General features: G+C 40.7%; 5 protein-coding genes and 1 pseudogene across 5 annotated transcripts; 1 reads left to right on the top strand and 5 right to left on the bottom strand.

The window, feature by feature from the left end:
- Positions 1–19,681: 19,681 nt before the first annotated feature.
- On the bottom strand, positions 19,682–20,399 carry LOC144705551 (uncharacterized). The gene is made up of 2 exons (XM_078578293.1): positions 20,116–20,399; positions 19,682–20,040 (listed from the first exon to the last, which is right to left on the bottom strand). The coding sequence occupies exons 1-2, from the start codon at positions 20,303–20,305 to the stop codon at positions 19,919–19,921; spliced, it is 312 nt and encodes a 103-aa protein (XP_078434419.1). The 5' UTR covers positions 20,306–20,399; the 3' UTR covers positions 19,682–19,918.
- Positions 20,400–27,586: 7,187 nt separating this feature from the next.
- Positions 27,587–28,877, top strand: LOC144705531 (WRKY transcription factor WRKY51-like). Its single transcript, XM_078578272.1, has 3 exons — positions 27,587–28,136; positions 28,213–28,338; positions 28,412–28,877. Exons 1-3 carry the CDS (start codon positions 27,619–27,621, stop codon positions 28,578–28,580), a joined length of 813 nt encoding a protein of 270 aa, XP_078434398.1. The 5' UTR covers positions 27,587–27,618; the 3' UTR covers positions 28,581–28,877.
- On the bottom strand, positions 28,733–32,084 carry LOC144705524 (GATA transcription factor 24-like). Its single transcript, XM_078578261.1, has 7 exons — positions 31,334–32,084; positions 30,448–30,534; positions 30,250–30,362; positions 29,854–29,982; positions 29,672–29,777; positions 29,491–29,574; positions 28,733–29,045 (listed from the first exon to the last, which is right to left on the bottom strand). Exons 1-7 carry the CDS (start codon positions 31,724–31,726, stop codon positions 28,971–28,973), a joined length of 987 nt encoding a protein of 328 aa, XP_078434387.1. The 5' UTR covers positions 31,727–32,084; the 3' UTR covers positions 28,733–28,970.
- A 124-nt stretch (positions 32,085–32,208) lies between these two features.
- LOC144705517 (KH domain-containing protein HEN4-like) lies at positions 32,209–36,175 on the bottom strand. The gene is made up of 7 exons (XM_078578247.1): positions 35,495–36,175; positions 34,294–34,668; positions 33,788–34,039; positions 33,077–33,463; positions 32,680–32,756; positions 32,522–32,606; positions 32,209–32,443 (listed from the first exon to the last, which is right to left on the bottom strand). The coding sequence occupies exons 1-7, from the start codon at positions 36,164–36,166 to the stop codon at positions 32,300–32,302; spliced, it is 1,992 nt and encodes a 663-aa protein (XP_078434373.1). The 5' UTR covers positions 36,167–36,175; the 3' UTR covers positions 32,209–32,299.
- On the bottom strand, positions 34,105–34,270 carry LOC144714202 (U2 spliceosomal RNA; annotated as a pseudogene).
- Positions 36,176–36,243: 68 nt separating the features above from the next.
- On the bottom strand, positions 36,244–37,066 carry LOC144705540 (Tautomerase/MIF superfamily protein). The gene is made up of 3 exons (XM_078578283.1): positions 36,853–37,066; positions 36,550–36,750; positions 36,244–36,461 (listed from the first exon to the last, which is right to left on the bottom strand). The coding sequence occupies exons 1-3, from the start codon at positions 36,961–36,963 to the stop codon at positions 36,426–36,428; spliced, it is 348 nt and encodes a 115-aa protein (XP_078434409.1). The 5' UTR covers positions 36,964–37,066; the 3' UTR covers positions 36,244–36,425.
- Positions 37,067–71,672: the final 34,606 nt, after the last annotated feature.

Genomic DNA, 71,672 nt, shown 5'->3' with positions numbered 1-71,672 from the left:
AAACTCCTAGGCAATCGGTTGTACCTGCATTGAGTGAAACTGGATGAAATCCTTCATCGTGACAGTATATGATACTTGACCATGAGGTCAATGGATGAAATAGTTTAATTAAGACTCAAAATTAATATATCATGTTCATACACATGTTAAATATGATTGAATTCATTTCCAGTTTTCTGACATTGTTTAGGTATTACAATGTGGTATCTGATACACATGTATCCACATTAGATATTTACATTTGAATTCATTAATTGTTTCTGGAGTATGAGTATATACTAAAAAATTCATTTATATTTCATATGATTTGAGTAAAAATATCAAATTTATATAACATAATCAGTCTGGAATATTGAGTCCATCCATTAAGTGTTTTTGAACTTAGGGCAACACAGTGAATACTGTAGTCCAAAATTAATTGGATTAAACCTAACCCACTCTCTCCATCATATTTAATTCATTTGACCTTTTGAAGAGGATTACTGAATTTTTTCAACACCAAGTTTGTACCTAGAATTATCCCATATCAATAGAATTTAGAATTGTGATTTTTGTGCATATGTGAAGAAGTTACAAAGAAGACAACATTTTGACCTACAAATCATGTCGCTATAGACTTTGGCTTAAAGATAATTTCTTGGGAAATTTTCTACTAACTTCTGATTTTTTTGGAAATTTTTATTCAAACTTATAAATAACTTTATATCATCTCTAACCATGTCATTAGATGGAGGAATAAACGATTCATGAGGGAACAAAGGAGAAGACTAAGAAATCAGAGTTAACATAAAATAGTTAATTTGTGAAGTTTTCAGATATTCGCACAATGCCTCATCACAAAATAAATTATTTCTCATTACTCAAGTTCTTTTGAGTCTGGGATAGTTCATTCTGTAATTTTACTGTAGCTTTTTCTATATAAATTTATTCTAGAGGTAGAAACATCCAAACGCATCAACATAGAAGAGGACACAATTATCATAGTAAGTGAATAAGAGAATCAAAAGATAGATAAAAGATATGTATGTGACACAAGTGAATATTTTAAAATTTTCTTGTGAAAATATAGGGTGATTACTTCTCATTTAATATCCTTGAATATCTATCTGGATGAAATTATCTTCATATTTGTGAGTAGTGTTCGCCGTCCCGATATCCGTCCGATATCCGGTATCGAACAACCAATATCCGATATCCGGGAAAAAGTGGGACGGTTCCGGATATCGGATATCGGATATCGGGCGATATCCGTCTATCAGGGGTTAGACGGATATCGGTACCGGATATCAGAAGAGGGAGGGACGAGGTGGATCTCGGATGCTGGATATCCGAATATCGGTTTGCGATATCCTGATATCGAAAACCGATATCCAGAAATTTTTGTTCAGTTGTTTGCAATTCCATATCGGAAAATTCTAATTTCCGTGAGACTATATATTCTCTCCAGCCATTTTTCAGTTAAATCTCATCTTCGCCACCCCGCGGCCCATAATTATTTAAGTTAAAATTTTAAATTATCATTATAATGAGGGTAGAGTTACCTAATATAGCTAATAAAAATGACAATAAATTTAATGTTATTTGAGGAAAATATATCGCGTTTTATAGTTAGTAAACGAAATAATAATGTTAATATGACTCATAACTAATGCTACTAGGTAATTAATATATAATCATTTTGGAGGAACTAAAGTTGCTAATCAAGTGAATAAAAATAACAATAGATTTATTCTGATATAACAATTAGTGGTATTAAGGAATAAATATATTGTTATTTTAGGAAAGCAAAATTGTGTTTTATAGTTAGTGAATTAAATAATAATGTTAAAATGTTTTAACAATAACAATAGATTTATAGTGAATAATAATGTTAAAATGTCCTAACAACTAATACTACTAGGTAATTAATATGTAGTCATTTTGGAGTAAATAAAGTTGCTAATCTAGTGAATAAAAATAACAATAGATTTATTCTGACATAACAAGTAGTGGTATTAAGGAATAAATATATTATTATTTTAGGAAAACAAAATTGCGTTTTATAGTTAGTGAATTAAATAATAATGTTAAAATGTCCTAACAACTAATGCTACTAAGTAATTAAGATGTAGTCATTTTGAGTAAATAAAGTTGCAAATATAGTGAATAAAAATAATAGTAGATTTAATAAAATTTAATATTATGCATTCAATGGGATCGTCGTAGTAATCTGTGAATATTCAATTACATATTTGGCAAATGTATCAAAATTTGAATAAATTCAAAAGAAACCATACACGTCGTTAATTCGAGATTTCTAACAAAATTGACCCGTATGCTATGACTGTGGCCCTATAAAAAAAAGCGTAGTCCAAACTGCTCTGTCAGAGATTTGTGCTCAATTGATCATCACCTGCGTTGCATAAGATAAGTGATAAGTAACAATAATTACGTATAAATAAGAAGATCTAGTTCAGTTTTGTGATGTGTACCTCGAGCACATGTGACCACACCATCTTTGTCGTCGTCAGCATCCTCATCTAGCTCGACGTCATTGTACCAACGTTTGTTGTCCGCACGGAGCCAACACTTCACAGTGATTAGTGTTTCAATGCTTATTGGCGACAGACGCGATCGCTTGTACGTGACAATAGCATTGCCAACCGAGAACATGCGCTCGGCAGGGGCGCTCGTCGCACATATGAATAATAGGTCCCTCGCGACGGTTGCAAGCAAGGGGAAACGCTTCGCCCCCTCGTAGCCCACCAAGATAATGGAGTGAACACACCCTCATTTGGCACAGTCTCCGCAAGGAACTGGTTGAACTCATCCCAGGCCGACCGCATTGTCACCGGTGCCGGTTCCACGTGCTGCATAGTGGTGCTAAGCCACTCGTCCAACTCCTCACCTCCTCGCTGTCCCTGTTCAGCGGCCCATCTCGGAACATGGCTCAACTTGTCACCGGGCAACAACGACTGTACGTATGCGATGGTCGCCTCTCAAACCCCCAGGCAGAGCATTGCCCCATTGTGGATTGGATCCATCAATGTTGCAGCCGTGATCGCCTCATTCGCCCACAATAACTCCGCGTACTGTGCAAGCTTGGAAAGCATCACTCTACATGCCTGTGCCATGTTCGAACGATCTCCTTCGTGCAAGCGTTGAATAGATGTGAAAAATGTGCCGTCTTCGATTTGCTGTACCAAGTCCTCCATGTGAACCTTGAGGCCGTTTATGAGATATAGGACATCGCAGATCGCCGGCGTCATTGTCTTGCAAACATGATTCGTCGATACGGCAAAACGGCCAAGGATGCGGCAGAACTGTTTAACCAATTCTCACTCGTCCTTCGACAGGTTCGACGACATCGCCTTTCGGCCAAAAGCCGTCAAGACTTCGTCAAGTACATCACGCTTCTTCACGGCGGCCGCCAACATAGTGTACATGCTGTTCCATCAGGTTGGACAGTCTAAGACAACCATGTTGGAGTCCCCGACTTCGGGGTCATCTTCACAGGCCTGGGTGTAGAGTTCTCTTCGTTGCGTAGAGCTCCGAATACTCCGCACTAGGGTGCATACCTTTGCAACTGCATCATCCAGACATAATGGCTTGCGTGGTCTGTCACTGTCATCAGACATTGAGTATACATCACCGAGATGATTGTCATTGTCACTGTTGTACTGATCTGCGGTCCTCGTCACATCACCTTCTTCGGGTTCCACATCCTGGGCCGAAGGAATACTGAAGCTTTTTAACGCCGCTTGCACGACAATATTCAGAATGTGTGCGACACATGGGACGTGCCTCCTGGCGATAAACGTCGGGTTTACGCACTTCAAATTTCTCACCATCAAAGCCAACATCCTCTTATTCGCCGTGGCATTATTGGTAGTAACGTTGTAGGCCTGCATAATTACGTTAGACATGTAAAGTAACAAGTTCAACTAATAAAACGAGCAATACGCTGAGTTTTGACCTTCGTCCGTAGACAGAACTCATCTAGTGCTTGGAGAACAGTCAACGCCATGTTCTCCCCGTTGTGCTTGCTGATGATTTCCCGGATGGCAAGAACCTGCTCTTTGTACGTCCATGTGTCGTCCACCCAGTGGACGGTGATGCCTAGCAATCCGGTCCCGTTCTCCGCAGTCCACGCGTCTATGGTGAGTGACACTCTCTCCATAGTCTCCCAAAGTTTCCTCACACCAAGTTTCATTTGGCCGTGCATTTGGATGGTCCACCTCTTTATGACTTTCGCACTTGGAGGATCCAAGTCAATAAGCATCGCGTAACGCCACATATCCTTGAAGGCGACATTGTCAACAATGCTCCAGGTTGAATCTGTCAGGCATACGAATCGTGCAATGAAGTTCTTCGTCTCATCTGGAGTGTGCCCTTTAATCGGCCCCCATCGGCTAGGCTCTCCTTGTTGTTTGCTCTGCAGTCTGTCGGTGATGCGTGTCTGACCTCGTTCTTCAGGAACTTCGCTCTTCAGTTCGGCATGGCGAGCTGGATGGCATGATTTGAAGTGACACCAAAATACATTTGTGCTTTTGTCGGCTTGCCTCTTAATGGGTCTCCTCTTACTGTGTGGGTTCCATCAGCTCAAAGTAGTCAATGATGAGGGAACGATTCGAACGAGGTTGACTCTGTACGGCACGAGAAGTTCCCCCCTCCGTACGTTCGGGACCTACGGCTCCTAACCCAGCTCTTTCCTGGGCTGGGTCATTGCCTCCGTTTGGATTCATGTTTCTGATGACATAATTTTGGTGAGCTAAATTCAACAGACCGGCATCACATGATGCCAAAGTGCAATTTATACTATGAGCCACGTAACGGATGCAATGAATATGACATTTTAATAAAATAAAGAAACACGCACCCAACAACAGGAGTCCATAGAGAAGAACAAATTCAAGAATATGGGTGTAAAGCATCTAATTGTGCATAAGTGAGCATGAACATTAACACAGAAAAAAACATAGAAAATAATACTAAAATTGACTCACCCAATGAAAGTTCATTGCGCAGACCAAGTTAAATAAAACGGCTTTACAAGCATCTATTTCATGTACAAGCGAGCTCTAATAACAACAATTCCACTATAGAAGAAGGGAGACGAAATGCCGGTAAAGCATTTAGAAAAACCTGAAGAAGGAAACTAAAAAAAGGGTCTCCAAAGAGAAGCGAAAAGAAACAAGCGCAAAGGAGAGAGACTTATCTAAAAGTCCTCGTCGAGCTTGTAATAACAGAAAATAAGTAAAAAAACAGAGAAGAGAAGAAGATGATTAGAGAAAAACAAAAGAAGGAGGAGAATATGGAGAAGAAGGGAAGAAAAGGGTAGATGAAGAGATTAAAGAAGAAGAAGAAGAGAAAACACCAGAGAAGAAGTAAAAAAGCAGATAAGAGAAAAATGAGGAAGAGAAAGAGGGAGAGAAAAAAACTGCAGAATAGGAAATTAAAGAAGAAGAGGTAAAAGATGAGTAGAGGAGGAGGAAGAAGGCTAAAAAAACAAAGATGGGAAGAAAGAGTGAGAGGAGAAAGTAGGGAATTAAACTGGAGAATAGGAAAACGAAGAAGATGATTAGAGAAAAACAGAAGAAGAAGGAGAATATGGGGAAGAAGGGAACAAAAGGGTAGATGAAGAGAGTAAAGAAGAAGACGAAGAGAAAACAGCAGAGAAGAAGTAAAAAAACAGAGAAGAAAAAAACGAGGAAGAGAAAAAGGACGAGAATAAAACAGTAGAATAGGAAATTAAAGAAGAAGAGGGGAAAAAATGGGTAGAAGAGGAAGAAGGCTAGAAAAACAAATAAGGGAAGAAAGAATGAGAGGAAAAAGTAGGGAATTAAACTGGAGAGTAGGAAAAATGAAGAAGATGATTAGAGGAAAAAAGGAAGAAGGAGAATATAGAGAAGAAGGGAAGAAAATGGTAGATGAAGAGATTAAAGAAGAAGACAAAGAGAAAACAACAGAAAAGAAGTAAAAAATCAGATAAGAGAAAAATGAGGAAGAGAAAGAGGGAGAGAATAAAACGGCGGAGTAGGAAATTAAAGAATAGGGGAAAAGATGGGTAGAGGAGGAAGAAGGCTAAAAAAAAAGGGAAGAAAGAATGAGAGGAAAAAGTAGGGAATTAAACTGGAGAATAGGAAAACGAAGAAGATGATTAGAGGAAAACAAAAGAAGAAGGAGAATATGGAGAAGAAGGGAACAAAAGGGTAGATGAAGAGATTAAAGAAGAAGAAGAAGAAGAAGAAGAGAAAACAACAGAGAAGAAGTAAAAGAACAAAGAAGAGAAAAACGAGGAAGAGAAAAAGGACGAGAATAAAACAGTAGAATAGGAAATTAAAGAAGAAGAGGGGAAAAAATGGGTAGAAGAGGAAGAAGGCTAGAAAAACAAAGAAGGGAAGAAAGAATGAGAGGAAAAAGTGGGGAATTAAACTAGAGAGTAGGAAAATGAAGAAGATGATTAGAGAAAAAAAAGAAGGAGAATATAGAGAAGAAGGGAAGAAAAGGGTAGATGAAGAGATTAAAGAAGAAGCCGAAGAGAAAACAACAGAAAAGAAGTAAAAAAGCAGATAAGAGAAAAACGAGGAAGAGAAAGAGGGAGAGAATAGGAAATTAAAGAACAGGGGAAAAGATGGGTAGAGGAGGAAGAAGGCTAAAAAAAAAAGGGAAGAAAGAATGAGAGGAAAAAGTAGGGAATTAAACTGGAGAATAGGAAAACAAAAAAGATGATTAGAGAAAAACAACAGAAGAAGGAGAATATGGAGAAGAAGGGAAGAAAAAGAAGAACAAGAATAAGGGAGCAAGGGAGAGAGATAGCCACATATTTTAGGTGAAAATGAGAGCGGTAGGGTGAGCATTATACATTAAGGGAGAATGAGAGGGAGAGAAGAGAGAGGGAGGGTGAGCACGATAGTTTTTACAGTACTTTATTGAAAATACGTGGCAATATCATAAGTTCAGGGATAAATGATGAATTAAGTGATTAAATGACCAATTAAGGCTAATGAAGATAGAGAATAGTGAAGTACCTGTTCAGTTTCCTCTCCTTCAGCTTTAATGAACCTGGGATCATTTAATATGTGATGTATGCTCTGGTTCCTTTTGTTTACAGATGCCAACTCTTTCTCTTCTTCTTCGGCCTCTTCTCCAATAGAGAGCAACTTAAAGTTCCTTTAGAGAAAAGGCAAACATGTTTTGTAACGCATACCATTTGCAAAGAAGATGAACAAAAAAAAAACATAAATCTCCTAGGAACAATATCATCAAATGGGACAACGATCATACACAACAATGCTGGGGATGAGGATGGGGATATTATCTGGACGTGACATATATGTTTCTTACAGATATCTTTGGTCTAAGTTTTCTTGGAATAAATTGAGTTTACAGTTTTTGTGGCCATTTTCAAATGATTTCTTGCTCAACAGGAATTCCGTGAGATAGTATGTAGGCAATGATCAGTATTGATTTTACAATATTTTCTGAATGGTTAAACAAATACCATAATTCGTTCACTGAGACACAAAATTATTGCAATTTTTTCAGGTTGACGTGATTGGAATCGATGAAGCTCAATTTTTCAAGAACCTTATAAATTTCTTCTCGAAATCAGCCGATCATGATGGAAAGATTGTGATTGTTCCAGGTTTATATGGAGATTATCGAAGGCATAGTGAACCCTCCACATCAGTGTATATCTTAAGGATTAGAACTGAAATTGTCGCTGCTTGGAACAGAAACAATATGTTTTCAGACGTAGCTTTGGTTCTGTGCTTGATATCATTCCCAAAGCAGAGATAGTGACCAAATTGACCGCCTGGTGTGAGCTCTACGGCAATAAGGCCTTCTTCACCCATAGAAAGACAGATGAGTGACAGACTGGGGATGAGGATGGGGATTCTCAACAATGCTGACAATCATCCCACGACAAGTTAAGAAAAGTTTCTAATGCGAGGATGATTACCATTGATGATGCAGACGACAATAGTAGAAGATGGGACCAACTAGCATGATGATTGAGACGAGGAACCCATAAGAATGAATTGAATTGAATACCGAATTGAATACATGATGATTGAGACGACAGAGAAGAGAAGAATTGGAGACTACGGTCGAGAGAGAAGAGAGGGGCAAAGGAGAATTGGAGAGTGGAAAATGGAGACCGAAATTACAAAAATTACAAAAACGTACCTGCGACTCTGCCGTCCGCCGAGACCACTGTCCACTCCCCGCTGTCCGCCTACTCCGCCGGCCGCTCGCCGTTGCCCGCTCGTCGTTGCCCGCCGGTGCCCGCTCCCTTTCGATTCAAAGCTTCGAAAAAAAATGAGGGAGATTTTATGACTTAAGAAATTCGATGTGGATTTCGAAAACCGATATCCGCATTGATATCCGGTACCGTCATCTGTCCCCCTGAGACGGGAGACGGATGCCACTATCGGACGGATACCGGTATTGGATATCACCACTGTAACAACCAATATCCGATACCGATATCCGGTATCCGGATATCAGAAAAAATGAATAGCGGAAATTTCATTTCCGGTATCTGGTTCAGCATCCGTCCCGATACCAGTATCAGATACCGGCATCGGGACGGGCGAACACTATTTGTGAGTAGTGTTTGATATTTATTACTGGGACTCGTTGGACCTAACTAAACTAAGACCTATGGTCCACTATTTTAGGGCTGGATTTAGTCTGAGGGTTAACTCAGTCTAGGAATGGGAGTAATTTATTAACTATTCATGTTATTTTCATAATAAAAGTAAACCCACCCATCCCTGATCCCTGCTGCTCTTGTTCCCCCCTCCCCCCTCCTGATTCCCACTCCTGCTCCCTTTTTCTCGTTTATATCTGAGTTTCATCTGGAGTCATCTTCAAGGTCATCAAGTTTGTCCTACTACTCGGCCTCAATAAGAGATGGTCAAGGGTTTTGCGTATTTACCCATTATTTGTGGATCTAGGCTTTCAAGAATTATTTAATTTATCATTGGTTTTCACCAGCACAATCAACATTTTCTTCCAGCATTTTCATTGGAAGTATATCATCAATTTTACATGAATCATCTCTAACAGATCCTCATAAATATTTATCCAGAATTATGATAGCTGATTAATTTCATCCCCTTTATTGGAGGGGAGAAAAATTGATATGTAGACATAATTTATGGCTTTCTTGAAGCTCTCATTCTCTTGTGTGTGAAGTTATTTTATGGCTTTCTTCCAATTTGTACATATAAGCTTTAGACACCTTCAGGTTGTTCAGTGTCTTAAGGCGATATCTTTGTTTCATCCTTAGGTCCTATTTATTTCATTCATTTTCTTTCTTTCTTTCTTGTAATGCTTCAGTCTCTGTCTCTATGTGGCTTACCAAGATGTGGTGGAAAGTAGCCCTTGCCGAAGAGAATGAGAACTATTAATATCCTAAATTTTAATTAAAAAATATAATAAATAAATATAATTAGAAGACATATGAGCTTCAAGAAGAAAACTATTAAATACATGTGCACATAACTTGTCACCAACACTTGTAACTAGGGAGAAGCCAAAAAACCTACTAAGTCAAATATGTGTCACTAATAATTTACTCAAGCAGAGACATAAGATGGAATGCCTGTATAACTCTCTGGAGTTTGAAAGTAAATTGAATTTTCTTGGATTGCCTTGTTCCTAGATGAGTTATGGTTTCTTGTTAGTAAGGCTCTGCCTTCTGGAGCAAAAATTATGGTACTTTTTGTGAGAAACAATGTCCAGATCGCTCACGGTCGAGCTTCCTCAGTAGAGATTCGTCGGCCAGGGTTTTGGAGAGAAAAAGACTTACTTAATTCGTTCCCATAGTCTTATGGGTACACGGTGGGCCCCACTTACTGGGCCTAAGACACTTATACATAGAAAGTACTTAAAAGGAAATACAAATAAGATAAAAGGAACATAAAGAAAATATATTAGCTTGACGAGATCCCTTGCTGACACCACTGCTCAAGCTGGTGAACAGATGCTTCTAATCCCAAGCTTGCTCCGTATACGATCGAACAGTGCTCTTGTCAGTCCTTTGGTGAAGATGTCTGCAACTTGATTCGCAGATCTGACTTGTTTAATCAGAACACGACCCTGGTCGATCTTCTCCCTGATCCAATGCTTGTTTAGCTCAATGTGCTTTGTTCTGTCATGTAGAACAGGGTTGTGGGCAATATCAATTGCTGCTTTACTGTCACAATACAAAACAGTAGGTTCCTTTTGCTCCAGCCCAAGTTCAGTAAGAATGTTTCTAATCCACAATGTCTCACAGATACCTTTCCCCAATGCTCTATATTCTGCTTCAGCGCTGGATAATGAAATTTCTTGTTGCTTCTTACTCCTCCAGGTTATCAAATTTCCTCCAAGAAATGAGCAATAGCCTGATGTTGACCTCCTGTCTATCAGTGGTCCTCCCCAGTCAGCATCTGTGTATACTTCATTATCTGCTCCTCCATGACGTTGATACAAAATTCCATGGCCTGCTGACCCCTTCAAATACGCCACTACTTTATAAGCGGCTTCTAAGTGAGATTTCTTGGGATTGTCCATAAATCTACTCAATAGCCCAACTGCGAATGCTATATCAGGTCGGGTATGATTGAGATAGATCAATTTTCCAATCAGTCTTTGGTATTGCCCTTTGTCTACATACGATTCTTCTTCACATAATCCCAATTTCACATTGGAATCAATGGGTACATAAGATGGCTTACATCCCCCCATTCTGGTCTCTTTTAAAAGATCAAGAATATACTTATGTTGTGATATAAATATCCTATTTGGAGAATAGGCCACCTCAATTCCAAGAAAATATCTCAGTCTTTCGAGTGCTTTTATTTCAAAGAGTTCTGATAGTTTGCCACTTAAGGCTCTATTATCAACTTCATCATCCCCTGTGATAATTATATCATCCACATAAACAACTAATATTGAGATTTTTTTTGACGTGGAGCGTTTCACAAACAGTGTGTGATCACCGTTGCTCTTTTTGTATCACATATTGATTAAGCTGCATGAGAATTTGCCAAACCAAGCTCTTGGGGACTGTTTAAGTCCATACAAGGCTTTCTTCAACTTGCATACCCTTTTCCCTAATTCTGTCATATAATATCCAGGTGGTAGCTGCATATAAATCTCCTCATTCAAATCACCATGGAGAAATGCATTCTTTACATCATACTGCCACAACCCCCAATTAAAATTAGCTGCCAATGCAATAAGAATACGTACCGTATTGAGTTTAGCGACTGGTGCAAAGGTCTCTCCGTAGTCTATCCCATAGGCTTGTGTGTACCCCTTGGCGACAAGTCTTGCTTTATATCTCTCTAGAGTCCCATCAGCTTGATATTTCACAGTGAATACCCATCTACAACCTACAAGACGTTTACCAAGTGGGGCATCAACAATATCCCAGGTGTTATTTCTTATTAGTGCTTCCATCTCAATATCCATAGCCTTTTTCCAGTTCCTCTCTTTAAGTGCTTCATCATGAGTTCTTGGAATAGACACGGAATTAAGAGCTGTAATAAAAGATTTATACGCACATCCCAAATGTTGATAGCTTACCACATTGGAAAGTGGATATTGGTTCTTCTGAGTACACTGCCTTTTTCCGTTCCTCAGAGCAATAGGCCATCCATTATCATCTTCTTCCACCTCAACTGATGTATCAAGAGTGTTGATTGCTTCCCTCTCCGAGGGTTCTTCAACTTCACCCTGTCCATTCTCATCAACTTCACTTGATGATTCTTCCTGATCAGATTCTGTCCTTGGGAGTCTTTCATCTCGAATGTCAGATATGATTTGAGGCTTGTCCAGGGCGCTAGGAGAATCACGACTCATGACTATCTCTTGAATACCAGACAAAGGTGGCTCACGGATTTCTTCATTTAGCTTCTCCTGTGATTTGAAGAAACTCACACTTTCATGAAATGTAACATCCACCGATATCAGCATTCTCCTTGAAGACGGATCATAATATTTATACCCTTTTTGAGTATGAGAATAACCCAGAAACACACATTTCACATCTCGAGGACTGAATTTATCTCTCGGATTATGAATATGTACAAACGCTGTACAGCCAAATATCCTTGGAGTCAGGTCAGTCTTCAACCGAGCATGTGGATAAATTTTATCATCAGGTTTACGAGAATTTTGTAGTCCAAAGATTTTGATGGTAATCTATTAATTATATGCACGGCTGTCAGGACAGCTTCCCCCCAGAAACTCTTGGGCACTTCATAATGTAAGAGCAATGACCGAGCCATTGTAGTTACACGACCGATCCTCATTTCTGTTACCCCATTCTGCTGTGGAGTATACACATAGGACGATTCATGTACTATACCCTCCTGAGCAAATAGAGATGACAGGATCTAGTTGAAAAAATCCTTGGCATTATCCGACCTTAGTCGCTTGATAGAAATATCAAATTGATTCTTCATCATACAAAAGAAATTGCCAATTACTTCAGCAACCTCAGATTTGGATTTCAGTAAATAAACCCATGTTAGCCTGGTACAATCTTCTACAAATATTAGATACCATCTTGCTCCCGTTAAAGTTGTGGTTGAGGATGGCCCCCAAACATCACAATGAACGAGATAAAAAGGTTCTGTACTTCGTTCTCCTTTCCCAGGAAAGGGCACGCGCTTATGTTTAGCATATTGACACGTATCGCACAAGACATGAGAAGAATTTACTTTCTTAAAGAACACCGGAAACATGAGTTTCAAAAGTTCAAATGACGGATGTCCAAGACGATAATGCATCAGCTTAATATACTCCAACTGACTGCTACACTCCAGCTCCCGAGCATTATAGTTGGATGTATAGGCTTCCTCAACACAGTCGTTCAGGTACTCCAGCCCATTCTTCTCCTTAAAAGGTGAAGTCCTCAGGGTCTTGGCCTTGTCATAAACAAAACATTCATCAGACGTCATTATAAAAGTAATATGTAAATCTTTAACAAGTTTCTGAGGAGATATGAGCTGTGCTAATACCCAGATTAGCAATTTTAACATCGCCTATCCCAGTAACCGACAACATCTCTCCTCCTGTAGTAAACACCCGTCTACTCCCTTCATAAGGAGCATAATTATGAAACTTCCTATAGCAGGGAGTCATATGATCCGTGGCACCTGTGTCAATAATCCAGTCTGAATAAATATTAGAGTAAGAAGTTGTCTCACCCACTCGGGCCATAGATGTAGAGCTGATCATAGTCTTCAGCTTGTCGAATTCCTCCTTCAATTTATCATATTCTTCCATCTGAACCATTCTGACAGCGTCTGCTTGTCCTTCCCCAGCACTTGAATCTACTTCTTTAGCATCTGTACCATGAGCTTGGACAGGCCTGAGGTGTGGATTTAAAATCCAATAGTGTTCCCTTGTATGATTTCTCCTCTTACAATATGAGCAGTGAAGATTGGACTTATATTTGCCACCTTGACCCTTCTGACTTTGAGTATCTTCTCCTGGTTTCTTGTCATATTTGTCACTTGCACCTTCATGTCCAGATGATGCTCCCCTTGCTTGCTTCGTCTTTACCAAGAAACCTGCTCTAGCTTCATCTTTCCCACCACCTGGAATTAACTTGATGCGGCTTTCTTCATTAAGTATAATCTGAATTATTTCTTCCAAATTGGGTACATGTTCACGGTTGAGAATCTGACTCCGTAAACTCTCATATTCTTTGTTCAGTCCCATCAGGAATCTAAACATACGATCTTGTAGGGTTGACTTCCACTCCTCGGGATTTTTTATTGGTCTGAATTGGTCAATTGCTAGCCACAGAGTTTGAAGTTCTTCAGCGTATTTTGCAATTGACATCTCACCCTGCACCAGCAAAGTTGCCTTAGTAACCAGCTCAAATATTCTCCAGGTGTGGCTCTTTCTCACATTACTCTTCTAAAGATGATCCCAAATTTTGTTCGTCGTCTTCAGATATAAATATTTCCAGAATCGATCTCCAGCCATACTGCTCAGCAACCACTGACGTACATTTGCATCTTCACATTTCCAGGCTTTATATCTCAGGTTACTCGATTCGACCTCATGCGTAAGGTGGTCATCGAGCCCCCTGCTCTCAAGAATCATCTCAACATATTCGCTCCAATCAAGTAGGTTGAAACCATTGAATTTGACTGTCTCCGACACAATAGGAAAGATTACCTGGCTCAAGATCTCTCGTCCAGCTTCAGTAGTCTGAACGATAACCTCCTGGTTTGGTTCCCCAGCCATATTTGAGACCCAGTCGCTGGTGTTGATAGGATCTTCTTGAGCCAAGTCAACTTTATGTGGTTAGCCTCCTAAATCAAAAGTACGTATTGCCAGTGGGGCCTTTGAATGGCTTTCTGCCACTCAACTGTGGAACATTTCCACCACAGGTACTTGACAGAGCTTCGTTTTTTACTTCTGTCGAAGTTCGACTCTTCTCCTGCGTTGGCAGATCAACCACAGATGAAGACGATCCTACTAAAGAGCTTCCTCACCGTTGCGGGAATTGGGAGAGAAGCAGAAGAGAGATTTCTCCTTTGGGCGTCCTACACCTGGAGCTCTGATACCATGTGAGAAACAATGTCCAGATCGCTCACGGTCGAGCTTCCGCAGCAGAGATTCGTCGACTAGGGTTTTGGAGAGAAAAAGACTTACTTCCTTAATTCATTCCCATAGTCTTATGGCTACATGGTGGGCCCCACTTACTGGGCCTAAGACACTTATACATAGAAAGTACTTAAAAGGAAATACAAATAAGATAAAAGGAACATAAAGAAAATATATTAGCTTGACGAGATCCCTTGCTGATACTTTTGAACAGTTATATGGGCTTGAACTGGTGATGATAGCTTAGAAAGTTCCATCCATAAACTTATTCCTTAAATTTTAAACTTCCACCATTTAATAGAGATAGCTAAGGACAAACACAAATGACAAGTGGATTCATTGATAACCAATGTTCAAGATGGAATCTTGGCCTTTATTTTCGTGCACTCTTAGGGGTAACTATCTCCTTCTGGCTTACATATTTTATGGTGGAAAAGAGAGATCCAGGATATTTATTTTATCCTGGGATAGAATCTAATTAGACAACTTTAATAGATTGAAACCAGTATACAAATGTCAATAGCCTTGAATCCCACATTGATTAGCCATTTATTGATACTATCCCAACTAATAATTATAATAAATATAGATGAAGTAGAAGAATGTGGTTCCTTCACTGGTGAAGCTTGAAATTTTGAAAGGATTAAATATTTGAGTCTACAACCTGTCACAAACACCTGTAATGTCAAAGAAGTTGATAATCACATATAACATGCTTTCATAATTTCATGTACTTATGTGTTTATTTTTATTTAAATAATCAGAAATGTATTTTATTAAGGCTTAAAATGGTTTATTACATTTTAGAATGGTGTTGATATTTTTCTTGATTGTTTGGTGTTTGAGCAGAACTTATTGACATTAATTCCATAGATAAAGTAATTTTATAAGTCATAAAATATATTTATATTTAATTAAATATTTTAAGGGTTTCATTGTATTTTTATAATTGAAGTATATTTTTTCCAATCTTATGGTATATTATGGAATTTTATGACTGTAAATTCATAAAGAAAATAACTTTATGAGTCAAAAGTATATAGGTTTATTTAAATATTTTTAGTGGTTAATTATATCTTTAGAATGATATCTATTTTTGTTCAAGTAAAATCGTAGGAGATAACAACTTTGATGGCTCAGATTGCTCCAACTTTAAATAAAGATATCTAACTATCCTAAAGAATTACTGGGCTGAAACTTTTAGGGTAGTTCCATCACTACCAACTTTATCCATCCATCTCTTGGATTTATAAATAACCCTCCCCATCCTTAAAAAAAAGGTCCCATTGAATTTCGTTCCCATTTATGATTAGTCGAGAAATTTACTCGTTCAAAAATATTTTTTTCTGTTCTTCCATTCTACGAGTGAAGATTTGATGGAGTAACATTCAGATCAGAACTTATGATAAGAAAGCACCACTCAGCTAGTGGGTATGTCACAGTGAGGTCAGGGTGATCTTCATCTTTTTTGGACTCATGTCTTCGTCCTTTTTCCTAGGTTGTCATTGTTGATAGCCTATTTTTTTCCATCACACATGCCACTCCAACTCTTCCACTCATCGATGTGTATCTGTTTCCATCTATGTTGCCATCGGCGACACTAAATCCACATTACTCACCCTACTCGATCACTTATCGGTGCATACCCATTGCCGTTTCCCTCGCAGTATGTGATAATTCCATTCAGCTCAATCCACTCATCCAGATTCTGCTTGGCGGCGCTACCAAGACACTAGTCAATGTAACTTTATTAGATTTAATTATTAAAGCTCCTTAGGAATTCCATAACTTTGATAATTTTATTTTATTTTTTGAATGATTTTTTTTCTATTTTATTTTATTAAATAAGATTTAATAATATAAAATTCCATTATGTAATACTTGGACTATATGGATTCAACCTGTACTCACTCTATGCATGCAAGGAAAATATAAATATTGATGTATAAATCAAAAGCCTTAGAAGACATAAATAAGTACTAATTTATGGTAGGCTTTGGGGATCAATTAGGTGAATGCATTGGGAGCTGAGAAATGACACTTAGTATCATTGCCATGACTTATTTGAGAGTGTTTTGATTGAGGGGCTTTCACAGAATTTTGGCTATGGCTCATCATCACCTTGAGCTGGATACCTACTCCCATCTTAGGTCATATGTTAGACGCTTGTACTGGTATTTACACTAATTAATGATAGATGTTTTTGTAATTTTGTGGGTTCATGATCCCTCTAGACAAAAGCTCATGAGATGATGAGCTTATTGGGCCGTGGCTTGCATAGGCAATCCTTTTGGGTCACGGCTTGCAGGATGGAATTTTTTAAAGCTACAATTTATGAGTAAATAACTCATGCATTTATCTTCACATGTTAGCATAAAACCTGTGAGAATTATGCTTTATTTACAATAATTCTAAAGAAAAGTGAAAACTGGTACGTATGAAAATTGAATAAATGTTAGTTTTCACGCGTTTAAACATCATTAGTATTATAACTGGTACGTATGTCACTAGTATTATGACACTCCATAACTGGAACCAATTTCATCATTTTAGACTTTAATGGAAACGAAAGCCATTTCAATCAACTCTGAAATTAAAAACTAGAAAGGATTTCCATGCTAATCATCTGCGAAATAATTAATTAATTATTATATTATCTTATGTTTTTAAAATCACCATTAGTTAGGGGTATTTTTTATTCATGAATTTTATTTTACCTTTTTGGCCTTAATTGGCTGTCTTGTGCTACACCCAATCATACCAATGATACAATGCATTCGTCATATGCATTTTATCAGATCGGCCTTATCAGATAGGCAAAGCGGGTGGTTATCTAACTAAACCATGTCGAAAAGCTAAGAAAATAAGCCAAAAAAGCTGAATTGACTGGGTTGAACTCAGTTCAGACTGAGTCAACCTGGATTTTGGTAAATCAGGTTTGCGGCTCGCTGAAAGGACCATGTCTGTGGCAAGCCCTCAACAACACAGATAATCTTAACATTTAGAGTGCAAATTTGTGTTTGTTGGAAAACTAGGTCTAGATGCTTCTTACCAGCATAAGTTTCATTAAATTGTTCAAGAGTAAAAAATAGACTGCCTGAATCAAAGGATTTGATGTTTGAAGTTCTTTGTAAGATGTTGCAAATAGAGTGTGCATAAGATCAATCCACTAGGGAACCAGGTTAACTAGAAATTTGTAGCTCACATGTTATCAATGCCTAGTAGGATTCGACATAAAACTGCATGATTGATAGGTCAAGCGATAAATACTCATCTCTTTGTCATTTCAACATTCTTCACTTGCAGAAGATTAAAGTCAATTAAGCTTTCATTTTAGTGAGGCTTTGTTTAATCGACTACCTCCCTAATCCATATCCTCATCTTTACACCTAAAAGTGCACATAAAAAACAATGACTTAAACCCAAAAAAATCTGTGGACGACCTTGGACTCACTGTTACAAAAGAAAATCCCAATTTTTTAAAGTGATTTCAAATATTTAATTTTTTAATGAATGGTTTAATCTTTTGTTTAACCCCATCATATGATACAAAACATCATTTACTGGCGTAAAAACAAACTTTAAATTTATAACTCATATAAAGTTGATTTACTGTTCTTGAATAGAAGATTTGTAGATGGGCTATGCTTCAAAGTTATTGATCTCATAGTATCTGTATTCCCCTTTTGTCATGAAGAAAATTTCGACTTTCACGTACACTACTGATGACAATTCCGCGCATATAAATTTCAGATTCTTTAAAAGTTGCCATAAAAAAGAGCTAAATGACCTTTGTATGCCTTTTTTAATTGTAATACGTATTAAATTTATTCCCCAGCTATCATCAAGAGATAACTAATAAAACAATCAAACATGAGTCATAGTCATTATGATTCAAAATTATTTATTTTACAGCATCTCCATTCTTACGGTATTATAATGAGAGAAGTAAATAATCCTTACGGATGATTTACGGATGGTTTCTAGAGCCAGAAACATCCATTGTAAAGCAGAAACAAAAAGAAAATTGAGAATATGATGGTGGGAGAAGGCTTTTACCTTGTTTCTGGTCAGAAGAGGAGTTTGTCCATCTCTGTCAGTCCATTTTGATTCCTGAACTCGAGAATCCTCATATGGATAAGAGAGATCAATGACATGCCCTGCTTATACACCCATCCAACACACTTTTCCTCGTTTGGTTTGATGAATTTGCACGAAAACTGTCCGCTAATATATGAAACGATAAAGATGCGAAGACATGATCTGAGGGTTACTGGGAGGGTCAGCGAATTATCAAATTTTAGATTGAACTGAATTTTGATCGACCAGGAAAAGAACATTCGAGGTGTACCAACACGTAAGAAATCAGAGCATTGGGCTTATGCAGAGAAGTATATATACTTGATTCGCAGATACTGGCGAACAATTATGAACATGAATGACAACAAATGGTAAAAATATTTTCATTAATTAGTGAACAATGAGCGAAATTTAGAACCTCGACCTCTCGAGAAGATGAGTGGGAAAAAACCAAGATCGAGATATGTTAGAGCCTCAACTAAACAATCCAATTTGGATCTTTTAGTCAAAGGTTGCAAAGGTTGCAAAAAGCCGTGAGATTTACAGTCTCGTGCTCCAATGGAATTACTGATTGCAAACATTGATCAATGGAACGACAAAGTAAAGATTTTTTAATGAAGAGTTTCTTCAAGAAACAAGTTCATGACAGATTTCAAAATACGGAGGATATCTAATCTGTACCACGCTAGGGGACAAGAAATCATCTTAAAGTATTTTTTCCCAAGTTTAAATGAAAATTACATTCAAAAGTTGTAGGGCAGAAGATTGTATTGTTATTTTAAATGGGTTGAAGAAATAATACGACAAAAAAAAAAGGGTAGAGGACACCGAGATATTATTTTTTTGTTTTATTCGGTAAAACGCTTTGTGATGAACAAAGACGTAATGGTGTCGACCGCTCAAACCAGATTGGGTAGAATTGATCTCATATCTTTCGAAATGATTTCCGAACAGCAGTCATAAGTGAATTCCGAATAGGGGTGCACGCACATCAAGCTAATTCCACAAGAAAATTGAGAGCGATGAATCATATTTAGGGTTTTTTCTTCACCATCCTCAATCCGGAGTTAAAATTGGGGAAAAATTACAATTACGGCATCCGATCCGCAATAGTATGCAAGTCCAATTTTCCCTACGATTAACTCATCGTTACGAGATCTGTGTTACTGTACAACATAAAACTACGTACAAGTAATTTAAGAAGAAAAAAAGCAGCTAATGCCCAAGGGCGTTAGACAGGAGGTATATTGGAGAACGAAAATCCCTTGTAACCTTTATAAGCGTAATAAGCGATCCGCGAGTAGTAAAATCCGGGAAGAAAAAGCATGGCTCCCAACCCCGCGAAGAAAATTCCTGCAAATCATCAAAACCCAAAAATCATCAGAAAAGAACCAACAATTACCAAAAGAAGACGAAAAGAATCCCTACCATGAGCTCTATCTCCGCCGATCCTTTTCGACGCCATGATGAGGCCCAAGACGATGGCTAGCGTCCCAAAAACGAGCATAGCGATCGCCAGGCCGATCTCCTTGATTGGCGGCCGGATTTGGGCGACGTACGAGGTTTCCACCATGATATCCTCGTCCGAAATCGAGAAGGCATGATCTACGTAGGCCATGGATGAGCAATTTTCGATGAGAAAGGACCGATCGCAGGAACCCTTCTCGTATTCCTTCCTCTAATAATCGCATGGATAGGTAACGCCTTTCCCTAATCACACGGCTAATAATATAAAATTAAGCCGACGCCTTTTCTTAATCTATTGACACGTATAAGGTTCTACGCATTAACTTTGCGGGATACATAAGATGGTCATTAAATTTTATTATTTTAGATTGGGATGTCAAAGAATAAATGAGGAATCTATGCCGGCGGATACCGGCAAAGCAAAGTAGTACTTGCTATCTATCTCTGCATGTCCCTATCTCTATCTATTTCTATAAATATATTTATTCATCTCTCTGTCTGTCCAACTACCTCTTTATATTGTGCAATGTATCCCTTCCTAGAAATTCATGGATTGATGGGTGACACATTGACAGAGATATTCATTGCTGGATACATAACCTATTTTTAAATGTCATGAAGGAAGTAGGTCCTTATCTCTATCTGTCTATTGTCTATTAATATATATATATCATATTATGGATTCCTGATTCTAGATTGAAGTCATTTTCATACTGATTGAGTGATTAAGTACCAACATTTGCCTGAATTACTCTTTTCCATAGTGATTGCTTTGTGGCATAGGTTCACACTGATTTCATTCACAGAACTTTCTTGATCATCCTCGTCTTTATGGTAACACAAGGTGTTGCTTTATTCTCCTGATCCTAAGAAGCTAAACATTACATGATTCATGTGGGGTACTGCCTTTTTCGGAAGATCATGAACTGACATGATACTTTTTCGGAGTGGACATTGTCCTCCCTGGATAGAAATTTCCTTTTATGTCCATTTAATTTCTTTCTCTTCTTTTGGAAGATCCCTTAAAAATAAGATTGTTAACATTTGAATATTAGGCATCCTGATTAAAGGAGTGGTAGTTTCCCAGTTACAACGGATGTCATGTCAGCTCTCTGATTCGATGTGTTCTCTTCTTGCCCATTTTTTTATGTACATAGAAGTTAAAATATAGTGTGAACTGATATAAAATTGGATTGGATTTGAGGCAGCTTAATAACTGGGGTTTTAATGGATTCACTTCGGTACATGATTTGAGTTTTTTGTTTTTTGTCACCATAAGTCAATGGCCTGAGGTTCCAGTGTTCATAAAATTGATATTTTTAAAAAATAGTTAGCATATTTAAATTTTCTGAGCTCAACATTTCTTTTTGAAGAATCATAAACCAACCTGAAGGAAAAATATGTTTGAAGAGATCAACAGATGAGGGATAAATGAAATAAAGAAAACAAACGGACTTTCTGTTACCCCTTTTTCTTTGAGATATTGAAATCCAGGAAAAAATATAAATGTCACAAGGATTCAAATCAGAAAAAAAATATCTAAAAAGTTAAAATTTAAGAGTATGCTTTAAACCTTTAATCTAGATTGAAAATATTAGTACCTTTTTACTTCATACTTTAGAGAAAAATAAAGGATTGTTATTCAGGGTTAAGTTTGGTATTATAAAATAACGGGAATAGAAATCGATTATTGAATCCTGGGTGATCATTGCTGTAGGTAGTTGATGGTTGGGGTGCAGTGGATGTGATAGTTGAATACAGAGTTTGCAGACAAGCACATCAACTGAGTGCACATAAATAATCTGGTGCATGAGTGAGAATAATTTCAATGGACCGCAAAATGTGAGCCAATGGGTGCACGTGGAAGTAGATAATGGATGGCACAATATCATATAGTATGTCAGTGATATTGGCCCACAATGGTATACTTAGAAATCAGATATTAGCGGGCTTACAATAGATACGATGGCTATGTTAATCAATGTTTATTTTAGATATAGAAGTATTATGATTCAGAAGGGCTTACACGGGGTCTCTAAATGCATTTTCCACCAGCAAGAAATTAAATTAAGACAAAGAAAACATATCATATATATCAGTCTAAAATTTTGGAAATGCTAATTGACGTGTCAAGCCAATTCTTTGTAAACACCTAAAAATTCAGAACATAGAATAAAGAAACAATTATTTAGGTTATTATTAGCAAAAAAACTGTATCTCTTTTTCCTAACCTTTTACATGGCCAATCCTTCTACACTACCATTGGTTGAGACATTCAAGATTTTATTTTTTTTCATTATTCAGGAAGAATTGCGGGTTAGTGGGTGATAATCACAAATAATATGCTAGTATTTATAGTGAGTTTGTGCGTTTTATCTATTTGTTATCGTTGAAAGTATAATCAATCCATGTTACTAAGGCATCAAATTATTTACTACATTTTTAGAATGAAGTCCAATTTTTTCTGTATTTTATGGTAGTTTAAAATATTTTTCTGTCATACATTTCATAATTAAAATATTTTTAAATATAAATTTGGATTTTGTTAATTTTTTCAGGATTTATTAAAGTTTTATAATGGTATTTTGTTTTTTATGGATTTTCTGATATTTTTATAGCTTTTTATGCTAAATTTATGAATAAAATAATTTTAAAGGACATAAAAATATGTATTTGAAATGAATTCATTTAAATATTTTGAATGAAAACTTGAACTTTTCCACTCCTAGAATTGCATGCCATGCTAATAATCCACCACACACAACTCAGAGGAGAAATAAAATTGGAGTAGAGAGAAAATCTGATGGCTCAGATTGTCCCAAATTCAAACGATGATTTTTGGCTAGAATAATTCTTGGGATACAATTTTGAGGATGGATTTACCTCCGTCCATCCCCTACCTTTATCTATAAATATATTCCCCCTTTATTGATAAAAAGTCATCCATGGATTTTTTCCTAATTATGATTAACAGAGTGATTTGCTCATTCAAAATCTTGTTTGGATTTTTCCTTGTATTACAAGGTTGCAGGATTAAAGGAGTGACTTTCAGGTCAAGACACACGAAGAAAAATTGCCGTTTGGATCATTAGGTACACGGAGAAGAGGTTAGTGTGACCTTTTTTATTTTTTTTTACCCACATCTTCATCATTTTTCCAGGGTTATCATCACCAATAGTCTAGATTTTCACCACCATCCATGTAAACTCCAACTATGCTAATTGTTAGCATAATATCCGCCTCCATCTCTATCGCGACAACAAGTGTAAAATCATGATCACTCACCCCCCACTTCACCACTCATATTTGTCTTCATCTCCGTTGTAGTTAGTGGTTGTATCTCTTTCATCCGTTCCGCTCCATTCACTTCCATTGCCGTCAACCATTACTTGGGGCTCCCAAAGTGCCAGTTGAGGTATTTTTCTATTAAAATTCTCAAAATTATTCTACAAAATTTGAATAAATTAGGCTAAATAGGATGCATATTTTATGACCTTCCTATAATGACTTTGAGTTAATTTTCATAAGTTTGCTTTCATTAAATTAGTTTTAATTCCTAAAATAAATATAAAATTCCAAAAAATAGAAACTAAATCTAAAATTCACTTATTCAATACTTGCTGTCTATGGATTCGACCCTTGCTTGCCATGTGATTGTAAGGAAAACTATAGATATTTTTGCATAAACCAGAAGCCTTAAATGACATTTCTAGCCCTGATTCCTGGTTCATTAATGAGATGAGACAGATGGTGACCAAACCCTCTAACTTTGCTTTTTGAGGCACATTTCTGTGCATTATCTATCCATATTTCTCTAGAGTAGGTACATTTTATTGACCCAAAAGTTTTTTAAGTTTTATATTAAATATGCAATATTATCAAGGAAATTATGCTTTTAGAAACATAAATATTATGAGAAAAACATAATGTAAATGAAGGAAAGCAGTATTAGTTATGAAACAAATACTGTTCTTACCATTACAACATGAAGCAGTATACTTTGAGATATAATTACAATTAGATGAATTAATTTTTATTAAGCATTTGCCACTAAAAATCGACTATAATAATTAATATGAAATGATTTATGATTAATAATTGGCTGTATTTTTATTGAGTAAATGTTTTATAAACTAATTGACTAAGCCCAAAAACAAATGACACACAATTAACGTGTCAAATATTGAGTTTATTAGTTGGATCATCAGATCAGTTCATAAACATCCTTACCAAATATCTGAGCAATACTGCTTACAATCTCATGTCTTGCAAGTTGGGCATGTTTGAAATCCACACTCTTTCTTTGGGGGGAGTGTGAGCATACATGGGTCTATTGGCTTTACTAGGCCTCATATGGACTCTCTTCATGTAAGACATCCTCTCCTATATAGGGGACAAGGTTCCATCTAATATAAAAAAATCTGTTAATTGCATCAGTTCCATGGGTCTCACTTAATTTACCATGTTATTAATATCATAATAATATAAGTAAGCAAATTTCAAAATTACAGAAGAAAATAGAGGCTCTTTAAATTTAAAAGAAATATTGTATATATCACTTCACATAATGATTTTTATCATAACTCTATTTCTTGCATTATAGAATAGGAAAACTTTAAAGAAATAGCAAATAGAATAAGTTGGAGAACTAACACTATGCCAATTTCTATTTATATGATTTTTCAGAGAATGGAAGATTGAAGTGAAATATTTTATTCAATTAGAATGAATAAAATCGAATATATATTTTCAAATGATTTGTTGTATTAACCTCAATGAGATGGAAGAGCTATTATCCAAAATCTTAGGTTTAAAACTGATATTTATAAGGTTAAGTGTCTTTCTAGTGTTTTATATATTCTCATCTAGACTCTTATACCCAAAAGATAACATTAACTCTGTGAATTTGTATGTTTATGAAAACATTTTTTCAGAAAGGCTATTATAATTGAGACCTAAAAATAAAATGCAAGCTTGGGCCAGAAAGCTATATAACGGATCTTGTATTCAATCGGACTGTCATGAATGATATCTAATGGGAAATACACCTTCAAATTGGATAACTGTATTATGTATGATTTGACTTCCTACAGGTCAGATATTTATATGTAGATACCTCTTTCGCATAAGGTTTATCTCACCCTACAATTATCAATATTGTTTACCTCTTACCATACAACTTATACACGCTAGTATTTATTTAATTTTCACATGAAAACTAAATACTACCTATTAACATTAAAAAAGGAATGTATATGAGATGATATTCACTAAATTGAGAGATAATGGTAAATTATATGGGGGGGATTAATTTGAGATATTTGATAATGATATACAACCTTCAGCAATTCCATTTCCATCTTAAAAGCCTCGTGGTCCATCATTCACCATTATCATCACCTGCTTGCATCCCATATTTATGTTTCCTTCTAGTGATTCTGCATCTTGATTTAATGTTGCATTCGTCTCCATAGCCTGATCTATCACTAAAATCATCATGATGTTGTTGTCTCTCACATCACCCACAACATAACATAGGCCCCTACAGATGAATCAGAAATGTATTCATGTATCTTATTTTTTATCATCTAACAGAATTTATGAGAATTATACGGTCATAAGTTTATCATTTGAAGTGTTTAGCCCACCACTTCAAATCTAACCACTTTATATACATTATGGCTTGTAATAAAAAACATACAAGGCTTTTTTTCCGGAAATCATGTGTTTGGCGAGAGAACTTAAGGAACAGAGAAGATGCAGAGGAAATCCTGAAAGATTCTAAATGAAATGATTTAGCCATTCTCGATGAATCTTACATGTTTGCCTAAAGATTTCTCTAAAAAGCACGAGTTCCTTGAAATCTGAAAGAACATATATGATCCTTATCTCCGTCATACAGAAGACAAAAACAGAAAGGTTCCGGCAGGAACTTTTTACTTGCATTCTCAATGAATATTACATGGTTATCTAGAGACATGCGCGGCAAGAGAGATTTGTTAGAATGCGGTTGCTTCTTATCTTTGTTATCCAAAAAAATATACATTCCGAGTCGTAATGAATTAAGTACATCGTCCTCCAATACATCATTAAGCATCGGTTTTGAATATCGGATATGTGGTATCCAGATATTTTCTTTCCTTTGGGTTACCAAGTAAAGTGAGAATATTACAAATTATCCATCTCTATGTAACTCTCATTCCAAAGATAGAGTTTATAATTGAATTAATAATGTGAAAATTTTCATAATCTGATACCGATATCCGATACTGGAGTCCGATAAACCGGTATCGCTATCGGTTTCTTCGGCACCGATATTGGAATCCGATAGCAGCGCCGGGAACGGGCAGAAACTATTTATTGCGTGTTTTCGTGGACATTTTACCGGAGTTTGACCAATGAGCATTCAATGATATCCAAAAATCATACCCAAAAAAGCACAAAATAAAATAATCTCGCTTTAACTTTCCGAAAGTTCGTGCCGACGTCCGTTTACAGCAACTAGTCTGCCAACTGCGCTCACCATTAACGACGACATGACGTTGACTTTGAGGTGGGCCCCATCACTTTAAAAAAGTCAACGCAGGACCCCACTTCTTCAATGGCCAGTCAATCGGTTCAGCCCACGTGGCGAGAAGCCGGCTACGGCTCGCCCGCTGTTTGCGTTGACTAGGTGCATCCTCCCTCGACCGTGACGTCACTCCACATATCTTCTCAAAGTCAACCGCCAGATCTTCATATTTATGTAATTTACCTTGAATGTAGTCTTTAATCTCTATTTCGTTGACTGTGTGGGCATTATGGGAATTTCCTCAGGCCGCTAGAGAGTAATGTCAACGGAGACGGCCACTCCGTTGTCTGTCAACGCCTCTCTTTCTCTCTCTAAAATTTATTACACTGGGGGGGACAATAAACACGGATTAATGACAAAATATTTTCTTAATACGCACGCCCTCAAATTTGACCAGTCAAAGCCAGCGCACCCCCCAGTCAACGCAGAGAAAAACAAGCTCTCAGGTCAACGGAAGAGTGTCCGGCGCAGGTCAAAGCCCAGCGGCCAGGTGGCGTGATCTGATTAGACGGAGCCCATGAGCACTTCAATTAAAAAATAAATGCGATGTGCTTTGCTGGCAGGCAGTCAACGCGGGGAACCTCAACAGCGGCTAGCACGTTGTTCCTGCGGACCAACTAACGCACAAAAAACAGCCACGTTGGGCAATAAAGAAATCAGCGGGGGGGTTATCCGCAAAAAACGCGCCCGACCCAGTTTGACTAGCGCTAGGGGGGGGTTGTTGGGGGGGCTCAGATCGCGAGGAAGTCAGCGGAATCGTGGCCGTCGGATGAGTTGTTGATTTAAAAAGGAAGAAGCGTTGACTCTTCATCGGTCCGTCCGTCTTTAATCCATCGTCGTCGCGGGCTGCATAAAATCCCGGGGGTGACGGAGCTTGTTGGGTGCAGAGATTGATGGCGGTGGCGGCGATGGAGCAGGCGGCGATGCAGGAGGCGGCGGCGGCGGGGATCCGAAACTTGGAGAGGCTGATCGTACAGCTGACGGAGAACGGGAGGTCGCCGGCGGCGGACTGCCGGGAGATGGCGGAGGTGACCGTGGCCAAGTTCAAGAAGGCGATCTCGCTGATGAACAGGACGGGGCACGCCAGGTTCCGGCGGGGGCCGGAGGGGGGGGCGGCGGCGGCGGCGGCGGCGCCGCCGCCGCCGCGGCCGATCACGCTGGATTTCAGCAAGCCGAGCAGCCAGTTCAGCAAGGACAGCTTCAGCATGTCGTCGGCCAACTCCTCCTTCATGACCTCCTCCGCCGCGGCGGAGCCCAGCGTCTCAAACGGAACCCTAGGGCTCCCCGTCCTGGCCGCGGCGGCGCCGCCCGGGCCGACCACCGGGAAGCCCCCTCTCTCCTCCACCTACAAGAGGAAATGCCAGGAACATCCTCACGGCGCCGGATCCCGCTGCCACTGCTCCAAGAAGAGGTAATCTCCAGATCTCAACCCGCCCCCCTCTCATTCCGCCTCTCCATAGCCTGATCTTCCCCCCCCCACGATTCAGACGATCCCGGGTGAAGAGGACGATCAGAGTGCCGGTGGTGAGCTCCAAGCCCGCCGACATCCCCGCGGACGAGTACTCGTGGAGAAAATACGGGCAGAAACCGATCAAAGGCTCGCCCTATCCCAGGTAAAATACCGATCGATTCGATTGATTTCTTCGAGATTTGTAGTTGGATTGATTTTTGGAGTTGGATTTGCAGAGGGTATTACAAGTGCAGCACGCAGAGGGGCTGCCCCGCGAGGAAGCACGTGGAGAGGGCGACGGACGATCCCTCCATGCTCATCGTCACCTACGAGGGCGAGCACCGCCATGACCAGAGGCTTGCTTCCTCCTCCCCCGCGGCGAGTTTCGTCTTCCCTTCCTCGTAAGAAAGAGGGCCGGAAGATGTACATAGAAAAATCTTCAGGCAAGGGAGAAAGAAAATTTGGGGATTTGGCTTGTTCTATTTTGGGAATATTTGGCAAGTGGGAACCGAGTCAAACCGCAGACCAGACGAGGGGCGCGAGATCGACGGTGGAGATTGCGCGAGAAAACCCGGGCGATGGATAGACATCGTTTAATGAAGTCGAAGGTGCATGTACAGATGAAAGTATTAAGCATGAAGGTTCCTACCGTAATGATTATTGCCTAGAGGGCATAACAATCACCAAGTGATTTTAATTCCATTAGCGCTCTCTCTTTCTCTCTCTCTCTCTCTCTCTCTCTCTCTCTCTCTCTCAATCTCTCTGTCCCTCTCTAAGACATTAATTTACTTATCTCTATGGAGAAGACCCGTCGTGACCGTTGGCAGAGATCTGAAGGGGTTGCGGCTCCAGGGGTTCTCCAGTCTGCGCCTGAAATATATGAAAGACCCAAAACTTAGAGAGAGAAAGAGATGACACTCTTGTAAAAATTAAGTCTTGGCCATGATAGGTAAATTGCTGACCGGTTTTACAAGATAGATAGATAGATAGAGAGATAAAGGAGTGAGAGAGAGAGAGAGAGGGAGATAGATAGATAGATAGATAGATAGATAGATAGAGGGAGAGGGAGAGATAGATAGATAGAGAGAGGGAGAGGGAGAGGGGGAGAGAGATAGATAAATAGATAGATAGAGAGATAGAGAGTGAGAGAGAGATACATAGATAGAGAGTGAGAGAGAGAGATAAATAGATAGAGAGTGAGGGAAAGAGACAGGTAGATAGAGAGTAAGAGAGAGAGAGATAGATAGAAAGAGGGAGACACAGAGAGAGAGACAGAGCGAGAGAGAGAGAGAGAGAAGAAGAAGAAGAAACTTACCCCCTCTTTGGAGATAGATAAAGGGGTAGGCATGCCCTGCATGGGAGAGGATGTGCTGCTCTTAGATAGATCCCTCAGAGTCCCCTGAGCATCAGAAATGAGGAAATCACTAAAATTCTACTCTGGAAATTAACTACAGAATAATTTAGTTAATGACCAACAATTAACCTGGAAATGATACCTTGTTTGCCCACATGAGGCCGCATGCATTGCACAAGGTTCTTGGGCCATTTGGGCCCCTGCGCATCATGGGAGTCGACTTTGAACTGATTCCGCAGTGATGGCATCTATAGAAACAAAGAGAAAATTGTTTTTTAAGAGAATATTAATTGATTTTTCTATACGGAGGAAAAATTGGCTTACGAAGCGGCAGCTTGGGGACGACTATCTTCTGCGGCCCAACACTGGGTAGAATCCCAGCTGGTAACGCCCATTGCCGAATCATCTGGCTTGGATTTTGACGAGGTGAACTGGCCCTTATTTCTCTGCATCCTAGATTAAAGAAAATAGAAATTAAAAATAAAACTTGATACTTCAAATGATTTTGGAACAAAAACAGGTTATAAAATCACATAATTTAGAGAAAATATCAAAAAGTCAATATCCATGTCAGTATCCATTCTAAAAGAGAGCAGGAGAGAGAAATCGCCCACCACTCAGGCATGCTAAATTGAGAGATAGAAGGGAATAAAATGGAAGGAAATCACTTAAAAAATACCCAGAAAAATTAGAGAAGACTAGCGTGAAGGCGATGGATACCTTAGAGCCACTTCCTTACGAACAGTATACCGAATCTTCTTGTCAAAATTTCTCTCTTTTCGTTTCTCGCGGAACCTCATCAGGGACGCAACTCTCTGAGGGAAGTTTGAACGCTGCACCAACAATTCCCACCGTTAATCGTGCCGTAAATGTCACAGAGAGATAATTAAACAGATGAAAATTTATCTGTTGGATTACTTTATTATTTTGATTGGATGATGACTGAATGGCGGCCACATTTGTGTTCAGTTCGCGTCCGCCCAGCAATAAAAGTACTGCCTGGACCTGTAAATAAATGCCAATTTTATCGATTCAGTCGTATATTTACCGAAACTGTTTCCAAGAAAAAAATAACAAAATAAGGCAACTGCATCTTCGTCGGCCTCACATAAACTCCAATTTCATTTCGACATGAATTTGAAATAAATATGCCAACGAGTGCAAGACGAAGATGATCGTCTGAAAGTAACAAAATTAATTGGATTGGGATGAACCGCGTACATTTAGGGATAATTATCTCATAAATCGTGCCAAATTCTTCCAAGCGTAGATCTAAACCATGACAATTCAAGAAATATACAGTAACATTTAGCCCACTAAAAGCCACGTAACATGACTTATGGTGACAAAGTGCAATTCAACGAACTGCAGTATCCCTAAAATTCTGCCAAAAAGAAACACTCGAGACACCCGATGTTGCGAGAGTTTTCTATTTCTTATTTTACTAACGGAATGTCCCAATGTTTTCAGAGTTGATGACACTGTAGCAACCACGAACGCCAAGTCAGTAGATATATCGAGAGCCACATCTTATCGTGTAATCTTACAAGCCCCAACTATTGAAATAATAAATTTCCTTCAAAGTCATGAAAGAAATGCCGCAGAGAAGAAAGAAACAATTAGCGTTCCATACTCGAATGGCGCAAAATTCGATGGAAATGCAGAGACAGACATGAATCAAAATATAAATCCGGTGAGCACGGTTCAGATCCAGGTGAAGCTAAAATCAGAGAAAAATCATGAGTTTTAGAAAAAAACAAATTTTTGAGAGAGATTATTAGAAGGAAGAGACAGAAATCATCACCTTCTCCGGAGACACCGAATCGAAGACGTAGACCTCGCCTTGGAACGAAAGGGTAAGCTGATTACCCATGCCAGGATCCGGTAACAGAGCCATATTGCCAGCATCCGAAGGCATATCACCCTCCATCCCATCCCGTTCAATCCCATTCTGGTCCTCCATACTTTCCCCGCCATACTTCTGATGAACACCATGATCTTGAACGGCGCCATAGTTCTGCCCCTGCCCATCTTGCCGAACGAGCATCTGCTGATCACCGATAACAAATCCGCCGCTTCCATCTCCGCTATGAACTTCATCAATTTGAACGGGCAAGTGCATAGAGGACGGCGCGTTCACCGGGGCATGGATGTGGCGCTCAGGATAGAGCCCACCCTTGGGGGTGTTCTCACTCATCTCTCAACCAAAAATCAGAAGCAAAAGAAAAAAATCAAAGCTTGGCCGCTATTACGAAACAAGATTCCGGCGCATTTGCAGCGAACACACCGAGCGCTTGCCTTCAATCAATTGCACCTTGAGAAATCAAAGAACGGAGGATTACAAGGACGCCGATTGGAAGAAGAACATCGAAACCCTAGAAATTGGGGGGCGAGAGATCGGGCGAACAGGGATCGGCAATGGCGAACGCTGAAGAAGGAGATAATCGACGAAGAATAGCGGGAAAAGAGAGAGAGATCGAGCTTGCGCGGCGATCAGAGCCGTCAGATTTCGACGAAGAAGGCGTTGCTGGATCGACCACTGCCAGCGGCACAAACAAGGAAGAAGAAGAGGGCCGCCGGCCCCTTACCCGAAAACCGCATCTCTTCTTCGGCGCCGCGATAAGTGACGTGGACTCATTCTCACCGTCCATCCAAAAACGATGACATAGATGACTCGTACGTATCCAGGAAAGCCCATTAGGCCCATTAAGCCCATTAAAAAAACAATTTTCTTCGTTAATTTGGAGTTTAATTCTACTGTTTTTTTCTTTCAACAGGCTGCCCGGCCGGCAAGGATGAACCCATGAAGAAGGCTCCGGGCAATGTGGACCTGCTCCGGTGCTCCAGTTATACAGGCCGTGCCTTCGAAAGCCCCCGGCTTCGGATCATAGACAGCCACCCTCGCCCCGGAAATCTGTATAAAACTTTGCATTAGAAGAAGGAAAACTTTGGTCATGATAGGAGAATTATTGGATTTCTTTAATGGACTGACCTCTCTGATTTTGGAGAGATTACTGGAGTTATCCCCCTGGATATACCCCAGATATTGCTGCGGTACCACGACCTCGACAGTGGTGCTAATAGGAACATTTCCCCTCAATAAATTAGAGAAAAAGAGAGAGCGGCGTAATCTTATGAACTGGGGTGTACCTTCCAGCTCCAGAGTTTCTCGCAATCACGCCAATTCCATCATCCATACCGTTTCTCTGGTTCCCGCTGTTCGCCATCTAGAAGGCCAATAACAACAAACTTATTCTAGTATGAACAGAACTTTGGCCTAGGGATGGGAAGTTTGTTGTTCACCGATAAACAAACACTCACTGAGGTTAATTCGTCTTTCGTGTTTGTTCATGCGCGCGATGTTCATAAACCAAAGAACATGTTCGCAAACAGTTCTTCGTTTGTGTTCACGTCCAAAATACATGTTCTTGTTTATGTTGTGTTCATTTGTGTTCGTTTGTGTGTTCATGAACGAACAAACCGAACTTTCACATCCCTACTTCGGCAAGGAAATATTTCTTTAATTAAAAAGAAGAGTTTAGATTACCGGCAGCCAAGGTCTGGGCGAGGACGGGCGGTCAAAGCAAGACATGTCACTGGTGGTATGGAAATAGGGCACCTGATCAGCAGAAGAAGCCGCAACGCGTTCCAAACTATGAGAGCGAGAAGACGGCCAGTTGGCTGTTTGTCTTGGACCATGGCCATGGCTGTGGCCACTATAGCGATCTAGGCCGTGAGAGAGACCACCAGAGGAGTATCCACTGGAAGACGTTAGCTCGCTTCTTGATCTGGTCAACGTTGGAATTCCATCATGCCCAGAGATGTAGTGGCTCGGCCCCATACTGGCAGATCTCAAGGGAGGCAAAGTCAACTCCCTGATCCTGCTCGTCGTGTGAAGCAATGCATCGTAAACGGACTTGTAGCTACCAGTAATCTGCAGATATTAGCAGAAGCGGGGTTTTAAATAGACCAACAGTTGATAATTGTAACAAAACTAAGGCAGATTTACGAGTAGTATGTGCCCAGTGAAACCCAAAATCATGAATTCGAGTACAATAGGAACAAATATCTAATAAAACCAACTGATTAAGCACATGGACATTAGGATAGGCATAGGATTACAAATTAGGCATCACTCGCGTCTTCCGTGTTTGGGCTTTGAGGAATGGCAATGGCCATTGGTCATCACTTCAAGAATGATAATGACCACGATGATGATGACAATGACAATGATGATGACAATGACAAAGAAAGATACCTGGACGACTTCATCATTGGGTTGAGCACATTTGGGCGCATGTTCTTTCAGAAAGATCCGAATGTTGGCCCCTGTGGCCCGCCTCATTTCTGAAATTATATTCCCGCCTTTACCCATCAAACACCCAATCTGCTGAGACGGAACAAGAAGCCTGGCTGAAGCCGCAGGACCTTTCTCAGCTCCTGCTTCTGCGAGTCTAGCATACACACGCAGCACGGCCTCTTGCGCTGGCGAATGCCTCAGCTCAGAACTCTGCCAAAATTGATTCAACAGTCATCATCAGATCAGGATACAGCGATCTAACTAGTTTTTTCGTGTAGGGGTGCGACCCGTGAAATTGTGCAATGCAAGGGCGAAATGGTGGGTTATCCCCAGGGATAAATTAATTTAGTGTCGTGCATGGCTGATGGCCCACGCATCAGACATTAAACTGATAAGAACAGATACTACACCTGATCTTAGCCAAAAAGCTGAGAAAGGGGACAGTATTCTAAAAAGTTATTAACCTCACGGGCAGATATGGCGATGACCCGTTCTTCAGAATCAGGAATCGCGTCTACAATCTTGATGGACGCACCGGTGTCGCTTTGTAAGGCACGAACAATTGAGCCCCCTTTTCCAATGATGCTGCCGACTTTGTCATTTGTGCACAGCATTCTGAACAAAATATCTTCTTCCACAAACTTCCTCGAGTGATAATCAGATGGATGATGACCGCCGGAGAAGCTTCTATGAGGAAAGCTCTCCATGACTGAGCCAGAAACTACACTTCCCATGGGTTTTCCGGCTAAGTAACTGGAATTATCAGTTCTCGAGTTATCCTGAAGGCAACCCGAAACCGCCATCACTGCCCTCTTCACGGATGAAAAGCTCCCACTTATCTGCACCCAAGAAAGAGAGATCTTTCAAGCTGTAGATGAAGTTCACCAGATCATTAACTCTTAACGATCATGCACTGACTTCCAACGAAAAGAATCGCTAAATTAAAGTAATATGGGATTATACCTTAGTCCATGGATGATCGATTGATCCTGAGGAGTAGTCTTTCGATACAAAAGATATGAATTTTCTTTAGTCTCTCAAGAGTAATGGGGGTTCACATGAGAAGGTCAACCTTACGTTTAGGATAGACTCAGCATAAATCACCCCATCATTAACATTCAGGATAGACTAAGCCTACAGCATCCCATCATTTACATTTAGGATAATCTCGGCCGATATCATCCCGTAAGTTACATTTAGGATAGACTCAGCCTATATCGTCCGATCATTTACATTTAGGATTGACCCAGCCTAAATCATCTCATCATTTACATATAGACTCATCCTAAATCATCTCATCATTTACATTTAGGATAGACCCAACCTATATCATCCCATCATTTGCATTTAGGATAGACTCAGCATACATCATCCCATCATTTACATTTAGGATAGACTCAGCCTCTATCATCCGATCATTTACATTTAGGATAGACTCAGCCAAAACCATCTCATCATTTACATTTAGGATAGACTCAGCCAAAACCATCTCATCATTTACATTTAGGATAGACAGCTTAATTCATCCCATCATTTAAATTTAGGATAGACTCAGCCTCTACCCACATAATCAATCCCCACTACAAATTGGCCAACCAAAATCCCATAATTAACATAGTTGAATCATTTTATGATGGATTATAATCTACATTACCAAAAACTTACGTGAATCAGCTCATCTCCAGGCGCAGCGCAAGCAGGCACTTGCTCCACGGACAGCACTCTGATTTGCGCGCCGCTCTCCTGCCTGATTTTCTCAACAATCTTCCCCCCTTTGCCAAGAACGCAACCAACCTGCGAGCTCGGCGCCAGCAACCTGCAGACAACAAGACCCTGAATTTCTCTATCCTCCCCTTCCCCAACCTTCTCCTCCTCCACCCGGAGAATCCTCTCGAAAACCCTAATTAGGGCTCTTTGCACGGGCGAGAGATCCGCCTCTTCCCCCCCGCCGTTCCTCTTCCTCGGTTGTCCATCACCCACGATCAAGATCACGCGATCGTCGGATCGATGTACCGAATCTTCGATGCGAATCCTCGCGCCGGTCTCTTCCCGGAACTGACGAACGATCGCTCCGCCCTTGCCGATGACGCCTCCCGTCTTGTCCGCCGGGCAGAGAACGCGGAACGCCGTCTCGTAGCCGGAGAGCTTCTTGAACGAGGAAGACCCCGACGATGTATAGTGCCTGCGCTTGAAGGAGGATGACGACGACGAAGACGAAGAACCGGTCGGAGAAAACAAAGACGATGACGGCGGAGGTCCGCCGCTCGCTCCGCCGTCTACCCTGTCGGAGACGGCGGCCTCCGCCGCGCGTTTGGGGGCGCCGCCGCTGGCTTCCATCGCCAGTGATTTCAGTGGGTACTGAAAAGACTGATAAACACCGACCCTCTTTCCAATTTTGTAATCCCGAGATACCCTTTTCGAAAAAATTTAAAATTGCTGCCTTCACTGCAAATTCAAACAACGCGACGAACAATGTCCCTTCTGTGGCCGAAGAAGCCCGTTCCGGAGGAAAGATTCAGAGAGAAAGAGAGAGATTTCATCAGGGAAATCAACAGTCGGAACTCGGACGGAAGAGATTCTCCCAGAAGTAGCCGATTCAGAAAGTTGAGCCGTTGAATCCGAAGAAGGAACGCTTCAAAAAAGGGGGAAAAAAGGGGAAATTCAGTCGCGCAATCGTCGAATTGACGACTGAGAAAGGAAGAGGGAACAGCGGTGCTAACCTCGGAGTCGTAAAACTTGATGTAGAAGCGGGAGCTGTTGATGGAAAGCTTAGTGAGGAGAATCTCGGCAAGGGCAGAGCTGAGCTTGCTGTTCACGCTCGGGCCAAGCCCTCCGATGGAGATGACCTCGCCGTAGGCCGCTGGCTCTTCAGTGCCGGCAAAGGCAATGGGAACCCCTCCATTGAGAACGATCATCACGTACTGAGGATAAGGAGAGGGTGATTGAGAGGGAAGTCGTCTATGAGGCATTTAATCGAACATTTGGGCGACTAGAGGAAGAAGACAGGTTGGAGAAGGATTTACCGATTCTGGCTTGCCGATGATCTTCGACAGGGCTTTGGTGGCGTCCTTGAGGATGTCGGAAGCCACCACGGCGTCGACCGGGACGTTGACGGTGAGGTTCAGCGTCGGCATCCTTGTTCTGTGGAATCGTGGTTCGATGAGCGTGGTGAGTCCGTCAAGGTTCAATTCCAAGATATTTTTTATACCAGTATATGCTCCTCTCTCCCTCTCTCTCTCTCTCTCTCCATCTATCTATCTCTATTATGTATCTCTATCTCTATCTCAATTTCTCTCTCTCTCTCTCTCTCTCTCTCTCTCTCTCTCTCTCCCTCTCTACATCTATTTCACAGTCTCTCTTTAACTATCTCTATCACTCTATCTCAGTCTCTCAATCTCCACCTCTCAGTCTCTCTCTCTCTTTCTCTCTCTATCTCCATCTCTCAGACTTTCTCTCTACCTATGTCTATCAGTATATCTCAGTCTCTCTCAACCTCTCTCTATCTCTCATATTCTCTCTCTATCTCTATCTCTCAGACTCTCTTTCTGTCTCTATCTCTCAGACTCTCTTTCTATCTCTATCTCTCAGTGTCTCTCTACCTCTCTCTATCTCTTTCTCTATCTATCAGTCTCTCTACCTCTTTCTCTATCTCTATCTCTCACACTCTCTCTTCCTGTTTCTCTATCTCTATCTCTCACATTTTCTCTACCTCTCTCTATCTCTACTCTCAGTCTCTTTCGACCTCTTTCTCTATCTCTATCTCTCACTCTCTCTCTACATCTCTTTCTATCAATGTCTCTCATCTACCTCTCTCTATCTCTATCTCTTAGTCTCACTATACGTCTCCTCTCTTTCTCTATCTCACAGTCTCTCTCTCTCGCTACATCTCTTTCTATCAATGTCTCTCATCTACCTCTCTATCTCTATCTCTTAGTCCCTCTACGTCTCCTCTCTCTCTACCTCACAGTCTCCCTCTATCTCTCTATCTCTCAGACTTTCTCCACCTCTCGCTCTCTATCTCTATCTCTTAGTCTCACTCTACCTCTCTCTATCTCTTAGTCCCATTCTACGTCTCCTCTCTGTCTATATCTACCTCTCTCTCTCCAACTCTTAGTCTCTCTCCACCTCTCGTTCTCTATATATATCTCAGATTATCTCTACCTCTCTCTCTATCTCTCAATCTCTCTCTATCTATTTCTATCTCAGTCTCTCTCCATCTATCTTATCTCAGTCTCTCTCTACCTCTCTCTATCTCTCAATCTCTCTCTATCTATTTCTATCTCAGTCTCTCTCCATCTATCTTATCTCAGTCTCTCTCTACCTCTCTCTATCTCTCAATCTCTCTCTACCTCTCTCTCTATCTCTCAATCTCTCTATCTCTATCTCAGTCTCTCTCTACCTCTCTCTCTATCTCTATCTCAGTCTCTCTCTAGCTCCATCTCAGTCTCTCTCTCTCTATCTGTATCTCAGTCTCTCTATCTATCTGTATCTCAGTCTCTATCTTTCAGTCTGTATCTCAGCCTCTCTCTATCTTTATCTCAGTCTCTCTCTACCTCTCTCTAACTCTAAGTCTCTCTCTCTATCTTTAGCTCAGTCTCTCTCTACCTCTCTCTAACTCTAAGTCTCTCTCTCTATCTTTAGCTCAGTCTCTCTCTACACCTCTCTAACTCTAAGTCTCTCTCTCTATCTTTATCTCAGTCTCGCTCTACTTCTCTCTAACTCTTAGTCTCTCTCTATCTTTATCTCAGTCTCTCTCTACCTCTCTCTAACTCTTAGTCTCTCTCTCTCTCTCTCTTTATCTCAGTCTCTCTCTACCTCTCTCTAACTCTTAGTCTCTCTCTCTCTCTATCTCAGTCTCTCTACCTCTCTCAACTCTTAGTCTCTCTCTATCAGTCTGTATCTCAGCCTCTCTCTCTCTATCTTTATCTCAGTCTCTCTCTCTCTCTCAGTCTCCCTACCTCTCTCTAACTCTTAGTCTCTCTCTACCTCTCGAGCTCTACTATCTCAGTTTCCCTCTACCTCTCTCTCTCTCTCTCTATCTGTCTCTCTCTTTCTCTTTTTCATCTTTGTCCATTAGTCTACCCATCTATTTGTCTATCTCTCTCTATCTCCATCTATATCTGTATCTCTCTTTATATCTGTCTATCGCTCTCCATCCTTGTATCTGTCACTGTCGTTCGATCCATCTATGTTTGTCTATCTCTCGTTTTATCTACCTCTCTCTATTTATCCACATTTATCTCTCATCTTATCTACAACTTTCTATTCTATCTACATGTTGGTCTCTCTTTCAGTATCGCTTCATGTTTAGGCCATTCGTTACAGCTGTAGGATGTGGGAAATTTGGAGAATGCCCGGATAATTTATCTAAAGAGAACGAAATAACAGAAGTTCAACATAGCTTTAGTAAAACGTAGTTGATTTCCCCAAACATTTATCACAAGAGACTTAGACTTATGATAAAATTGTTGGTTCCCCAAAAAGTTGCCCGGATCGTTAGAGAAAATAGTTGATCCAATCTAAACCTGTCTTCTGAAATTATAAAATATATCCTTGACATTATAAAATAATATCATTTAAAATAGCAACAGTATTTTTAATGAAAATAGTATCATTTAATGTCTAGTCATATAGAACGCCATTTACTCCACTATTATTTATATGTGAGAAAGATGAAATAGAATATCACACATTTTCAAAGCTTCATTCTCCGATTTCATAATTTTCTGAAATTTTGATATAAATTGAATTTTAATGTCAATCCATTCGAGATATGTCATACCCTCTCACCAAACCCATTCACCTGTATATAAATGTACTTTATATATATATGGAGTAAATAAATGAAGAAAACACTGAAAAATGTACCATGTGTTACACAATACCAAAAAGAGCATCAATCTGCAACTGGATTCCAAATTGATGATCATTCAGTCATTCCAATTGTTCCTTTGAATTTTTTAGCTTGAATACGAGGAGCATAAAAATCTCAGGGAAACAGATATAATTCAGACACCATGTACATTGAATAGAATGGAAAAATAAATATTTACTAAAGCATATTAGGATGGAAAATACAGAAATTATATCGAGATATGTCCTGCGAATGAGTCATAGTACCACAGAATTGACTAAAAAAATAATATTGTAAATTTTCTGTTTCTCATTGCAGGAATCGACTTTATACTGTTTGATATTCCTAGAGGTTGAGTGAAGTTAATCTATGATGTTATATTTCATTAATATGTTTGATATGATTGTTTATGATTAATGAAGGATTTAAGTAATTTATATGTGATACATGTTTCATGCTTTGCATTATTTTTAAGAAAATCTATTTGGATAAATATTTATTTTTTACACACAAAACGAAAGCATAAAAGTTATAACTTGTATTTTACACTATCCTTGCATGTGTGTTTCAAACATAAACTGATAACTTGGCCTCCATTGCTCTCACAAACTTCTGATGTTATGAATGAAACAAAAGGACAACAAAAAATACAGTAAGGATCCTGAAGTTGATCCATAGAGGGATCACAAAACTCTGTTTTCATATCTGGTATGTCATCAATCCAGAGATGTTTATGAATTTCTTTCTATGACTGGCAAGTTGAGCTTGAAAATATTTTCTTGAAAAATATTTTTATATTAATAAACTTTAAGTAGATAATTGATTTTCCTTTTTTAATATTTTGGTCGACACAACATATATTTTCTTTGTCATTAAATTCAGCTATTTTCTGAATAATTTTGTAAGTTTCATCTATTTTATCAGATAATATATGCCAACTGATGTGTCTTTGTTGATCTCATATATTTTATTCGGCATAGTTCAAGAGATGGTTCAATTTCACAAGGTATTATTTTTTATATTTGCATTCCTATCATGGAACATAAGCTTTATTTAACATCTTGAAAAAAACCTTTGGGATCAAACAACTTCAGGAGGTAGAACTTATTTTGGGCTTTGTGGGATCAAAACACCTTATTTGAGTTGCCCAAATTTCCACACGTTCACATCCCACTTCTTGAAAAAGAATCCATTATTGTAAAAAAATATGGGAGGTACTCCTACTTTCTGATGTCGGACGTCTTTGACGGCGTCCGGACGGGTAATTCACTAAGTTGAATGTAACGACGTGATGGAATGAAATGCCAAATGAGTGTACGTGCAGGTCCGACTCACAAGGAAGTTGCCGAGTTCCCAACTCCGGGGTGGGCGGCCGATGATGGTGACGGTAACCTTCTGACCCTCGTTGGAGCGACAACCATGACTACGTCATCGAACAGAAGACTTTCCGTTGACACTCACACGTAATGGACGGGCTCGACCCGTACCAAAGAATTCACCCAAATTTGTAATCTTCTTGATAAATTCTCTCACCTAACTCACCCAAGCGCGGTAGAGTGCAGCCAAAAATATAATGTAGAAAGTAATGTAATTAACAAGCACAGGGGAACGACGTACCTCGTCGGTGGCAGTGTTCGTCGTCGGTGTCTTCATCAGCGCGAACCGATAGAGGTGAGGTGAGTGCGGTGGAGGTGTGCCAAAGATGGGCACGTGATAGCTCAACAGGCAGCCATGGAGCAGCGTTGGAGCGGTAGTAGAAGATTGGAGGTGAAGAGGACACAGAGAGATAGAGAATCCCATAGAAGAGCTAGAACTAGAGGAAGGCACAGCGTGAGCGCAGGCACGTCCGGATATAGTGGCAACTGCGTGTAGAAACCACTGTGACTACGTGAAATGTAGGCAGCGAATACTGGTGTGAATGTGGCAGTGGCATGGATCACGTCAGCGGCAAGCACTTGACGGCAGCTAGAACACGTCGAGCGTCGAGCAGTACATGTGATCGGAGTGTGCGCGCGGTGCCACTGACACTGGCCGATGCATTGTCACCGACAAACGGTGCAACAGAATCATACGGGCGTGACACAGCGCTCGATGCGGGCAAAGACTGTTGGTCGGTCATCGCTCAGTGGGATCATGGGGATCGCTGGGGCCGAATCGACGGACAAGTCCGAATCTGGCAGATAGAGATGTCGCAATGTCGTGTGCCTTCCATCGGTCAAATGCGGTGGCTTCTAGTGGTATGAGTGACACCTGGGAGTCAAACGTGCCGTGACACAATCTAGTGGATCGTGGGCACTAACAATGGCGTCGAATGACCTCCAGACAAAGTCACTTCTCGTGTCCATCGGTTGGAGACGTCACGGGCTCCTGGGATGTGCACAAGCCTTGCAACCGCTCAAGGGCGTAGGCAGCGGCACAGACATGGCTACGATATCCCGGGGGGAAACCTTTCCACCCACACAGTCGGTGCCGTCAAGGTGCACGAATGAGGGACTCACGAATCCGACGGTTTGTGGACAATCGTCGACCGCGTAGCTTCCCAAAGTTGCACCGCAACGTAGCTGGGGACACGATCGTTCGATCGCACGTGGTCTGTGCAACAGACACACGCGTACGGGGAGATCAAGACTGACGACTGGTTGCCAAACGATGTCTGAGAAAGCTCGCTCTAGCGTTGTACAATGTCGAGCACTCAGCCAAGAATCAGCAGGTGCGTTGGGAGGTTGGAAGTGTGATATGTCCCTTCCCTTTCCCTTACCTATTCTCTTTCCCCTCTTCTTCCTCTTCTTCTCTCCTATCCTTCTTCCTCCTTCCTCTCTTCTTCCCTCTCTTCTTCTCACGATGAGATCTGATAAATGAACAACAATTTCCAGAATAAAACCAGATCTGAGGAACGTGGTGCCCATCATGGCCTTATATAAGTCATGATGGGCCCCTTAAAATGGGTCCAACAAGGGGAAGTCCAATAAGAGACCCCCCCTATTACAACACAAATAAAGAAAATAAGAGATTAAACACGTGAAAACAAAACAATACGGACGGATAAAAAAACACGATGATACATATGTGTCATGACGAGTAGGGTGTACTCATCGTGACGAAGACCAAAAAGAAAATTAAACGAATGAAAACAGATAATTAAAATGCGAACACGTGTGCGGACGTGCTCTACACGGGATATTTAAACTCAGGCGTCTTCACAGATGCTTTGGCGTGCCAGTCGGGTAGGACACGGACCGGCAGTGATGTTATTGACGGTGAGGATGGCTGCGATGACGTTCTATCGATGTCGTTTGGGCACGCTCCATCAATCCTCCCGGGGTCGGAAGAACTTGGCTCCGACGAGTTGGTGGTGGCGAACGACAACAACTGAAGGAGATCTGACCATAGACGTCGTAGATTGTCCTCCATGACGCCGTAGACAACAACTGGCCATAGACGTCGTAGGAATGCCACGTTAAACGTGGAGCTGATCCCCCACGTAGAAGGGATTTCGACGATGTAGGCGTTATCGCCCACTCTTCAGAAGATCGAGAACGGGCTGATGCTACGAGCATTTAGCTTAGTTGCCATCCCAGGAGAATATCTCTCCAGTCTAAGTCTCACCATCACACAGTCTCCCACATCGAACACTAGGGGTTGACGATGAAAGTCAGCAGCCTGCTTGTACATTGCATTTTGATTTGTGATTCTATCATGAATATGCTTATGCAATGAAGAAACATGCTGGTCGAATGCAAGACCATCCTCAAAAACCCTCACATGAGGATCTACGTGTGCTAGGTCGAGGGGTCGACAAGGAGCTTGGCCATAAGCAATCTCAAAAAGATTCAACCCAGTGGTTCGATTCACCGAGGAATTGTAAGCAAACTCAGAGCGTGGAATTATCAAATTCCACATCGTAAGGTACACACCTACTAGGGACCGAAGTAGGTTACCCAAGATTCGATGGACTACCTTCGTCTGACCATCAGTCTGAGGGTGGTAAGCCGTCGAGAACTTAAGTTTCGTCCAGAGGAGACTCCACAAGGTCTTCCAGAAGTAACTCTTGATACGAACGTCTCGGTCGGAGACGCACAATTTCTTGGAAGAATAATTGTGCAATCTGAGTTGCGTCGGATGTCTTCGCACAAAGCACGAAGTGCGCCATCTTCAAAAACCTATCAACGACCATGATAGAGTCATGTCGTCGTACGGTTTGGGGCAACCCTAAGATGAAGTCCATACTGACAACGTCCCATGGTCGGTTGGGCACCAGTAACGGGGTGTATAACCCGACGCTCTTCTTGACCTGTTTGGCCAACACACATACGCGGCACTTGGCGACAATATTGCCAACGTCGTGCTTCAAGCTGGGCTAGTAGAATTGGTATTCTACAGTGGCTATGGTCTTGTCACGGCCAAAGTGGCCACTAAGACCTCACGTATGACATTCCCAAGTTAGGAAGTCACACAGCCTGTTTCTGAAGAACGGGTAACCATCTGTGTTGACGTAGTCCTTGAACTCGCGGGATGGTCCTTGTTGGATCGTGAAAATGACTAGAACTTTCAATCATGAAAATGAAACCAAAATTATACTTTATTTTATTCATGATTTATTGTGATTTTCTAGATCATAAAAAATTAATATCAGAATATAGATTTCCTGGGCTTGTTATATTGATTTTAGGATGTACGGGCCTATCAGATCTCTGCATAGAGTGAAAAAGTTGGCGTAATGCGCTAGAGAGACCATATAAATGGGCTGTTGAAGCCACAAAGTTGGTCACAAATCTTGGGATCCCACATATCTCAGAAACAGGTTGTAGAGTACTCTAACTTTGTGGAATCAGCTGGATTAGATATTGAATGAGAATGATCAAAGTTGTCTAGAATGATGAAATCGGATCATGATATGGGAAATTTTTAAAAATAACTTTCACAAATAGAATACTACCTTGTTCTTTATTCCATTATCAAGGAAAGGGTCCCTTTCTCATTATCAGATGCAACATTGGTGGTCCCTGCAACATCACTTGTCTCTAAAAATTATTCTTAATATTATAAATTGAAAGGATACTTGAGACATCCATCAAAACATCCAGAAAGAATGATACTTTCTAATATTGAGTAGATGATCAATATGGATGATCTTGTGGTCTTTGGTGTGGAGACACTAAAGACATAGGTTCACTATGGTAGTTGAAATACCAGGGAGCATCTTCTCTGATATCTACAATACCTTGGGAAGGGATCATACATCAGCATAATTCAATTATTAATTACCCAATTAATTAAGTAAATGTTGCATGGGATAGTAAATTTAATACTTTGTATATTTTAAATTTTAAGGTGTAACTTAGCACCTGACGAGCTGAAAATTTAACCAATCATTTGGTTTAAATTAATCCATTATTAATTAATAAATAATTAAAATTATTATCAGTAATATAAGTAATGAATAACTAATTGATAAGACCTTATAAGATTGGCTAATAATTATTAACTTGACCAATACATGAGCTCTGAGGATCACACCCACAAGGTAAATAGACATCGCTGGATATACTTAAATTATAGGGGTTTTGTAAAAAATCAAAATAAGTATGAATAGAGGGGGCCATACATTTAGGTGCCCATATTAGCCAGACTTGGGAGCCCCTATCTTCTCCCTTACTGATATTTCTCCCCTTCTAGTGAGCCTAGCTGGTGAGAAGATCAAATAGATATTCAAGGAGGATTTATAATTTTCTAGAGGAGATCTATCATTGCAGCAATTAATGGACTGAAGGTACTTTTATGGGAGCCTAGTGGTACTGAAATCAGTTCCATACTAGGTGATGTGTGATGGAAATATATGACAAGCCAATCACATATTCCATATTTCATTAAATATTCATTGTTATAATATATTCATTAGAATACATGTGTGATTCTTATAATCAAGTCAATAACACATGTAATGACTAAGTGAATTATGATTTTATCATAATGTCATATCACTAATATTTAACCATTTATTTAAAATACTCCAATTCAAAGGATAATTGATCAAGAGATTGAAATATTTGGATTGAAGTACACTATCAAGTCTCGTGCGTATGATGAGTACGGCTGATTTGGTAAACACTAGTCTAAAGACACTAAGGATAGGTGCGAGGTGCTCTTTAGGAAAAAAAATAGTTTAATTAGTTTATCCATAGGGATCCTTGAATGGTATCATACCAAATTATTGATCAGGTTGATTCATATCACAGATGTGTAATTGATCCTTATACCTAAGACAATAGAGACATATTGTGGATGCACAATTATGCTTTGACAATGACGTACCATCTAAGAAACCAAACCATTTGAACTTGGCTGAAACAAGGTGGCATCATCCACCCTTGGTCTAACAGGAGATAGGTAAAGGAAGATAATGTGATGAAGTCCTTGTCTGAGGCAGTAGAATACCATAGAAGGTTTCCTTGATGTAGTTTGACACCCCATGTAATAGAAACTTTACCTTTCAATTTAATTAAATTGATATTTGATTATTTAATCTATAAGTTGATACATGAATAAATAGTTAATTTGGCCATAAAAGGTTGTTGGGTCATTGGAGTCACTAATTAGAATGATACATGGATATAGAGTGTTACACACAAATGGTATTTTGTACTTCAAAAGATTTAACCAAAGTTTAAGGATTTTGTGAAAAAAATTAGCTGTGTATTGATGTGATGAAGTCTTTATTTTCCCATCCTTCTACTACATTCTCTACTTGGTTTCCCTCCACTTTGATGTGATTAGAACATAACAGAAATGGGGGATCAATAACAGATCATTGAAATAAATGAGGATATTTAACATGCAAGAGATTACACAGATGCCTCAAAAGGTTGCACTTGAGCAGCTCAACGCATCTCTCTTGAGGAATTAAGAAAGAATGCATCTGATTCATGCCAATGTGTTTAGACCATCGGGTTTTAAGGATTGATTAAAATTATATTAGTCTACTTTAAACAGTTGTTTAAAATATTATTTTTGGGGAAATGAGGATTTTATACCACACCAGCAATCCATATTGTGGATCAAAGAGGAGAGAGAAATAATCAATGGCCAGAATTCTCAACTTTGGGCTAAAATTTTTAGGGCAGTTTTATCTTTATCTCTCATATCCATCCATCCATCTCAGGTCTATAAGTACACTCCCATCAATATAAAAGGTAGCCATATAGTTTTTCCAAAATCAACCATGGATGTTAAATCCAAATCACTCGTTCCACTGTATCTGTAGACATTCAAATCATAATCAATGATGATAAAATCCAATTCCACTCCTCTTAGTCCATGCACAATGTGCACACTGTCCACAATCCACCACAACTCAATGCTAATGAAGCACCGGCTTTGGATATTTAATTCGTATTATTTAGTATTTATTAGCATAATTTCCATAATTTTTTGAATTTATCTACTCAATTTTGGATAAACAAGATTACATAGCATAATTTAGAGTTTTTTTGAATTTTTGCATAAGTTTTCTTCATATTATAAGATTAAAATCAACATTTCAATACCAAGGTAATTCCTATGATTAAATTCATAAAATATACAATCTTAAAAACTACAAATTGACGGAAGATTCATTCTTTTGATACCCATGTCATTCCTAAGATTTATTTTTAGAAACATAAAACCAAAAAAGTAAATATTAACTAAAAATCTTTTTTTCAATACCTGGTCATTTTTTATTCAAACCTTTCTCTGTGCTCGTAAGAAAAATTTTAATATTTTTACATAAATCATAAGCCTCAAATGAAATATTGAGCAGTATTTTTTGATTTATCTACTGGCCTCATTTCTAGGGAGCAGGTGTCATTAAGGTAGTGAATTTATTTTTGGTATTATTTATTCTCATACATATTTTTAATGTATAAGCACATTAAAGGCAGACCATAGGGATATTCCTTTACAGTTAATCCTTTAATTTTTTAATATTATGTGTCATTTTATGGTTAATACTAGATCTTAAAAATCTAAGCTACTGTCTTAAAAAGAAATTATTGCTTTTCAAGATTAAAAAAATCTGAAATGGGGGATTATGATGAGAGTGCACAACCTCAAAATCATGAGAAAGAAGAATGAAAATGAGAGAGGATTATAACCCCATAGGTACTACGGCAAATAAAACTATTCATTGTCCATTGAACGAAGGGCTAAACTTTCTGATAGATAAGGCTTTCCGTAACCTCTTGCCTAATTTTCATGGTTTATCTAGCGAAGATCCTGATGAAGGCAAATTGGGTAGTTACTTTAAATGTCGTTGTAAATTTAATTTGCCTACTATCAAATAATTTGATAATAGATATAAACTTACTCAAATGTATATTTAGAGTAAGGTCATCTCCACAAGGACTGGCCTTTTAGAGATGGTTTTAATAATTGAGTTGTTAGTTAATAAGCTATAATAATAATACTAAAGAAGAAATAAGTAGCAGTAAGTAGATAGAATAATAGGTGAATAAGAGAAATAGAGAAGACATAATATCTGATTGTGTATGTATATATATTATAGATACTAAGAATAATAAAGAATTAAGATATTAGATATTATAGATAACTTGGAGTTAGACCAAATTCCTAAGAGGGGGTCGAATTCTGAGAAATGTATGATCTATTTAATTACCATATGATTTTTACATGTACTTTATATAGGTTTTATAGCAGAAAATCACGGATAAAGAGGGTTTTCTGTCAAACGCCCCTCGTGTTCTCGACAAAATGCCCAATAGAAGTTGCATAGATGTTTTTTATATTTTTATAATAGGAAATCAAATTAAGAAGGGTAGTTCTGTTGAACACCCATGAGGTGTTCTATAGAATGCCTGTGATAAGTCGGGGTAGAGTAGATGAATATGTTTTTAATTTTTATAAGGTTGGTAGAAGCAAACTTATATAAATCAATAAAAAATTGAAAGCACACAATTGTTTGTTAAAATGTCTCAAAGAGGCTGCGATACCAAATTTAAACAAAAATTGATCTGTCTATATTGTGTTAGAACTAATGCATCCAGAGGGTGTAATTCAACTATAGAGACTCATAAGAATACCTGAATCTCCCTGATTCAAAGACGATAGTGGCAACACCGATTTTCGTCTCCAAGCTTTGGTTTAGGAGTTCCCTCGTTCTTCTCCTCTGTCCATGTTCAAATCCAGGGATGCTCTGGCTTCACCCGACGCCGCCCGAAGCTTCTTGAGCAAGCTGGAGGTTGTCAAGACCCTCGTGCTGCTCCTGCCACTCCTGGATCTCAGTCAGAAGATGGGGAATTCGGGGCCCTTCAGGCTGCCTTTAATGGTTTGGGAGGAACCTCCCAGGCCGTCCAATGGAGGGGGACGGTGATAAGCCTAAAATTGGTGTGATTAGACGCAAGTTTAAATGTGTCGTTTGGATTTAAGCTTATGCAATAAATTTATAAAATTCCCTTTTTTAAAATATAGAAAATATAAGATGAGAAATGGGTCAAACCACAGGGAGGCACTTCTCAAGAATTTTTATCCTAATTTTTATGAACTAATTCACGAATGAATAATTTTTGTATTTAATGGGCCTTAGTTATGTATAATTGTGATTTATAATTACTCAAAAGTAAGTATACTCTTTATAGTGATCTTAACATTTTCATTCATAACACTCTGGAGAGGATAATTTTGATTCTTGTGTCAAAGTAATTTGGATAACCAAGATTCAAATCAAGATCATTTGTCAAAACAAATTTTTATGTATTAAAATTGGGAATTAATAAGCAAGAAAGGGATTTTTAAATTGGGCTTAAAGATTGATGAGTTTTTGGATTTAAGTATTTTAGATGTTGAATTGAATTTTACAGCAATCAATTTTAATATCTTGAGAGAAAGTAGGTGAGCTAACCTAGAGAGAGAAAGTGGAAAGAATTGGGGGAAATTGAATCATAGATGAAATTTGACTCTAATCTAGGGAGCTAAGATGTACTATGAGATGAGAAACAATGTAGACCTAAGAATTTAAAGACAGATCTTAGATCAGATTCAAATTGGAATGCTTATCATAATTAAAATCATCTCTAAGGGCATGTACATTTCGCCCATGCCTTAGCGCTTTGAAATCGTTCAAGAAGAATATCAAATAGTGAAGACGAAACTTACAACCTTGATTCTTTAAGCAAGATCTGTCAACTTCAGGATCAAATCCTGTGTCCTTTCTGGGCAAACAACACGGGGGAGAGCTTCCTTAGTGGTTTTTCCCTTCTTTCTGACCTAAAAATCCAACCGTATGGATCATAGAGGGTGAAAAGACAAACCTACACTCAAAATTTGGGCACTATGGGATGGCTAGATCTCAAGATATCGCTATTTTACTAGCGATTAATCCTAGCCGTTAGATTTTTTATCTCTCCTCCACGCAAGTAAAAATTGCCACTTTCTGATTCACCGACGTTATTTTCTTGTTTTCTCTGCCCTCGAATCATGCGCTGCCACGTTTTTGTGCACCAAAAACAACGAAATCATTACCATTATGAGGGAGAGAGATTATACATTTTTAGCGGCTGGAAGAGCACCACGTTGCCGCATCAGCTTCTTGCTGTAATAAAAATGTAAAGAATGGTAATCTTATCGCTTTAAAAATGCACGCGAAGTATTGAGTCGTCGCGTGCATTCATTGCAAATGGTTATTGATTCTCCGCGTGTATTTATTGAAAAAAATAGTTCAAAAGGGTAAAAAGAAAACTTTACCTTTTCTCCACGCTGCTCGTGCCAGGTGTCATCGACGTAATGATTTGCTCATTATGGCATCGTGCATTGCGATGCCATAATGAGCCTATAAAAAGCTGATTTGTCGCATCCAATCATTCGACCGAATCTTCAGGCAAATGATGTGGACACCACATAATTTTAATTAAAAATATCTTTTTTTAAATGCAAAGTAAATCATAAAATATATTCTTTTAATTCTAAAACTTATTTCTTGGCTATATAATGGTCAGAAAATTACAAAAAATATGGAAAAATTCCATAAAAAATAGTAAAAGCCTTAACAACCTCTAGCCAAGTATTTTATACCCTAAAAAATAAATCTTCAATACACTAATGTCAAATGTCATGTAAAAAATACTAAAAAAATTAAAACCAATCATGAAAATATAGTGCGGGCCATTTATGTCCATTTAATTATGATAACATGCAAATATGGCCACTAGAACACAGACATATATATGTAATATTAATCAATTTTACATTATAAATTGCAAGTTATCAAGCGGCCCTGGGGTCCTACTAGGCCATTGGATCACCTCGCGGTCTTCCCTTGCCAGCTAAAAATGGCCTCCGGCCGATGGCTTCGACGACCAAGGGTGAGGGTGGACAACAATGGCCCTGGCCATTTGATCCCCTTCATCTGGGTCCAACGACTGTGATTAAATCACAGCCGTAGACCTGGATAAGTTCGGTGCACCCACATTGCCATGTCAACACGCCTTGTCAGTTGCCCCATCAGTTGCCTCGTCACCACGCTTTCCTTTGATTCATCCGCAGCAGGGTCCCATGTCCGCATTAGCCACAATAGCCAATAGGATCCCTGGAAGAAGAGAAAAAAATTAAAAAAATGGGATAGATCTCACAGTCCGATCTTCTTTGAAAAGATCTCATGGATGAGATCATATCTGCCTCTTAAAATAAGCCTGAAAAGATACGGGCTTTGGGCCCGGTTGGCTTGAAACACGGTCTCAATTTACTTCTTGTTTTCTTAAGATCGCAACCCTTTGGGTCACGATCACACTCTTGTCATCGGCCTGACCCAATATGAGTGAGATATATTGTAGGATTCTAAATCCCATATTGGGAAATTTAGAAAATTGTGACAATATAAATATTTTGACATATATTCTTTTATGAATCAAAACAACTTACCTCTTGAGTGCACGAACTTGTCTACACTATGGCCCAATCTATGAGTCTGAAAGGGCCTTTGTGTTCCTTGTGTGGCCGATTGGGCTTGCCTGTTGGGCGCTGCACCTTGCTGACTCCAGGCGGACTTGATCGCCTTGTGCTCGCCTTCCTTTGGCTAGCTTGGGCGCTTATGTGCTTGATCGGCCCTAGCTGGCCCAATAAATCCAAATCTTTTATATATTATTTTTTATTTTGTCTCTTCCTTGTAATATAGATAACACACTAAATAGAACTAGGGAAGGACACGGTCTGGTCTCGATCCGGTTTTACCAAAAACCTAAACCTAGCCCTAACGTTAGATCCGGTCTCAGTCTCAGCCCAGGCTCGGTCTGGTTCGTGTTGGGTTCTATGCTTTGGGTCGTCCATGGAAATCACATTTCCATGGATGCAAAAGCGCGGTCAATCGATTCACAATCAATCTTTAAAATCAACATTGCAGGTACCTTTTGGGGAGCTCGTTCCACCCTTGAGTTTGTTGCTCTGAGATCGTTCTGAAGCCGTTCACGCGTCTGGCCTCTAGAAGTATCCACGCGACCACTCGACGCTTGGATCTCCACGTCTTCTTCTTCAACTCTTCTTGAAAGTCTAGAAGATCTCCTCACTATGAAGGCACTCTTCCTTGGATTAGTGGAGAGGGGGAGAGGCTCTCAAATCAGGCTTGCATGGGTGCTTCAAATGAGACCCCTTTCCCTCTTTATATTTCACTTAAAGTTTTTCTCAAAAACCCTCCAAAGAAAAATATATGCACCAATGCCCTTATGACCTTGTGCGTGTGACCCTCTAGGCCCATGTATCATTCTAGTAAATAACTTCAATGGCCTAATAACATATTTACTGACCAACCTTATTAATTAACTATATCAACATATAGATTAATTAAATAAGGATCGATTTAACCCAATCGATAAGTTAAGTTTCCAGCCCGTGGGGTACCAAGCTACACCTCGTGCTCTAGAAGATATCGAGTAGTCTCGAACTGTCACATGGAACCTTTACCGTCATCGGTTACCATATATGTATAATCCATCATTCGCACGAGACTCTCGAACGACTTAGAGTATGGTTTATCGTCAAACCCTAATCTGTCATTCAATTAGTATTGATGCGTAACGGGGATCATTGGAGAACGCCTTCTCCAATATCCTCACTACCATGGCTAGGGATTTTTCTGCATCGTCTTCCTTGAGTCAATCTCCTCTTATACCGAGGGCAGATGATCCCATCTTGACCACTCAATCATCTTCGTAAGCCTCTTACTACACCCGACCTATAACTTATTTGAATCCCATGATTAGAGGCTCGTAAGTCATAGTCAAAATGTAGTCGTCCACTCACGAGATGTCCTTGGCGTCTCTGATCAGTGGATCACTTATACAACCGTGATTTGAATCAATCTGATTGACGTTTAGGTATAATACCATTCAGGGATTCATACGAATCAATTTTGTGAACTCTTTCTCCTAAGAGCACCCACTATCTGTCCTTAGTGTCACCACACTAATAGCCATAGGATCAGCTATACTTATCAAATAAGTAGGATCATCTAGTGCTATTCTATCTAGATAATTTCATGTCCGTCTCGACTATCCTCGAATAGGAATATTTAGAATACATGTTTAAAGACCAGTGATCATTGTATTATGATATCATCATAATTCACTAAGTCATTGCACGTATTCATTAACTTCATTATAAACATCACACGGAATAATAATGAATGTAAATATTTTATTCAATGGACTTAAATAAACATAGTAGTGTGATTGGCTTGACGGCCACATAATATCTATCATTTAGGTCTTCGGTCAATAATGTTGACTAGTCAATGCTAAGTTGACTTGGTCATCTCGCTGCATATTGTCAACTCAGGTGCTGAAGCAGTGTTGACTAATGAAAGAGTGAGGGGTATTGTGAAAGAGTGTGAGAATGAGAGAGGGAGAGAGTGACAGTGAGATATTGGAAAGGCAGAGAGAATACCATAGGAAGAGAGCGAGAGAGAGAGAGAGGGAGCAAGTAAGAAGGAGAGTATAAGAGAGATAGAGGAAGAGAGTGAGAGATGGTGTTAGGCCCCTAACTAGGTGGCATTCCTAGCTCAAGGCACCTCGTCTCATTTGTTGTATCACCCTCGTCTTCCCCCATGTAATGGTCCTAACAATGATGTACTATTTTATGATATTAATGCAAAGACCCTATTCCCTGACGGGGCTGCATCCCCACCATATCCTCTAACCCCTTCTATGCGATCTTAAGCATTTGCAAAGCTTTCACTGCAAGAGATCAAGGTTGCTCAATGTTTTGCCCTGAACATTGAGGCCGACACACGCCAAATTCGAGCAAGAGACCTAGCTCGGGATTTGACCGTGTGACAACTGGTATCAGAGCCAGGTTGGATCGCCTCCCCCTGTGCTTTTGACTCTAGTTGAGGAGATGGAGTCGTTTCGCGCGCAGTTACACGAAGAGAGACGGCAGAAGGAGAAAGAGCAGAGGCTCAACTCCAGGATGCTGTAGAAGAACATGTTTGATTTGAAGACCCAAGTTGACAAGAACCACGACGAGACAAAGTCAGACATGAGAATTGCGGGTGGAGACCCGCCAAAAGTAGGAAGTCCTCGAAGAAGCTATGAGAAAACACGAGGACACGATCCGCCAGCTGACCGAGATGGTCCTAACCCTAAAACTTAAGGTGGAAAAGCTGGAAGAAGGCCCCAGTAGTTGTCCCAGCAGTGACGATGGAGAAAAGCACACACTCCCTCCACTACGGTTCGACGGGTCCCACAGGGAAGACACAGTGGCGAATTTCCTATACGACTACGACCGGTATTTTGGTGACAGAGAACTCTCAGATGAGAAGAAAGTGCTGCATGCTAGCTACTTCCTAACAGACGAAGCGAAGTTGTGGTGGTATCAGCGAGAGGAGTGTTAAAATTGGCCACCTCCCACATACGAAGACTTTGTGCGTGAGATAAAGGAGAACTTCATGCCGCACAACATGACGTGGATTGCAAGGGGAGAACTTGAAAACCTCAGGATGACGGGTAACCCAAGAGAGTATGTGGGCCAGTTTGTGTCCATAATCAGGAGGATTACCGACATGTCTAAGGCGGACAAGCTCTATCGCTTCGCTAAGGGCCTTCCCCACTAGCTCCAGACAAAGCTCAAGAGGAGACATTGTAGAGACCTAAACTCGGCCTACAAAGTCGTGGAAGGAACGGAGCTCCGCCCCGCTAGACCCGCCAAAGCAGACGATAAACCCGGGAAGGGAAACAAGCCGCGCCAAGAACGCGGTGAGGCACCAGCAACACCAAGTAGTCAAGGCCTGAAACGGAAGTTCAAGCCAGGCCACGGCAAGAGCCGAGACAAGGGCAAGAGCCCAAGACTGTGGAGACAGGCTCCAGGCGGTGGGGGCAACAAGTTAACTTGTTTTGCTTGCGGGGCCCCCCATTACATGAAGGATTGCCCGAGAGGGACAGCCGGCCCAACTGGATGTTCCAGGGGGTAGCAGTACGGTGACACTGAACCCTAGTCCAGTATGAGGGTCTGAACCTCTTGCACGTTTCGATATTGATTAACGGCAAACCCTCCTCGGCCATGGTCGACATGGGGGTGACGCACAACATCCTCGTAGAACGAGAAGCGAAGAAGCTCGGCTTGAAGCTTTCTCCAAGCGCAGGGAAGATCAAGGCCGTCAATTTGGAGGCCCGAGACATCGTTGGTGTGGCCAAAGGGGTGCTGCTGTAGGTGGGAACGTGGGAGGGCCGGACCAACTTCATGGTGTCTCCCATGGATGGCTTCACGGCCGTCCTGGGGCTCGACTTCCTGATAAGATCATGCGCAATTGTGTTCCCCAGTACTGCGATGTGTTGTTCCCGGAGGGATCTCACCCATGTTTCATGAGGGACCAAGGGGCTCAGATGCTGGGGAACACAGCTCTCTTGTCCACCATGCAAATCAAGGATAGATTGAGGAAGGGGGAAGAGACCTTCCTCGTCACCATAGGAGGGCCAACACCCCGGAAAAAGGGTGAAAGGCAGGGGTGTGCACCAGCCCGTTTGACAGCACTTAGTTTGGGTGACGCCGACGATAACAACCCCGGTGCAGCCACGGGTGGACTACCAAGGCCAATTGCAGACATACTACGGGAGTTTGCCGGGGTGATGCCCGCGCAACTCCCCGCGAAGCTGCCACCCAGGCAGGATGAAATTGCTCCCGGTATACGTCCCCCTGCGCGGGCACCCTTTAAGATGCCCCCCCTTACCTAGAGGAGCTGAAAAAACAATTTCAAGAACTGTTGGAAAGCAAGCTCATCTGGCCGTCCAAGGCTCCCTTCGGCGCCCAGTTCTCTTCTAGAAGAAGGACGGGTCGCTCTAGATTTGTGTAGACTACCAAGCGTTGAACAAGGTAACAGTGAAAAATAAATATCCTGTACTGAATGTTGAAGAGCTGTTTGACAGGCTCAGCGAGGCTCGCTACTTCTCATGGATGAACTTGAAGAGCGGGTGCCACCAAGTTTGGATCAAGGAGGGGGATGAACCAAAGACGGTGTGTGTGACTCGCTACGGATCCTTCAAATTTTGCATGATGCCCTTCGGGCTCACGAACGCTTATGCTACATTTTGCTACCTCATGAACACTATTTTTGGGATTATATCGATGATTTTGTTGTTGTGTACTTGGATGATACTCTCGTATACAGCCAGAGCTTGGATGATCATGTGAGGTACCTGAGGAAGGTGATGGCCAAGCTGAAGGAGCACGAGCTCTACCTCGACACAAAAAGTGTGAGTTTGTCTTGCAGGAGATTGAGTTCCTCGAATACCTAGTCAGGAAGGGAAGTGTGTGCATGGATCCCTCGAAGGTGAAGGCTATCAGGAATTGGACAGAGCCGAAGGGAGTGCCACAGTTGAGATCTTTCCTTGGGTTGGCTAATTACTATGAGAAGTTCACCAAAGGCTTCTCTCGACTAGCTGCCCTTTGACGGATTTGTTGAAGAAAGATGTGACGTGGCAGTGGACAGACCGGTGTCAAAGAGCATTTGACAAGTTGAAGAGTGCAGTCTCTAGTGAACCGGTGCTCCGATTGCCCAAGTTCAACAAACCATACGAGGTACATATTAATGCTTATGATTTCAGACTTGGATGTGTCTTGATACAGGACGGACACCCCGTGGCTTACGAGAGCCGCAAGCTGAACGACGCAGAAATAAGATATTCAGTACACGAGAAGGAGATGACAACGGTGGTACATTGCCTGAGAGTTTGGTGCCACTATCTCCTCGGAGGGAAATTCATGGTCTACACCAACAATGTGGCCACCACTTGCATTGAGTCCCAAAAGAAGCTGACCCCGAAACAAGTAAGATGGCAAGACTTCTTGGCGGAGTTCGACTTCATCTTGAAGTACAAGCCGGGGCGTGCCAATGAAGGGGCTGACGCCCTAAGCCGCAAAGAACCAGAATTTTTTGTGGCCGCTCTTTTAGCTGCCCAAGGAAGTATTCTCGATGAAATCAAGTAGGTGCTGAAAGATGATCCAGAAGCCGTTCGCCTGATGAAGCGCATTGCTACAGGTGAGACAAGGAGATTCTGGATGGAGGATGGCATTATATACACAAATGGGAACATGTCGTATGTGCCGCGTATGGGTGGGCTGCGCTGGAAGCTCCTTTATGAGGCACACGACGCACCCCACGCTGGACTCCCAAGGCAGGCCCGGACGCTTGCACTCCTTTCCAGCAGCTATCACTGGCCGGGAATGGAACGAGATGTAGAAGCCTATGTTCGTTCGTGCCTGGTGTGTCAACAAGACAAGATGGAGAAGGCAAAGGCAGCTGAAACGCTGGAACCTCTTTCGAGGGCGAGCAGACTGTGGGAGTCTATTTCAATGGATTTCATCACTTGCCTTTCGTGCGTGTGTGGGCACGACGCCATCCTGGTTGTCGTGGATTGTTTCTCCAAATATGCGACGTTCATCCCCACCATGTTGGAGGTGCACGTAGATGGCGTGGCTCACCTGTTCATATCCTATGTGGCGAAGTACTAGGGTCTCCCACTGGACATCATTAGCGACCGAGATACAAGATTCACGGGTTGTTTCTAGGGTTCAAGTACATGGGCTCCAAGCTCAAATTCTCAACGAGCTTCCACCCCCATACCGATGGTTAGACGAAACGTGTTAACTCCATGCTCGAAGAATACCTTTTGCATTACGTTTGGTTAATTAGGAGAATTGGGTGGAGCTGCTGGATGCAGCACAATTTGCACATAACATCAACTGGAGTTCGGCTACAGGTCACTCGTCGTAGATTGCAATGGAAAGACAGCCATTGACTCCAGCGCAAGTTGTGAAAAGAAAGGGGAACGAACATTTCCCCGCGGCCTTCTGCTTTGCGTGCAATTATCATGCTTGCATTGAGGAAGCCCGTGAGGCATTGAAAAGTGCTGCTCAAAGAATGAAGAAGTACGCCGATCAACACAAAAGGAACGTAGAGTTCAAAGTCGACGACCTGGTTTTGTTGAAGACCAACGTGCAGATGTTGAAGACGAAGCAAGCAAAGCAACGTCACAAGGGTCTGGTACCCCGCTATGATGGACCTTTCAAAGTGGTAGCGAAGATCAGACGTGTTGCCTACCGGCTCAACATTCCCCGTCGGCTGGCGGTCCATCCAGTATTCCATGTGTCGGTTCTGAAGAAAGATGTACCAGATCCCGAATACGCGGCAGGGAACCCGCCCCAGCGTGCGCCACCAAATGTGCGGGCGCATTTTGATCAAGAAGCAGAAAGAGTCCTGGCGAAGCGGGAAATTGACCAGGGAGGACGTCACTGTTGCTATCACAAGATTGAATACCTAATTAAGTGGAAGAACAGACCACTGGAATCAGCCACCTGGGAGCGTGACTCGGACTTATGGCAGTTCGAGGATCTACAGCGAGCATATGAAGCGGAGCAGCAGGCATCGACGAGGGCGTCGACAAGTTCATTCGGCGGGGGCGTGTTAGGCCCCTAACTAGGAGGCATTTCTTGCATAGAGGCCTGCGTGCTTATTGGGAGGGTGTGTCCGCGTCTTTCGGCTCACGACATTAAAGGACTGAGTCATTATGGGTAATGATGCCCAAATACCTGATCTTTCAGGCCATTGCCCCTATACGTGGTGATACACTATAGATAGTGCACGTGCCCGTCCACGCCTAACGCGGGACGGATCAGGTACGGTCTGCGCGGCTGGGCGCGTAGGCTGATAGGCGTGTGCGCGCCTACGCCAAGCGCTTCGCGTCGAAGCCAAGCGCCATGCGCGGGGACCAACACTACGTGCGAGCGCCAAGTGCCGCATGGGAGTGGGAAGCGCCACTCGCGGGTGCGAGATGCGCAAGCTGGGCGGTGTGCTGCGGTTGTAGTACGCGGAGTTGTGCGGGGTGCCGCGCAGCGGCCGTGCGAGCAATGCGCGCATTGCATGCGCGGGGCACGAGGCCGGGAGACATCCTGCCAGGAGGCTAAGGCATGTGGTGCACTGAGAGCGCCGAGACGGCACAGAGGGCGCGTAGTGCTCCTACGGGTAGTGCTGGACGTGCAGCGCCCAGCTCGGGGGCGTCAGATGTGGTGGCGTCACGCAGACTGCACGCGAGGGTGTTGACACGGGTGCTAGTGGCGTGTGTGATCGCCATGCCCGCGGGCGCACGGCGCCCGACCCGACGTACTTGTGTAGCGGTAGAGCGGGCACGCGCGCGCAGAGTGGCAACCTTGAGGTGGTGTGGCGACACTACCCAGGCGTAAGGCACCTCGTCTCGTTCGTTGTATCACCTTTCGTCTTCCACCATGTAATGGTCCTAACAATGATGTACTATTTTATGATATTAATGCAAAGACCTTGTTCCCTAACGATGCTGCGTCCCCACCATCTCCTCTAACCCCTTCTATGCGATCTTAAGCATTTGCAAAGCTTCCGCTGCAAGAGATCAAGGTTGCTCAGTGTTTTGCCGTGAACATTGAGGCCGGCACACGCCAAATTCGAGCAACAGACCTAGCTCGGGATTTAACCGTGTGACAAATGGAGAGAGGGGGAACGAGAGGGGGAGAGCCTGAGAGAGAAGTGAGGGAGAGGGAGCAGGCGAAAGTGAGGGAGTTCAATAGAGAGAGATTGCGAGAGAGAGAGGGAGCAGGCGAAAGGGAGGGAGTTCAATAGAGAGAGATTGTGAGTGAGAGAGAGGGTGTGAAAGAGAATGAGAGAGGGTGAGCGAGAGAGGGGACCAGAGGGAGAGAGATGGAGAGTAAGAGCAGGAGAGAGGGTGATAGAGAGAGGGAGAGAGAGGGCATGACAGAGAGTGGGAGAGAGAATGAGAGTGCTTGAGAGAGAGGGAGAGCAGGGGAGGGTTTGAGAGAGAGGGGGGGAGTGGGAGAGAGGGAGAGAGAGAGGGCCTGGAGAGAGAGGAGAGTGAGAGCAAGAGAGAGGGAGAGAGGAAGAGAGGGCGAGAGAGAGAGAGAGGGCGAGAGGAGGAGAGGGTGAGCGGGAGAGAGGGACTTGAGAGAGATGGAGGCAGGAGGAGAGGGTGAGCAGGGTGAGAGGGTGAGAGCGTGAAAGAGAGGAGTGGGATAGCTGGAGAGAGGGAGAGAACAAGATAGAGAGAGGTGGAGAGGGAGATCAGGAGAAAGGGTGAGAGAGAAAGGGAGAGAAAAAGATAGAGAGAGGTGGAGAGGGAGAGCGGGAGAGAGAGTGAGAGAGAGGGAGAGAACGAGATAGAGAAGGTGAGAGAGAGACGGATAGAGGGAAAGAAAATGAGTGGAAGAGAATGAGGACGGGAGCAATGGAAAGAGGGAGCAAGGGATGGAGAGCGAAAGAGAGAGAGTAAGACCGGAAGAGAGAGGGGGAGAGAGAGAGGAAGAGTGGGTGAAAGAGTGAGGAAGAGAGGAAGGAGAGCGGGAGAGAGGGCGAAAAAAAGATGGGGAGAAAATGAGATAGGGAGACGGATAGAGGGAAAGAAAATGAGAGGGAGAGAGTGAGAATGGGACAGAGGGCGAATGGGAGGGTGAGAGAACAAGAGGGAGAGTGAGACCAGAAAAGAGGGAGAGAGAGAGAGTGAGAGAGAACGAGCGGGAGAGACAATGAGAGAACGAGAGAGAGAGAGAGGGAGAGAGAACGTGCAGGTGAGAGGGAAAGAGGATGACAAAGAGAGAGAGAGAGAGAACGAGCGGCAGAGGACAAAAGAGAGAGAGGGAGAGAGAACGAGAGTGAGAACATAGGGTGAGAGGGGGAGAGGGAGAGGGAGCAGGTGAGAGGGAGAGTAACGGTCTTCGGTCCGGTTCAATGTGCGAACGAGACCCGGACCAGAAGGTTCGATCAGCCCTAAAAAGGCTGAGCGACTGTCTGGTTTGGTCCGATCTGACCAAACTTTGGTAAGACTTTGTCCTTCCCTAAATAGAACATTAGAAATTCACAATGTCTTAAATATATTTTTACTAAGAAATTCTTGAATTTGTTAAACATGTATAAAAATGACATTAAAAATGCATTTTTATCACTTGCTCTATTTAGTGCATGAAATGCAGAATTCTTATAACATTGATGACAATACACATGAAATGATACCAAAATGATTTTAAAATGTGTATGATTACATGCCACATTTTGGGTCTATCAGATCCCTATCCTTATTTTTAAAAATGAGAAACTGAGACATTCTTGGAACCAGAAATAAGGACTATCCATTGACATCATGGAAATGAAGGTTTTTTTCACATGCTATGGAATATAGCTAAAAAATACCTTGAAAATTTAGCTGTTTTTTTCTTAAAATGCTATCTAAAATAAATTCTTAGAGGAAGGCTATAAGAGCATTTGCAAAATCAAATGATTCATTCAGCCTTTAACATATTTGATCTATCTTGTAGAGTTGCATTTCTAGAAATCTGAAATGATGAGCTCATTGATTAATAGAGAAGCTGGCTGAAAGTGACATTTGCAAAATGAGAAGGAATCAAAATGACAAAAAATCAGGACAAAAGAGGTATTCTTAATCTGAAGGGTATGAAGACAGCTATTAAGGTAAAAAGGAATGATGAGAAGAAATAGAAAATTGGAGAAAAATGAGGAAAAACTTAGTCCACGCAAAATTGTATTAGTAAATATAATGTTTCTAACATCAGAAATTCCCCATGCAATGACACCCATGCAGATTGAGAATGTCGCAACTTTGAAGCAAGATCTCACTCTCAAGCAACTCTTTCAAGCAAGATCTCACTGTCACAAGTGGATGCTACTTACTGTTTGGGGTCCACACTTCCTTTTGTACTGATAGGCCCATAATTTGAATGACTTTACCCAAATGGACCTTGGGATTAAAGATAAGGATCATGATTTCCATATGCTCGATAATCATAATTACTTATAATTTATTTGATTAAAATAAGAACTCATTTCAATGTATTAAAATACTAAAATGATAAAGCGAGTACATATACCTCTGAAGTCCTCATTTGAAGCATCTCTGAACGCAAAAATATATTATAACATAATAGGAATACATGTGCGCTTCTGGCCTCTGATTGGCTGACAAAAGAGTGAGAGAGAAGTGAGAGAGTGAGAGAGAAGAGAGAGCGAGAAGCCTTTGTTCGAGAGGTTACGTCGTGCATAAGAGATAGAAGCATCAAAGGGGATCCAAGCAACAGGGATATGAGAAGAGAAATGGAGGTTATGAACTGCCATATCAAAACAAAAAAGAGCGAAAAAAGTCCCAATCCGTCGCGATCACAGAGCAAAAATAAAAAAACTGAGTTTCTATTTACCAATATTGGCGAGACAGAACGGAGCCTACCACAGAAGGCGGTCTGATCGACGAGCCGAGGGCCGACGAAAGTTACTAACGCAAAGATCAAGAACAAGAAGAACACGATCACTGAGATAACCACCGGAGATGAAACGCCAATGATCCACCGGTGCTCTCTCTGACGTCGCTTCTTGAAAGACATTCTGAGATAGCGACTGTTCATCTTCGCCGGCCACCAACAAAAACTCTCTCAGATTAAAGAAGAAGATCACAGAGGAGAGATCGAGATCGATATCTTCTTCTTCCTTTTCTTTTTCGAGCCTTTAATGGCCGGTGAGAGTGCTCAGATTTTGTTCTCAGTAATTTGATTAAACATACATTTCCTATTTCATGCTGTATATAGTTCGATCAGAAGGGCAATTCGAAGTTAGTTTTTGACGATTCGATTGGAAACGCAATTCAAATTTCATTTTTTATGATTTCAATCACAAGCACATTTTAATTTCATTTTCAAGGATTCGATCAGAAGCGCAATTCAAATTTCATTTTCAACTATTAATTTTCAACTATTCGCAACTCAACTATTCATTTCCAACTTCGGAGCAGCCTCTGAAGAATTCAACTACAGTCTTCATCGTCCTCAAATCAACCGCCGCCTCCTTCTTCTCCCCCACCCATTTTTCCTCCCTCTATCTACAGTTTAGGGTTAGCGACGAGACCACAGACTTCTAATTGCTCAGGGCTCCTCCTCCAGCACGCTCTCGATTTCCTTATGGATTCAAGTTGTTTTCGAATGCGATCAGAGTAGAAATTCAAATTTTGTTTTTGATAATTTGATTAGGGGTGCAATTCTAAATTATTTTCCAAAATTTTGATCAGACATAATTTAAATTTCATTTTTGATAATGCTCTCAGAAGCGCAATTTTAAGTTAGTTTTCGAAGATCTGATCGGACACACAATTCAAATTTCCTTTTTAAGAATTCGATCAGAAGCGCAATTCAAATTTATTTTTTGATATTTTGATCGGACATAATTTAAATTTCACTTTTGAAAATGCTCTCAGAAGCGCAATTTCAAGTTAGTCTTCTAAGATCCGATTGGACACACAATTCAAATTTCCCTTTTAGAAATTTGATCAGAAGTGCAATTCAAGTTTTGTTTTGAAATGCGATCAGAGTAGCAATTCAAATTTTGTTTTCGATAATTCGATCAGAGGCGCAACTCTAATTTAGTTTTCGAAATTTCTATTTGACAATTTAAATTTCATTTTTGAAAAATCTCTCAAAAGCGCAATTTTAAGTTAGTTTTCGAATATCCGATCGGACACAATTCAAATTTCCCTTTTAAGAATTCGGTCAGAAGTGCAACTGAAATTTAGTTTTTGAAATTGCGAGCATTGCATTGATACTTAATAATTCCTTTTAAGAATCTCAAAATTTCTCTCTACCCCAAGCGAGCATTGCGAACGGGCCACACTATTATATTATAATAATAATGATAAAGCATTCACTAACTCAATACCTTCTTACTAGAAATGACGCCAATTGAACCAGAAATTGGGGCTAAAAAATTTGTTGAAGGTCTCTAGTTTATGCTACAATATTCACAAGTTTCCTTATAAGCATAGGCAAGTAAGGGTCGAACACACAAGGTACAAGTATTGAATAAGTGAACTTTAGCTTTTATACCTAGTATTTTGTTATTTTTAGTATTTATTTTATTGAATTTACTTAAATTAATTCAATTTTTTTCTAAAATGATTAGAAAATGATTTTTCTAATTAACTTAATGTATTCTAATTTTTAAATTAATTTAATCGGTTTCAATATACCTATATAGAAAAAAATAATTAATTCTAATTAAGATACCGTTGCGGGTGCTTCGACAACACCGGTGATAGTTGACCTAGATGGACGTGAGTGGAGCGCAGCGGATGAAAGAGATATTACTCTGATTCTGATGGAGATGACGGCTGATAGGAGACAATGAGCGATTGAGGGGGGGAGAGATGATGATTTTATTGTCGCTGGTCTGGTGGAGATGGAGGTGGGTATACACTGACGAGTTGCTGAGTTGGAGTGGCATGCATGATAGTTGAAAGCTAGGCTACCAGCAATGATATCCTAAGGAAAAGGACAAAGATGTGTACCAATAAAATATGAAGATTACGCTAACCTGGTCATCACGTTCCCAATGGGCCATGTGGTGTTTTCTCTTCACATCTCAAAATCTGAATATTACTCCGTCAATCATTTACTCTTCAAATGTAAGAACTGACCCAAATGAAATTTTGAATGAGAAAGTCACTCTATTAATCATAATTAGGAATAAAATCCAAGGGTGCCTTTTATACAAGGATGGGAGGTTATATTTTTAGATCCATAGTGGTGGCATATAGAGGCGGGAAAGATGGAACTAACATTAAATTTTCAACCTAAAAACTCCTCCATTTTTGGACATCATAGTTTCAACTTTGAGCAATCTGAGCCAACCAATTTTCTCTCTCCTCTGTTTTGTGTGGTAGCTACTAGCGTGGCACACACTTCTATGAGTAGGAAAAATAAAAAATAATTAAAATATTTAAATATAATTAAATTTATATTTATGACTTAAAAAATTATTTTATTTTATGAATTTATTGTCTAAAATTTCCATAAAAACTGGAAAATTAGAAATATCAAAATGCTATTTTAAAAATATTGTAAAATATTTGGATAGACCTAAATGCATAGGTTCTTTCTTTTGAAATTATAGTCAGGAAATTAATGTAAAAAATGTTAAAATGCTATAAAATAAATAAAAATAGGAAAATGATCCTAAAAAGTGTAGATCATTTCAAGCATTAATAACATACATTTATGATAATTTGAATAAAAAATTAGCACATAAATGCATCAAATTATTTGTAAAAATATTGTGATATTTATGATTGTCAGGTGTGCATAATCCTCACATATTTATAAAAATTAATAAGGAATTTAATTACATCTTCTATCCGTATGAGGATTGATGGAACACACCAGCTTGCTCCCTCGGAGACGTCTTCAGCACCGTCATTCTCGCCATCGACGGCCCGCTGGCTAGTGTTCCGCCGGACCGGCACGCCAAGGCGTCAATGAAGACACCCGAACTTGCATATCCCGGGTGAAATCACTCCCGTATCTTTATCACGTTTTGATTTCTTTTTGCCCTCTTCGTTTAGTCACATTTGTATTTTCAGTCTCATCTAGTCGTCTTCGTCGTGTCGTAATGTGTCCATCTTGTCTCATGTGCCCTACCCCTTTATGTTTTCCTTTTTCTTTTATTTAATTGTAATAGGGGCCCCTTATATATCACAATATTGTTTAGTCATATTTCGAGCCCTATTAATTAGTACTAACAAGTGTATTTTTGTTGATCAGGGAAGAGGTGGCGCCCTTTATGGACCTCCCCTTTTTTGCCCATTTGACTCCCCTTCATAAGGGAAGAGGTCGAGCCCTAGGAAAGACAGATCAGGAAGAAATCGTATTGCATGGTTGTTTTTTTGTTGGTTTCATCGTGAGGAAAGGGAAAGATGGAAGAAGAAGACGAGAGACAGGTGGAAGGCAAAGAACGGGAAAGCAGAGGAGAGGAAGGTCGTCGCCGACGCCCTCCCCCTCCCCCATCATTCCTCGATCACCCCAGGTTCCTCTTCGCCGCGGTAGGAGTCACGCGCGCCGGTACGCTGACCGCCTGCGCCGCATTTCGTTGACTCTCTTATCGGGATCGCGCGCGTGTGAAATTCACATCGCGTGACGGCGACGACGGCAAGCCCGCTTGGTCACACACCGCGGTAGCCCCGTGAACAACGACGTACGTGGCCTCTGAGCCGCACGCCAGGTGGGAGTGGCTATCCTTCAGCGAAGGGTTCCCCCCCTCGGGTCAGCTTCGCGGCAGACCTTGCGGGGTGCGCGGGGTTGCCACTTGATCAGGCTCGCCTGCTGATCGCCCCTCCCCACCGCCTGGGTGATTGCACCATACGTGCTATCCGGGTTGACTGTGATTCCTGTGCAATCAAGAACTTGCCCCTCTGACCGCCCGCCGAGCGTGGGTGACCGGGTCGTGGATCGAACAGGACGCAGTTGCCTACTCGCCACAAAGTCAGTCTGGGGCGCCTGCTCCAGCGTTGTTGCTGCCAGCATGACTCCCAGGCCTACGGTGCGCGTGTGCGTCTCCTAGCAGTCGCGTTGGCCGTCCAACAGCCACCAGCACTACTCGCCGCCGTGTCCAACCTTGGTTCGGTGCAGGCTTGTCATCTGTTTGGCCGAACCCCTGCCTGGGCCGGCCGCAATTGCTGTCCACTGAGCACGCGTGCTTCGGCTAGCGCCACCAATATCCTCAGTCGGCGCTAACTTACCTCATTAGCTGCGCCAACTGAGATGTTGTCCCTTTGACCGTACCGTCCCACCAGGGCACCCCAGTGCCTGTCTACTCTTCACCTCTGGATTCCACCATCCGCTCTTGTGCCGGCAGTCAAGCTACGTCAAGTCTTTCTCCGGCACGTCTCCAGCTCATTTCTGCCCACTACCCGCACCGGCTACTGCATCGACGATGATCTCGATGACGAGCATCTCACCAACGAGGTACGTCATCCTCTCGCTTGCTTGTTATACTACTTCTTACAGTATACTTTCGATTGCACTCCACCGCACTCTGGCTAGAGATAGGTGAGAGAGAATTGAGTAAAATTACGAATTTGAGTGTCTTACCAGTACAGGTCGAGCCCGCCCATTACGTGTGAGCCCCTACAAATTTAATTATGTTCGGCCGTAGTCGCTGTTGTCCCTCCGACGAGGGTCAGGAGGCCACCGTTACTGTCACTTGGCTTCCCCTTCGGAGTTTGGAGACCGGCGACCTCCACGAGTCAGGGCTTGCAAGTACGTCCACGTAGGACCATCATTTCGTAGTTACATTCCTGTAGGGGATTTATCCGTCGGACGACGACACTGACGACGTTCGACACCTCTTTCTAGGTAACCGAGCATCATCTCGGTACCAACTAGACGACGTCCTAGATGCTGTTTGGCATCAAATTAAGCCACTTCTGTGAAAATTTTTATGAGTCAATTTTCCTGAATAAGAGATTTTAAAACATTGAAAGCATCAGGAAAGTGATTAGGAGGTTCATCAATGATCTTAATTTCTTTTTTCATACTATTCCAAAGGAATCGTGGAATTATTTTCCAGTTCTTAATTTCAATATAGAAAGAATGTCCTCACTGTTTTCACTAGAGACTGGCATAATCAATTATTCAATATGAATAAATTCTATCATAAACTAGGGTTTCAGTTGGAAACAAACATTTTGGGGAGTCTATCTCAACTCCCTAACCTTCTTCTTGATTATATCGGGGCTTGTTCTGTTTCCCATCTCTCTAGTTTATGTCTTATACCCTCTTAAATATTTAGGCATTCTGCTCCATCATCATCCTTGATTAATGCTCCATCATTTCTCTCATCATCTGCATCAAAGATTCATGTGAGCTTTGTGAAGATTGAAATTGAGGATAATATCTAGATTGAAATTTAAATTTTGGGTTATGTGACCTATGCTGAAATGGAGGTCCGGATCCACTGTTGAAGTGGGTATTTTGTTCATTACATCTTACATTCTATTAGTTTTTGCCTTGGTCAGAATATATAGCATTCTGAATGTTCCATTTTTTGATATCTTAAAGGTTTTTAAATAATTTTTAAAATCAGTATATATAATTGTATTTATTTAAATATTTAAATGGTATTACAAAGCATTTTATTTTTATTTAACTTTCTCCACCACCTGCCAAAGTCCGAATCCTTTGAATTATGACCAAAGTCCGAATAATTGGCAGCAGCCAATGTAGTCGCACCACTCATTGCATATTTATTATTACTAATTACATGTGAAGATGCACAAAGAATAGAAAAATTGATAATATTTAAATCACAATAAATGCCTTCTGACAAGCAAGACACATAGAAGATGGGAAATCTCATTCAAATATTTTAGATTGAATGAGTCTACATTTTTAAACTCAATTAATTATAGTTTAAATGTGATTGATGAAGCGGAAAGACACTAAATCTACCATAATTCTATTTTAGTTTCCATTTCTCTTGCCCATTTGGAAAAATATCATTCAATACATATTTTCATGCAAATCTTTTTTTTCTTTTTTGCTGAATTTGAGGACATGAGTTAGTGTCTGATAAGATGCGCTATTTTTTCCCAATTATTGGTGCTTTTAAATAAAATTAAGGGCATGTGTCATCAGTATATTAAATCTTACATTGAAATCTATATTTAAATGTAATGTTTTTCAAAAATCTAAGGATTATACATAACACTGCCCTTCAATAATGTAAATCATGGAGGAGAGATAAATAATCAAAGACCCAGAATTTTCCAAATTTACAATGCAATATTTAACAATACACAAGGAATTTTGGCCTGAATTTCAAGGCACTTCATCTTCCATCATCTTGGATCTATAAATAGGATCCCCATCAACAAAAAAGCACCATTCATCATCCTGGAATGTGACTAAGAGGTTAGTGTAATATTCTATATTTTTTAGTTTCATTTCTTTGTCATTTTTCTCAGGTCATAATCCCATAGATTAGCTTAGGTTTTCACCTTTCTGCATGCCACCATCAAGTTTGTTGTGCATCGATCCTTATCTGTCTTCATTTCTGTTGCTACCAGTGGTATTAAATATGCATCACTCGGTCCTCTTCCTCTTGTCGGCTTGAATCCACATATATTCCCATCATTTTCTGCAATGAGAAAACCCATTCCACTCCTCTCACTCCACACACACCATGTACACTCACCACAATCAACCTTAACTCAATGTTAACAAAACACAGACTATGGTACTTATTATAAATTCCATAAATTATGTAATAATATTTGGATAAACTGGGTTACGTAGGATAAATATATTCTTACAGTCTTAGAATTATTATTATTTTGCTATTTATACTTTTCTTTGACTAGATTTATCTCCAAACAGACATAAATACTAAAAACTACAAATTAATTGAAATTGTCTCTATCACTATCTTCTCCATGTAGATTTGACCCTTGATTTCTGCTCGTATAGAAAATAATAAATATAATTGCATAAATTGGATGCCTTAAATGATTTATTTGAACCCATTTTATAGTTTATCAGAACATTGTTGTTGTCATTCCCTCCACTAAACCATTTCGTGTTTGTCACTGTGTTTTTTGTGATCCACGGAATGTTTCCAAACCATCTAGATCCTGCTATCAAATTTTCTTTGTATATAATTACACATGCATCATTTGGATGTAGCTTCTTAAAGGTGGATGGTGTGTCATCACTGCCATGCAACATATCATCATTGAGATGACCACTCAACATTCCATAACCCCAAAAACCTTTACAGCAATAATTCCGTAGAGCTTGTTCAAGGTGCTTTTGCATGGATTTTATTCTATGTCGATTTTGGCATTACTAACAAATCAAATGTCCATATATATCCTAATAAAATGATGCTTGATACGAGTAACATGTCCATATACCAAAGTAAACCTCATCACCTGCTTGATTTGGCGTGCACTTTTATCATTGAGATGAAGTCCATATCTTATCTCGGGATCAGTTCCCTAATGATTTCCAATTTTCTTAGAAAATGCCTTTCATCTTCCCCACTTGGTGGTGATATTCAAATGCCACTATTTTTCACTTCCCCTAGTGCATTTGGGTGCACATACTTTGCTTATGACCATATTCCATCTGTTTCCAAACTCACACCCAAGCCTCAAATGCATTTTTTTTTGGGTATCTTCAAATGCAAAAGGGATAATACACCTACCCTCGAGAATTTCATCAGTAAAAAAATTCTATTAACAAATGATTCATTCAAGACAATACTTTATTATCATGCCTTCACCATCATTAAGATCATTTTTTCACCTCCAGGATCCCTAACTTTCCACTAGGATCATTTTTCCAGCACAATCCCTTAAGGACGCTTGATATTTACCACTGCCATCATCATCGCCACCATTGATGCGGTCTAACTTGTGCCTAGCTAACTCATCACCATCAATGTATGCATCATCATTGCCACTATCTAGCCTTGACAATCTCAACCTTAATGTTGACCTACATAAAGTAAACATTCTTGTACTATTTACCCTATTTTAAATGTGTTTCTTATGATTTTCTCCACCCTACCTTTAATGTATTTTCTCTGTCTGTGTCATCTCAGCCATTTCTCTGGACATATCTTAAAGACATGCAAGGTTGCGATTAGGTAAAAAGTTGCAATGGACATATAGTATCAAGGCTTACTACTTTGTGGTACTAGGGAGCTTGTGCCTTGTTCATCTAATACCAATATGTTACTTACAAGAGGGTTTTAGCCATACTTACAACCTTGACGGATTCATTTTTCATCACAAAGCTTTCTTGGTTGCTCACTAGTTCACCTAGGCTTATGTCATTAGCTATATGGTGACCTTCGCTATGCTTATCCATTTGAATTCTACTTAGGTTCTCCTTACATTGGTTGTTAAATAGTTTGAATGCAATCCCATGCTTGAGACTAAAAAGATGATGTTTGGTTGAGCTCTTTACTATAGACATTTGACTCTTCTCATAGGATCTGATGCCTATTTTCTGTTGGACTCTAGTGGCGTACATCTAGATGAAGAAATCAAATCGATACACAGCGGAAGACATGTAACAGAATCGAACAACATCATAAAAAACATTGAATCGAAGAACCTATGCAAGGATCACATCCGTGATTTCTTGGATCCCGGAGTGAGACGAGTTGAGCTGCTCCAGTGTGCAGCCTCTAGGCGTATCCACGTGGTCCTTGGCACATTGGATCTCCTCCTTCTCTTGACGAACCCTGTTCTACCTCCGTCATCGTCGTTACGTCGTCTCGATCGCATTGGGCATGGAGAAGAGTCATGGGGAGACTGGAGAATAAGGGGAAGGCCCCTGAACATTCTGTCTTGGGTGAATTTTGTTCAGAGCCTTCCCCTATTTATACTAAGTGAGTATTTTTCATAAAAAACCCCAAAACACAAGTATATCTTCCAACGTCCAAAAGACCATTTGCGTGTGACCCTCTAGGCCCATGTATCAGTCTAGTTAACAACTCCAATGGCCAAGTAAATTTTATTGGCCTTCCAAATTAATTAACTATATCATCATATGATTAATTAATGTCGGATCGATTTAACCCAGTCAATAGGTCGAGTCTCCAACACGTGGGTTGCAAAGTTACACCTCATGTTCTAGAAG

The sequence above is a fragment of the Wolffia australiana genome, chromosome 1 (genome assembly GCF_029677425.1).
Source record: "Wolffia australiana isolate 7733 chromosome 1, ASM2967742v1".
NCBI lineage: Eukaryota > Viridiplantae > Streptophyta > Magnoliopsida > Alismatales > Araceae > Wolffia > Wolffia australiana.
The sequence above is the reverse complement of the archived record's forward strand: the minus strand, read 5'-3'. Positions and strand labels throughout refer to the sequence as shown.

Excerpts from the sequence above, each read along its gene's own strand:
- LOC144705551 (XM_078578293.1), bottom strand. The coding sequence starts at position 20,305 with ATGGCCTACGTAGATCATGCCTTCTCGATTTCGGACGAGGATATCATG. Across the intron at positions 20,041-20,115 it reads CGGCGGAGATAGAGCTCATG|GAATTTTCTTCGCGGGGTTG; the intron begins GTAGGGATTCTT and ends GATGATTTGCAG.
- LOC144705531 (XM_078578272.1), top strand. The coding sequence starts at position 27,619 with ATGGCGGTGGCGGCGATGGAGCAGGCGGCGATGCAGGAGGCGGCGGCG. Across the intron at positions 28,137-28,212 it reads TGCCACTGCTCCAAGAAGAG|ACGATCCCGGGTGAAGAGGA; the intron begins GTAATCTCCAGA and ends CCCACGATTCAG. Across the intron at positions 28,339-28,411 it reads AAAGGCTCGCCCTATCCCAG|AGGGTATTACAAGTGCAGCA; the intron begins GTAAAATACCGA and ends TTGGATTTGCAG.
- LOC144705524 (XM_078578261.1), bottom strand. The coding sequence starts at position 31,726 with ATGAGTGAGAACACCCCCAAGGGTGGGCTCTATCCTGAGCGCCACATC. Across the intron at positions 29,983-30,249 it reads CGTAAGGAAGTGGCTCTAAG|GATGCAGAGAAATAAGGGCC; the intron begins GTATCCATCGCC and ends TCTTTAATCTAG. Across the intron at positions 29,778-29,853 it reads CGTCCCCAAGCTGCCGCTTC|ATGCCATCACTGCGGAATCA; the intron begins GTAAGCCAATTT and ends TTGTTTCTATAG.
- LOC144705517 (XM_078578247.1), bottom strand. The coding sequence starts at position 36,166 with ATGGAAGCCAGCGGCGGCGCCCCCAAACGCGCGGCGGAGGCCGCCGTC. Across the intron at positions 34,669-35,494 it reads CTGGAGATGAGCTGATTCAC|ATAAGTGGGAGCTTTTCATC; the intron begins GTAAGTTTTTGG and ends TCTTGGGTGCAG. Across the intron at positions 32,444-32,521 it reads ATCTCTCCAAAATCAGAGAG|ATTTCCGGGGCGAGGGTGGC; the intron begins GTCAGTCCATTA and ends AGTTTTATACAG.
- LOC144705540 (XM_078578283.1), bottom strand. The coding sequence starts at position 36,963 with ATGCCGACGCTGAACCTCACCGTCAACGTCCCGGTCGACGCCGTGGTG. Across the intron at positions 36,751-36,852 it reads TCATCGGCAAGCCAGAATCG|TACGTGATGATCGTTCTCAA; the intron begins GTAAATCCTTCT and ends CCTTATCCTCAG. Across the intron at positions 36,462-36,549 it reads TCAAGTTTTACGACTCCGAG|CGTTCCTTCTTCGGATTCAA; the intron begins GTTAGCACCGCT and ends CCTTTTTTGAAG.